A 71,193-nucleotide genomic window follows, 5' to 3' on the forward strand; every position below is an offset into this window, starting at 1 on the left:
CAATTTGGAAGCAAAAGACAACAAAGAAGCCAACCAAGCCCCACTTTCAATAAAATGCACCCCAAATCAAACAGCATTCAGTAACTGTGCATGGAGAAGCTTGCCAAATGCTCACACGTGTGATAATTTAGTCAACCAAAGAATTATTTGGTTTATTTTGATTTAAGCTCACTTCTATCATATATTTTTTGTTGCATACCTGCAGTTTCCATTAGACAGTTTAAGTTAGTCAATAAGCATACATTTTTGAAGGACAGTTCAGAAGGGAATTTTCCAGACTCTGGAAGAACATTGCACTTCGGAGTGTAGTTCTGAAAATGAACGTGGCTGTTGATGCATTTCAGGCAGCCAAAATATAATCTAAAGAACATTTGGAAGTTGCAGGTCTGAACAAAAGAAGGATGGGAATGGTGTTATCACAGACAGAGAAAGGCTCAGGGCTATTTCAGAGGAAAGAGAAGAGGATCCATTTTGACTAGATAAAAGTGCATTGAAAGGCATCCAAGAAGAGAACTGCCAGTTCTAGAGGGACGAGAGGAGGAAAAATGATGGGCTTGAAATATAAAAGCAAATTCCTGAATCTTTGGTATATCTGAAAACAGATATAGGAACGAGATTCTAAGTGAAAAGGATAAAGAGAAAGGCCCAGGAGGAGTGAATAAGGTCAATAAGGAGCGAATGGCATGAAAACCTATTGGAAAAAAGCTTACAAGAAATCATAAAAGCTAGAAATAGAAGATGCTGGTCACAAGCATCAAGGTTTCACAGCATATCAGGGCAAACAGAACCAACACTGCTAAAAAATCAGAAAGATATCGAGAGGGAGAGTGGAGAAATTTGAAATACTAAAAGTGCAAAGTAAAATAGTTTTCATTTCCGAGAAGTGCTATCATTTTTGTGGAGCTGTGTTAAGATACACTAAAAAGATTTTTTTCCAAATTCTATGAAAAATAATTACCTTGGTTCTAAGAATGTGCATGACAAGGTAAGAATCAAATTATCTGTAAGGTAGAAAAGGCCTGTCTTTACAGATATAAAATGAATGGCAGTAACAGAACACATCAAATCAATGACCATTCACCCGATTGTCAGCCTGATACACGTTTTGTTTTGAAGAAACAAAGTAGAGTTTCTTCTTACTCCCTACAACAACAACACCTGACCACATCCACTACATAATACACTTTTTTATTTAGCAATTTGGGGTGGGGTTGATTGTCAGTTTAAGCGAAATAAGTCTAATTGAATAAGAGTGAATTGCAAATACTTTCTTCTCTGCTTTCGGGCATGGTGCCTTGAACATAGGGCTGGATGGGGAGTCAAGCCCCTGACTTGGAATCCAACCCCACACCCTTTGTCGATCCGAAATTTCTATGGGGCTGCGCAGGGTGCTGGTGTGAGCCCCAGAGAGGTTTATTCACATGAGGAAATGTCGAAAGAGCAGCTCTTGGCTTAACGACCTTGGGCAGCTTGCTCTTCCTCTGGCTTCACTCTCATTTCTGGGATGATACGGCTCTCGTCCTAGCGGGGTGCAATGGGTGTTAATTAAATTACTGTTTGCACAGCGCTTCACATTCAAAGAACTACCCTAGTGAAAAAAAATGCAGTACAAGCACCAAAATGGGAATCCAACTTGTACATGCAAAGATGGTAATTTGAAAACCACAGTTCTTTGTATGTGTCATCTGTCTTTTTGGCCTGACATTTAGAAGACCTGGTAGGGGAACTTCCAGAGCAAACGCCTCAAGAAGCTGCTGGCAGAGCTACCGTGAGAGCTTCCCAGCAGCTGTCCCCCCGCTGCAGACGGCCAGGCAAACTGCCCCCAAACCTGCACGCTCCAGCATCCTTTCACTCTTTGCCTTGTGATATCCCGTGCAAGTCATGCATTGCGTGGGGTGAAACCAAGGACTGCGGTCTCAAATCGTCAGCCGCAATGCCATCTTGCTTCAGGTTTGTTCTTAAAAAGTTCTTTTCCAAGCCAAAAAGCTCATACAATGCTTTCTAGAGATTAGTACGGAAATAACAAGCTACAGCAAATCATCTGTGCATCAAATCCCGCTTTGTATCTGAAAAGCGTGTCTTGCCCCAGTTGGAAATGCTCTGACCTCTCACACAAATGGCAGCATTTTCACCATATACATTTTGCATGACGAAACAGGAAATTGGGTAACATGATGATGCCAGATCTTCCGTGGCCATTTCAGGGAAAACGCCACAAAAATCCAGCCTGCCTGCCAGGAGGGGTTCTCCTGGGGGCAAGCCGTGGCGCAAAAAGAGAGAGAAATTTTTTTGCTGTAAAAAGAGTAAAAAAAATGTTTTTTAAAAAAGAAAGGTGCTGAACGTACGCGCGGCCGGGGAGCGGGGAGCGGGGGGGGGGGGGGGGGGGAGCCCCGCGGGTCCCCTGCCCGGGGCCACGTGCGACCGGGCCGCCCCGGGGAGGCGGCGCCGCGGGGGCTCCGCGGGGCTCCGCGTCCCGCGGCACCTGGCGGCGCGGCCCCGGCCCCGGCCCCGGGCGCGGCGGCGCGCCCGGCGCGCTCCCGCCCGCCTGCCCGCCCACCTCCACATGCACACACCCGCGGCGGGAGGAGGAGCGGCATCTTCCTCGCCGTCTTCGTTTCGCCAATTTCATTTCCTCCCGTCCTCGCCCCTTTTTTCTTAATTTTTTTTTAAATTTTATTTTATTATTATCACTCTAATTATTTTTCGGGGCGCTCCGGCCAGCTCCCGCCGGAGAGGGTGGATTATTCCTCGGGGGATCTCCGCGGCTCCTCGGGAAGGTAGGCAGCAGCTGATGCAATCGGGGGGGGGGGGGACGGGGACGCGGCTCCCCGCGCAGCCTTTGTCTCCGCGCCGCGGCCGCGCAGCGCGGGCCGGAGCCCGCTGCGGGCCGCGCTTTGTCTCCGCCGTGTGCGCAGCTTCCCCCCACCCCCCCCACCCCCGCCCCGCCAAACGTGCCTCCTCGCCCCCGGGCGCGAAGGATTTCAAACCCTAAAAATGCGCGCAGGCAGTCGGGGAAGGGATGGGGGAGCCCAGCGGCATCGTTGCGGCGGGGTCGCGGGGCGGGAGGGGACGGGGGGGGGGGGGGACGACGGAGCCGGCCATGCGGCATCTCCCCGCGGCTGGGGCGCGCTGCCGGGCGGCGGGGGGGCTGGCCGCCGGGATGCTGCCGTAGCGAGCCGCTGTGGCGTGCCTCTAAAAAAAAAAACCCAAAAAACCCCCCAAAAAACCAAAAAAACGCAAAAAGAAAACCAAAAAGCGGCAGTCGGCAGCTCCGAGCTTTCGCTGGCAGCGCCAAAAAAAATTAGTAATAAACGAGTTTCACCCTGGCAAGCGTGATGGCTGGACCTGCGCGGCTGGGCCGCGTGTGCCGCAGCCCCCGCAAGATGCGCGGCCGCGTGTTTAGCCCTGCCTTGCTGGGAAGCGTTCTTGCCTTTCGCTTAAATCCAACGCTGCCATAGGGTCAGTGGAAGTTTTATGGCATTCAGAAAATGCAGGCTGGGCCCGCGGCGCGCACGCGTGTGTGCGTGTGTGTGTGTGTTTGCCCGTAAATACATAGTACCAGCTAAGCTGCTCGCTTTTAATGAGGCAAAGGCGAGAACAAAACGGGGCAGGTTTGAATGCCTGGGTATGCATTTGCTCACGTGTATATACGTCCAGCTTGCTCTTATGGCAGAGGGTTTGTTCCATTGCTTTGCAGAGTTTGTAATGCAACCTGTAGAGAGGATGTGTCTCCTTGTGAAAGAGGAGACGAGGAGGTGTGTAAACCCGTGCTTTGTTTATGTGACATTAGAAGGACTGAAATAAACCCCGTGTTTGGCAGCTGGTTTCATGGAAGGCGAAGCTGTAGTCTGCTCGTGCCACCAGCTGAACCCGCCACATATCCTTAGGCTATTCAGTGTCCCACGGACTGCTTTGGGACATTTCTACTGACCTCTATTCCAAATGATAGTAACCTGTGCTTTGTGGTGCTTCATTCACCTTTAGGTTTGTATGGGTTTTACACGTGCTTGAAAGGCAAAATAACATGGTCCAGCCATTGTTCTAAAAGCAAATTATTAGAAAAAGATCCTTGTTAATTGATAAAATACATTCTGGAACAAAAAAAAAAGACATTCTGATTCTAACCATCTTAGATCAGAAGTACAAACAGCTACAGGGGGAGAAAGAAAGAGCATCCTTCCATCTAACTTTTACTTCATTTGCCACCAAAGTACAAACTTTGTTTAAAAAGCCTCTAAAAGGAAATTCCATCTGTTGCTGAAGGATACAGAGTATCAATAACTGCCCTTTTCAGGCTAGGAGCCCGTGCCGAAATTGTGCTGCAATCGACTGGCAAAACCTGTCTGGAATCTAGGAATTGCCATATTGCTGGTGAGCAGAGGCCTTCTGCTGTGGCTCGGTGGAAATTCACTGACTAAAATGGGATCTGCTTCACTGTCGTACTGAATGACTCCTATTTGACTTTGCCTTTTTGGAAGGTTGGTTTTTTTTTTTTTCTTTTTAAGAGGCACCGTAGAGAGAGCACTTCGCTGAAGCACACTGCAGCATCCTCTGGCTTGTCACTTGAGACTATTTATGCTGTAGTTGGACCAACTGGGCTCTCCAGCCCGGCTGAGGATGGGAGACGTGTTGGCAGCGAGCGCCACGCTCCACATACCCCTGTGCAGAGGATTATCCTCCTACTTGTTCGAGGCTTTCTGCAGACTGCCGTAGAACATGGAGGATCAATTGTCCTTCGTGTCCAAATCCTGCTTTTTACAAGGGTTTGAAAGGATGGAAGGGGAGGCAGGGCTCTCTCAGCTGGTCTGCTTGCGGGCTGCTCATCCTGGGTCTCTGTCCTACATTTTGTTGGGGTTTTCTGGTTTTGAGGTTTGTTCTTTACCAGGGGAAGAACATTTCTGACTGAGCAGAAATGGGACTCTCCTTCCTCCCATGCTCTCCTGTCTTTTTCTCAGCTTGTTAATTTCTATAGAAACATGCTTAGCACATAGCATGACAATAACCACTGCTTTAAAAGTTTGTATTTTGAAGGCAAACGAGATGTTGTGGGGATATTTAAATATTCTAAGCCCAAATTCAGTTTCCTTTCTGATAGGTATTTATTACTGTGACCTTAATCCAATCCAAGAAGTTTGAGCAGCCACTCTTGGGAAAAAATGGCAGCTTTTTCACGTTGAAAGTGTTTCATGGCCCTTTTGCAGTTAACTCTCATAATGTTTGTGTAAGCTTATCAGGTAAATATCACTCTGAGTCTCTTACAGTCAAGAAAACTGAAGCCAAGAAATTACTTGTAAACTGGGGCAGAAGGAAAAGTGAGTTACATATGAATTTATGCAAAGGGTTCTTCCTTCTCTAGTACAAAATTTATTTTAAATAAAAATTTCAGAGCTGCTCTTTAGCCCTTACAAATACATCTGGATAGTCTGTTTCATTGCTGTAACCCATAAAGCCCCACTCATACTGTGCTTCCACTTTCTGTGGAAGACAAGAGTTCGTTTATTTGTGGCGGTGCGTTCTGGGATCTCTTCAGCAAAACTGAGACTGTTGAGAGGATTTCACAGAGAAATATAATTAGGAAAAAATGTGACTATATTCCTCTGCCAAATGCCTTCCCTAAATTGACTGGGAAGGGCTCAAAACAAAAATGTACTTAAAACCATTTTCCTTTATGGCTCATCTTTAAGTGTTTTGCCTAAAGTAATGAATCACTGGGTGAATCAGACTGGGATTTTATGATTTCTTATTTGCCTGCCTTTGATCAGCTGAGTAGCCTGTCGAGACTTAATTTGGGACTGTCTTCCCTTTCTTTATGGCAGCATGGAAGGGCAGTGTGGAGAGCGGTGGGGCAGAGCAGGAACATTTTCCTGTTGAGCGCAAGGTCACGCAGTACCGAGAGAAAGGTTGAGAATCCACATTTGTGCTCATCGCTTCTTTTTTACAGCATCCTTTTCTGAGCTTCCTTCTCAAGTCTTCTGTCACTTGTTTGTTTCCCCCCCCACCTTATCTTTTAACTGCTTCCATCCCTTGCGCCGTGGGGGCTGTGTGAGAGAGAAGGAGCCTGGAAACGAAAGTTGATGGCTTGCAGCCACCAAGCAAACAGCTGCAGCAGCTGGAAGGCCTTCTGGCCGCCGCACTGCCCTCAGCCTGGCAGCTTTGCCGGTGGGCAGGACGGGCACGTGCCAGCACCTCGGCAGTTCTCCGTGGTGCCCTTGAGCCAACCGGGACCGGGCCGCCGGCGGGGCCGGGGTGAACCCCCTTCCTTCCACCGCTCCCGCGGCTGCAGCCTGCTGCAGAGGGGCAGTACCGAGGAGCTGGAAGCAATGACATTTCAAGCACTGCAGATGTTTGCTCAGTGGATGTGAGTCAGTCTTTAATTTCCAAGCTCTTTGTTATCTCGGTGGCTCTTCTCTAATCTCCCCATTTTGTCCTTCCTGTAGATGAGGAGTAAATCGGGAGCTTTATGTTCCACATGTCAGGTGTCCCTAGTGCTGAACAAAAAGGTGATAGTTGCTTCCCCGCCTCCCAACGTGATACTGTTACGTATAAAGCCTATTATTGCTTTTTGTCATTTAAGTGAATAGTCCATACACAGAGGTTCAGGCTCAGTGTTTCATTATTTATACCCCTAGTGTCTTACTGGTCATATTGCTCTTCTTTGAAAGAACTTTCAAAAGTATGAGCAAAGAAAGACGTATCACATCTCAGGCTTTGCAGGAATAAAACCAGCTTGTGTGAAACTCAAGCGCTGGATTCTGATGACTCGTAACCGACCAAAAGAAGTTCTTGGCAAAACTCCCTTCGAGAAGAAAATTGAGTCATATTTCAGCTTTTACGCAAATTATCTTGAATTCCATAGTTAAAATTGCTTAGCGTGTCTTGGATATTTGCCATCGCCAAGACCGTTCAACTGCGGGAAGCGCGCAGTGAATGAAGTGCCCAGAGAGTGTGCAAGGGCACATGACAAAAACCATACCCAGAGACGGCCGAGACGGTGTCCAACCCGACCACTTACCCAGACGCCTCTCGCATACTGGGTCAGCTTTTGGGCAGCCATACATCTTAAGATGGCACTTTTTGAATGATGTCATTTACAGGATATGAAAAAAAATGGCCTGTGAATTAAGCCGTCACCATTACCACCAGGAGTGATGATGCTACTGTTAAAAACACAACTTCTAGTGAAGTGTTTTCTGAGATTGCACCTCTTCCAGGTACTGCCCAGAAAGGATTCATGCTTGAGCCAGCAGAATAAATAAAGTATTACCATATTTTTTCAAATGCAAACTTTTTGAGCCCATTACTGCTGTTGTGGAATTTTAACAGTCCAGAAAACTGGAGTTGCAGGGATATTTTTTTTTTTGATGTTTCAGATGGCAACAGAGAAAATGACCTCAGTTCTTGGAATGTGTTTTAATGGCTTGTGAAGGTCTCAGTGTCGTTGAGAAAAATAAACTGATTTTATCTTCTTGTGTCATCTCACAGTCCTCCTTCTGAAGTCTGTGACCAGTTGTAATCTTTCCCATATTCTGCAAGGAACACATGATGAATAAATTATCCATAATGGGTTTTACAAGACATGTCATGGGATGTTTAAAGAGAAAGCCAAGCTCCTAGTCCAGAGCAGTGCTTTTTCTACTAAACAGAGGGGCTGGATCAGCTACCAAACACAGACCTTTGAGGTTCCTTTAGAAGAGTCATTAGCTCTTTCCTGGTTTTCTCTCAGGGTGATTCCTGCTTCAAGAAGGAGTGTTTGCCCATCCGAGTAGAAAAGTTTGAAGTAAGAACAAAATTCTTATTTCTTCTTGTTGATTTACTATGTGTGTGTCTAGAGAGAGAGGTTTGATGGGAGGTGTCTGGAAGTTTTCTTTTTGGGAGGTTTAAGTCTGGGCAGAGTAGTAGGCACAGGGACTGGAAGTGATTTGGATTGCTACAGTCACTCTTCAGATGATTATTTACTGCCTTTCAATGTGAATTAGGAATAAAGCTCAGTCTAGGAACTTTTGCCAACATAGCATTTTTATTTGCATTTATTTCATGACATTTCTTGAATGAAAAGGCCTTAGAAGTACAAGTATTACCATGCTGCTTCCAATACAGCTCAGCATCAACATATGGTGAATTTTTATTAGTTGAAGCAATTTTTTTTTTCTTCCCACAGCATTAGTGGCACCTACACCGGGGCTGGTGACTTGCTTAGCTCGGCTATCCCAGTGTCAAAGGTCCCTTTGGGAGCAAAGCTATTGCATTTGCAGAGAGCAGCTCAGCGTGGCTGCAAACCCTTCCCGTGGGCCGGGGTGGATTGTCCTCTGGCAGCGCCAGGCTCCGCTGTAGAGGCTAAGTGACGAGCCTGGAGTGGACACTCGACTTGTAGGGAATAAAGCTGGTTGACATGAACCCTACCCTTTGGGACTGTAGATTTTATTTAGACTCCACGATTTGTCGCGTCCGTGAACTTGAAATTTAAAATAGGTGATTTGGGGGTGAAATTCATGTGACCACCTGTACTCCACTGACTGTGGAGGGTGCCTAGAGTGATTAGCAATGACAAAGGGCTTGCTCTGTATATATCTAAGGTAAAGTTATCTTTGCAAAAAATTTGCAGTTTGCACCGTGGTTTTTTCCAGGTATCACACTTCTATCACCCTTTCCCTCTGAATCTGCAAGCGCTTCTAAAACTGAGTGTTATTGTCGCTATTATCTTAATTTTACAGATGGAGGTGCTAAGGATGAGGTGGTTATCCTCTGCCAAAGATTTGCAATGAGTTCATGCTGTGACAGTGAAAGTTTTGGTCCCCAGCCCCACCGCTCTCTCTTCACCCTCCTTGTGTTTTGGCGCTAAGATCAGATTTTCTGACACTTGGAAGTGCAATGCATTATTTCACTCAACAATTTTTTGGTTTCGGGCGTTTGTTTGGTGTTTGGTTTTTTTAGTAAATCACTTAACCTAGCGAGAACCCGAGGCAGATTCAAAGATGTGCCTGGTGTCATGCTGCTTCAGCAGCAACTCGTCTGCCTGAAACCTGGGATCTGCTGAAACGATTGCTGGTGCTTCAGCTGGCACCGCTTGTGCTAAGGTTTTGCTGCATCTTCATTCAGTCAGTTTTCCATAGAATCAGAGTTTTGGTTAAAACAAAAAAAGGTTGTCGCTTTTGAACTGCAAAGATTCCTTGCGAATAAACCAGCGAGCTGTTTTCCTGCCAGTCCAGCCTTGAAGCGTTTCAGCTACAGAGGGGCAGAGCGGCGAAGCAGGAGCTGCACGTCAGTGAGCTGTGAAGTCTGCTCTCCAGCACGCTGTTTACCTCGCAGGAGTACTAATTTCAGCACCTGCTTTTGAAACACTTAACGGGGAATTTATTAAGCACAGGCAATGCCAAGCCAGTTCTGAAAATCCTCCTGGGGGACCATGATGCAAAATGGCACCCAAAGGGAAAGCTTCTCTGCTTGAATCTTAGACGGACTTTTACATGGGTTTTCAAATGCCAGGAGATACAGATCTCAGTACGGAGGTTGTCAGGTCTATTAAGGAATTGTTTATTTTAGGAACTCATGGTCACAAGAAGCTTCAGGATTGAGCGGCCTCGGTCCTTGCCACCTCAGCAGTCGCCGTCTCCTGTGGCTTTATCCTTTTATAAAAAGATCATGCTTCTCTTCCAAAATAGGTAGACTATTTATTCCTGCAGCCTCTGGGAAGACTGTTCCAGAATGTCACTGCTAAAACCACCCTCTGCTTGCCAGTCGGCATTTATCAGCAGCCTAAATCCATTTATTTTTTTTATTTTGCCAACATTTTAATACCCAAGCAGTTGCTCCCCTCATATCTGTAGTGGAAATCTCTTCTGTAGAGGAGTTGAAAAGGACCCAGCTCACATCCTCCCAACACCATCCTCGCACCAGGCTGTACCAGGCCCCATTTGCCACCATAACCGTGTGCTTAGTTGCTCCTTCAGTAGAAAAGAGCAGATCCTGCCCTACTGTAAACCTTGAGGCTAGCCTTTAAACTTTGCACCTGAAATTTGGACAGTTTGGGCTCTTGAGGCAATGTTAAGAACACATGTAAACTTTAAAACTACATTTCTGAGGAAGTGTTTACAGGGAAAAAACTGCTCATTTGCGAAGCTCTTTTCTGCATGGTGGGGATGTGGTATAAACCAGAAGTATTGGGTCCTGTAAATTTAATTTGAAACAGGCAGATGTCATAACTGAACAAGTCAACTACATCCTCCTGCCTCAACATAGTGCCCTGCAAGACCCAGGGATGCTCCTGCTTCTTTGGTTGCATGCGAGCAGTTTGATGGGTTTGAGGTAGCCTGGAGAAGTTAAAAATATCCCCAAATTAATCTGGCATCTGAGCATTCACCACGTACCCCAGGGTGAATAGTTGTTTGGCAATACTGCAGGAAATTCATTCACAAAATGGGAATTGCGAGAGTTGTGGTGCAGGAGCTTGTTTGTGAATAACATCCTGTTGCCTCAGCACCACGCTGGAGTTGTAGCTCAGCCGAAAAGTGGTCGGACTCCGGAAAATATTGGTCTTTCAGTTGATTTGCATTGCTGATAAGGAAATATGTCACTGTAGCAGACTTGTTTGATCTGCCTTTGGTGTTATTCTTGGTGCTTCTATGCAACACATCTACCAGAGGAGAGATCACCTGATCTCTAGATAATAACTGCTTGACACAAGATATACATTACTCTTTCTTCCTATGATACATGAGCTCAGGGATTTGTTTTTGTCTGTTTCTGTCGTTGTTCAGAATAAGTTTCACAATACACAAAGCATCCTCTGCACATCCTCTTTACCAAAAAACCTTAACATATTTAAATACCTGGAATACAGATATTAGCAGAACAGAGTACTGGGATAACTCTATCCCTCTGTTCCATCCACTTAGCTACAACACAGACACAATATATTTTATATTTTTAAGTAAGAATCGAGAACATACAGAAGACTAACATAGAATATTGAAATGGGACTTGGACAATCAAATAACCTTTATTCCTTGGTTAGGAATAGTAGGTGGTTAATCTTTTTTCCTGAAACAAATAGGATTGGTTTGCTCACTAGTTTATAAATACAAGTACTGTCTTCAGCAGTTGGTTGCGGGACCGGGTAAATTTGTAAGGTTAGTGAAGTTGATCTCATTAAGGTGTATAAGGTTACTACTGTTCTGCAATGCATTTAGGTTATAACCTGAGGTTTTTCTAACAATACAAAATTGGTTGGTAAGGACGGTCCCTCTCATCCAGGTTTCACTGGTTTCTTCTGGTGATGTTGTCTGCTGTTGGTGGTATACATCTTGCGTTTTTTTCTTGTGTTTTATTTAGGTTGCTGACACTCTGGCTGCAGTTTACTCACAAGATACCAACCAAACACTAATATTTGGAGAAACACTTGGATAGGTACAGTTCCTCACCCAGGATGCCTTTCAAAGCTGGATTAGAACTGACTGAATTGCAGAATATGACTGTCCCTGAAGATGATAACATCAGCAATGATTCAAATGATTTCACAGAGGTGGAAAATGGCCAGATAAATAGGTGAGTATTTTTCCACTGACGCTGCCTGTGCTAAGAAACACACTGTTTAAAAACAGCATTCTGATTTTCAGTATATGTCTTGAATTATTCATTACCAAGTCATGCTCCATTTGAAGATGTAATTTGAATTTCATATGTGACATCTGTTGGGCATAGGCTGCAACAGCAGATAAAGCAAACAGAGTGGCAATTTATTCATCGTTTTGAATCTTTCATAAATTAGTCTAATAAAATGCACAAACATATAATGTAGCAAAAAGCCAACATTTTGAAATGTCTGCTTGCACACAGCAAAGAAGTAATAATAATTAATACAATTAGACCAACAGCATAATTTGGGGCAAATCTCTTTGTTGACCTTTGATCTCTGATATGACAATTTTAACCTGCCTGGCCACCTCCACGCATCCAAGCTCCTGGGGATTTACAGCTGGTGTGGTTGGCAGCAAACGTAGTTCTGGTCCATGTTTGCAATTTGGCAAGATAAACCGGGCAGCGGCTGTCGCTCCCTGAGTCAGGGATGGCAAGAAGATGGGAAAACAGAGACTTACACCTAGTTCATGTCAAGTTTAAAAAATGCATCTATTTATCAATATCAGTGAAAATGGTTAGGTTTGTTGGCTTTTCCTATAAGCTGTACAGTCATTTCCAAAGAGCAGCCTGTTCCACCTGAGAGTGGTTCTTCAGGCCTTCCTACCAGCCTCCAACAGGTACTGAGCCGTTCTGTTTACAGCAAAGACCTGCTGACGGACCCTGTTTGGGTTTTGTGAGCTGTAAAGCAAGAAGCTGTTTTTTGATCAAACTTCCTGTTCAAATATTGCAAACCAAGGTGGAGCGCGCCAGCCGGCCGGTGCCTGCACGGGGATCCAGCCCTGCCCGGCACTGGTGCTGCTGGGAAGCCTCTGCCGACACATCATCCTGCTCCTTTACTGCTGCGCTGCTGCTGCCTGTGTTTATGGTCTTGAAAAACCTCTTCTCCTGCCCTTTCTTCCTTCTGGCAGCAGCTCCTCTGGCTACCCGGAAAAACTCACTTTCTAGTGTAAAAACAAAATTAAGAGCTGGTTTCTCCCATGTGAGGGTAGAGTCGTGCGGCTCTCGCGGCCGTGCAGGTGGACAGGGAGCTTGGTGACGGGTGCGGGAATAAGCACCCGGCGTTGGCCATACCATGCACGTAGCAAAACCAGCCAGCCATACCCTGGGACCGAGCAGGGGGCCCTGGCTGGCGGCGTGGGCAAGCCCCCCCCCCGGCAGGAGGGTGCCAGCCTGCCCCCTCGCAGCCCGCCCGGGGGAAGTCCTGGGGCGGTCGCCAGCTGCACCGTGTAGCGGTGCGACCGCAGCGCAGCTGCACTGATGAAGATTAGAGCTGGTCAGGAATTTTCTGATGCAACTGCTTTGATGGAAAGTGCCAAAACAAAACGCAAACCACTTCTGTAAAAATAAAAAAAAAAAAAAAAAAAAAAAAGAAAGAAAGGCAAGAGCAAGAAAAAACCCCCTCCAACTTTGCCAAAACAAAACAGTTCCAGTATGAACCTGCCTGCTTTCCTGCTGGCTCGCTTCATAAGGTGAGGAGCTCAGGGGCTGACAGTGGTAAATTCGCTCCCTGAAGCCTGCCAAGGATTTATATCCTTGAGAGAAGGAGTGGCTGTACCGGGCTGGCTGCGCCTCCCCAGCACTTTGGCTGGTGCCACCGGTAACTGTTATGGGGAAAAACCCTGTTAGCGCTTCATCAGTGAATGTTTATGGAGGGTGGGGAAGGAGCATGCCGTATGTGCCTGATCCTCTGCAGTCACGATGTGCTTTGTGGAGTTAAGGCGTAGTAAGCGTGGCAAGGTCTGGGTTGGATCCAGACTGCCTGCAAAGGGAAGAAGAAAAGTGGGGTGAGGAAAGAGCATCAGAAACTGAGGCAGAATTTCTGATTATTGTTCTGGCTCTTAGGGCAGATGAACATATTCCACAATTTTCCATTCCTTTCTGGATAACTTTTTTCCTCTGCAGAGCGTCATTTGGTTGTAGGATGTAGCCCATTATGGTTGTCTATTATCCCTCTGCCGGGGCGCTCACGGGACAGCTACTTACTCATGCATCCCATGCATGAGTATTTTTCCCCTATATATCCCGGTGTGTTCATGTTCCCCTCCATGCCTAAAACAAGAGCTTCAAGGCAGCTCGCGCTGACCACAGCTTCCAGCGCAGCAGCACGTTGGCACCGGTGCAACCCTGTCGGCATCACCTGGGGCTGAGGCTGGGGCTGAGCCACCCGTGGCCACTGCCCTGTGCAAGCACCTCCACGCCGACACGGGTGATGAGCAGGCACGCAGACCCTCCTCTGTACCCCTTGCCGAACGCATCCTGAAAGGATGTGGTTATTCCCTTTCTACAACTATTTTGACAAACACCCTGTCTCCATGGAACAAGAGGTTAACGGGTGTATGGAAGAACACATCTTGTGCTGCCTGGCACATGGTGCGAGGCCTTGTGAACCTCCAAAGTCCATCAAAATCAGTGGGACTTTTTCTGTTGATTTCACTTGAGCTTTAGATTATATCTGTAATTTTCCACTAACTTTTTTTTGTTGCTTCAACCTGTTTGATTTTGCACTCTGTATTTCATTTTAAACATGTTTTTCTCCCAGTGCATAATTTTTCAAGCTCAATGTAGAGCAGAGTTTTTAAAGGTCTTTTGGAGAAGGTACACCAGGAAGAAGCTGATTCCAGGTCTGGTTGTAAACTCCAAATATTTCTTGATCTTGGAAAAGAATTCTTTAGTTTTCTTTGGATTTCCAGCCTTTTCTGGCCCTAAATATGCATTTATATATGCAGTTGTATGTAGGGAGGGGATGTTGTTTGGAAGGGGCTGTATTGGGAGGGATTTTTCTTTGTATGCAGATGTTGAATTTCTTTGGGGAATGTCAATAAAGAGACTTACATCAAATCCAGACATGGATTTGGTGACACTTAATCATGTATCCTGGCTATAAAACTTTGCTATCTCTGCACATAACTGTAAACCAGTATTTAGATGACTTACTCCTTATCTGTAACTATGACGATGCTCTCAGGAAGCTGCTGGCTGAATGCCTGTCTTGGTTTACAGCTACTAGTAAGTTATCAGCACCCCTTGTTCAGTTAAGAAGGTTGTTAGTAGGTATACCCAGATCTGGTCCAAGTTTCATAGTGTAAGTCTGTCAGACCAAGGTTTCTTCGGCATTTCTTGTTCCTGCCTGCCCTGGAAATCTTTGCCGTTGCCCAAGTTAGCACTCAGTTTAAGAAGCTGCCTAAGGATAAAGTTCTGTCATCTTGGCAAAACTAGCTTTCCCTAACAAATGTTTAAGGCATTGTCAAATATCACTTCAATTTAATTATGTTTAAACGTATCTGAGATGGCTAAATGGTTTTTGGCTAACTCTGCTTAGCCAAAATGGTTAGCTCGGGGATATTACCTTAATCAAACATTTCTCATTTAAGTCCTTTAATAAATTAAATTTGGAAACCGTAGTTAAACGTGGTCCTTTTAAAACCACTTTATCAATAAGACTAAGTTTCTACTTTGCACCAAATCAAACCAGGAAAAGAATTAGGTGAAAAAATTCTTTCCAAGTCAGCCGTGAACCTTCATGCATCACAAGGATGAGCTGATTATTTTTTGGCCAGGATATTTTATTAATGTATCTGAAAAGTTTTGTATAAGCTGTTCAAACTCAGCTGTGATGTAGGAAACACAATAGGAAAGCAGAAATGTATAAGAACAGGTTATGTCTTTTAATGATGAGTAAAGCGTTTGAAATGAAGACAACAAACAGTGCAAATGGATTTCATGCTTGTCAGGGAATCGGAAGGCTTTGATGGCACAGACAGTCCTGCTGCGCATTTCCACAGCACCTGTCACAGTGGCCTCTAGTCCTTGGGAGGGCTGGATAGGCTGGAGTAAACAGTCGTTGCACTTCATTCATGTCAGATTTATAAAGGTCAAATATACAACATTCTGTGACAATGAATAGCTCGTTTTCTAAGCACATCTATTACGCAGAGCAGATGCATGTCATGGTTTAACTAGAAATTCCAGTATTCCAACATATGTTCCCTTTCATATCCTATAGGGGGAAAAAAACCACCCTGAAATGAAAAAAAGTTCATAAAAAGCAAAATCTTGGGAAAATTTGTTTCTGTTGAATCCATTGGATTACCTTCCCCCTATTTTTTTTTTTTTTTAAATTTAAGTTCAGTAATACATTCCATTTATGGAAAACTTAGGCTGTCATACGGTACATCTGTACCACCTACTGAGCGTGGTCCCGAGGCAACCTTCCCGTCTGGACTTGCAGGTTAAGTTGCCTGCAATAGCAAATGCAGCACAGCCTCCGGATCAGGCAGACCCCACATCCCCCACCACTGCATCGCTGCTGAGCTTTCTGGGCAAGCCGGCCGGGGGCTGGGAGGCAGGTGCTGGGAAGCACCCCATAAAAAAGCTGGGCGCAATGCTATGTCCCTCGTGATTTGGGAGTCTGGTAGCCACATTCCCATGTCTGACTTTGCCCTCCCGTACACATCACCCAGCATAAATGGAGAAAAAAGTGCAGTGTGATGTGGTAAACGTGGGGTGGATGAGGAGCCCAGCTTGTAATAGCAGATGAGAGGCTGGACAACAAGCCCAGTCCCTTTTAATGTAGGACTAACTCAAAAGAAAGTAGTTTGGATTGATTTATCAAATCAGATTAGTTTTCTTAAAGTCCCATCCAGAAGGAAATAATGTGTTTGCTGGCCACAGAAGATACCAGTTCTGCAGAAGCTGTTTGCTCTGTCAAAAGTATTCTGATGGAAAGTCCCACGGTCACTTTATATTCAAGCAATATTACTCAAGTGTTGTCTTTATCATGTGTTAGTTCTTTAACAATAATTATCATTGAACTTTAATACCAGGTGCCAATAATAATAGTATCTACAAATTTGTTATTTTTGTAATTATTGAGGGGGGACTGGCTGCAGAGGGATGAGAAGTGGAGGGAGCAGACCAGTTACTTCTATCATAGCTCTGACAAAATCTAAAATGACACATGATCTCCACAAATGACAGAAGAAGGCAAAGTCCACAGATGTTCCCAGCAGCACTTACAAATCCAAAAGAGACTAAACTCTTCTCTGTGCTCCTGCCTGTACAAATTGCCTGTGGGGTGTTTCAAGAGAACGCTGGAATGTCTTTTTCAAACCGTTCACACTCCGCTGCCTGTGTTCAAGAGATGGGCTTTAAACAGACATGAAAAAAAAAAGCACACGCTCTGAATCAGGTTGAAATTTTATTCCAGGAGGATGAAATACCTACACGGTGAGCTTTGGAAAGTTAATTTTGGATCACTCTATCTTAGAAGTGGTTTCTTTTCACTTCTTAAAACAGTGGGGGAGGCTCAGCCATCTACTCCAACTGCGTTAGGGCTGGTAAACCTGGCACAGTGTCTATATTTTGCAGCAAATTAGTTGCTGAAGTGAGTAGTTTAAAAAACACAGGAGAAGCCTGTAGTTGGTTTTTATTGATATCAAGGGAGTCAAAGCAGACCAATGGGTAGGAGTCAAAGTTGCAACAAAACCAGCAAAAATACTACATACATTTGGCCAGCTATGCCCTGATTTAAGGGATAAACTCAAAATGTGTATGTAGTACACAAAATGTTAAAGACACAGGACCCAGTGTGTCAGCCGTGGAAGCCAAGTCAGCAGCATTACAACTGCATGATTTTGGCATTCACTTAGAAGCTGAGCTAGCATATATCGCTAGTAATTAGGCAACAACCAAGGTAGTAGGGAAGTCTGATAGAGCTTTATGTTTATGAGTTCACGGTTATATTACCAGCCTGAATACCGCCGGATGTACTCAAATGATGCACAACCTTGAGTCACAGTTTGAACTATACATCCTCAGCCAGTAGACGTTCCCAGCTGTGGGAAAGGACCAGCGGTGCTGCTCTTTGTGTTCAGCGTATTCTTTGTCTGTTTTAATTTAAGAAGAGCCACCTTAATTTACCTACAGCAAAAAGGGTCTCTGACACTTGGTGACAGCCCTGGTTAGGTATGTAACACGTACGATGGTTGATGCATTAGCCAGTGCAGCTTAAGAACCATCTGTGGATTAACAAAGATGCCAGGGACTTAATTATGCATAAACCTTCAAAAGATGAAAAGCTGAAAGAATGCTTTATACAAACTGAAATGTTTGCTGAAGAGAGGATCTGGGAGAAAGTAACAGCTCATCCAAATCAGAAGTGTCATAAATCCCAAGGATACCAACACAGCCGCAGGAGGCAAATCTTGTTCTGGTGACGGTAAGTTCCTAAATGTGGATATATCAAGGACACAGAACAAGTAAAGAGTGCAGAGACAGAAAAGCTGTTTATTCTGTGTTTCCCTGCACAGAAGTGTTTAATTTTGCAGTATGGTGAATTCAGTATTGGATTTTGAAAGACACCTAAATGAAAATCCGGTAGCCCAGAACGGTGCACCAACAGAGCACGTCGCCCGGTTCAGGATGGTCCGGGCAGTGCTGGCTGCGTACTGCACCTCTTCTCCTCTTAACTCCAGCCATACCGACCCTATGGTGGCAATTTAGGGTTTTATAGGGTGCCGCGCCATCACCTGACACTGAGAGGACAGACAGGTTCTTTTAGGGATCCTTGGCAGAATGATGACAGCACTAAATCATAGTTACAATTAAAGCTCTATTTTCTTACGAGGATATTATGATTAGTGTAGCACAGAATTTATTATTAGAATGGCACAGGATTTCTACAAGCAGAATCAATGTAGTACAATCTATAAGTAGCATAATACAGAATTTATAATACAACTTAACTTACGATTTCTAATCACCTGGACCTCTGCAGGTCAGGTCAAATCTTAATACGTGGTTTGCTGTATCAGTATAACAATCATAACCTAGACTGGAAAATCATATAAAAGAATATGAGTCACTCCCTCAGTCCTCAGAGGAAGCAGAGGATGGTGGGGGTGTCCCTGGCCACCGGGGATCTCCAGTCTCACTGTCCAGCAGCAGCTCTGATCCAAGTTCCCCACTTAGGACTTGTAACTGCTTGGTTTTACGGACAGTGCTCTGGGTGCTGTTATGCTTCCTTCTTCTGTGAGGGGGTCATCACCATCACGTGGTGGGCCGGGTGCCTGGGACCTTCAAGGCTGGCAAGGAAGGGAGTAATCGGGCTGGCGCCCGGGAGTCTTGAGGCCGATAGGGAGGGGAAAAAGAAATCTGTTTGGTTTGTCTACTTGGTTCACAGGACCTTCAGGGCCTGATAATGAGGGAAAGGGAATGAATACATGACCCGCTCAGTCACACAGAATGGCTGGTTGCCTTATGAAATGGCGTTAGTTATGGTAACCACATGAGCAGGAGTTGGGAGCAGGGGGGTACCGGTCAGATGCACCTCTGCAGGATACCTGGAAAAGCATCTCCTCTTAGTGTCTGTGCAAACAAGTTACTTCCCCATCCACAAAATCAGTGCTGCTGCTTTACTAAATCTCTTAAAAGACCATTCTGTATATATACATTTATTCTGATCTTGTGCTAGTGTTACCTTTATTGATGCCCAATGTATGCTGCTATCAGTGAAGCACAATCTGGGTCATTAAATAGTTATGAGTTTGACCTCTTTTCACATGCAGTTTTTATACGTTGCGCATTTTGTAATCACATGCTGCTCATGGAATTAATGTGTTCACATTTTCTAAACACTTGCTGGAAATAAATCCTCTGACTTCTTTCAGCAAGTTTATTTCGGATCGAGAAAGCAGAAGAAGTCTCACGAACAGCCACCTGGAGAAGAAGAAATGCGATGAATATGTAAGTCTCTCTTGCTGTTCATTTCCCTGTCAAAATGATCTATTATGTTGTGTATATGAAGGGCCTTTAGACACGGTCTTCAAAAGTGTTGGGCACACACAATTGTAACTGAAATTCAGGTTGCAGTAGGAACTGCCTGTGCTTAGCAATTAAAAAAAAAAAAAGAAACCAAAAACCAAAGACCCCAAGCATTTTGGTCAAGTTGAGGCAAGGGAATCCCTCTGGCCTGTGTTAGGCAGGAATTCCTGGTGGTTCCTTATGGCCTTACGATATACAAATCATGCGCCTAAGATGTTTCACAGGTGTAGTGAAAGATGGGATTTAAAACTGAAAGTGTAGTATGAGTTGTGTATTGCCTATACCATTTACGTCAGTTTACAAAACCTATAGGACAGCGATCAGAGTATAGCTGTGAAAGGGTTCAGCAACACTTCTTACTCTTTTAAACCAACTTTTATTAAGTTGTTTCCATAGCAGTAGTTACTTATATGTGATATATCACAAAATGTGGAGTCTGAAGCATAGATGCATTTCCTTGCTCCACTCCAAGCTGTTGCTGACACGTCCGTCTTTACTTCTCCAGATCCCAGGAACTACTTCGCTGGGGATGTCCGTCTTCAACCTCAGCAATGCAATTATGGGCAGTGGGATTTTGGGTCTCGCTTTTGCCTTGGCCAACACGGGAATTCTCCTTTTTCTGTAAGTATTCGCGTGGTGAGTAGCTGATCTGCGTGCAGTTTCACTGCGTTTAAAGAATGTGTGCACTGCCAGCAAGCAGAGGGATTTATAGTTCATCTGTAATCAAGTACAGCATTCAAGCCTGAAAACGCTAGCTGCAAGTTTCAGACATATTTTTTCAGTCAAATTTTTTTGGGGGAAAAGTCACTACTTGTAATGCTAGAGCAAATTAAGTCCATGTTATTTACTACAGACCTGAGCCTAGCCAGGGATTTTTCCTATGGCTACACATACATCGGAAATATTCAGTAGTAATAGTTGCAGTGGGATAGTACCTAGTTCTTACTTGTGTCACAGGATCTCCAGAGCTTTTATCAAAGCATGGTGCAATAACTACTTTTTTTTTAACCAAGAAAAAGAATATTTATATTCCTTTATATGTTACATATAATATTTTCATCGCACTCCCACAGTTTCTTCAGTTTCTTATGTGAGAGTCCTTGAGAGCCAACATAAATATAGCCAAGATTTTAGTATAAAAAAAGAGTTGAGGTAGAGTACTTAACTCCAGCAAAAAAGAGGCGTTTTGTAAAGGAGAATTTTATAGTTTAAAAATGAAACGGTGCCAGTGAATGAGTAAGACAGTGTTATTCTGTGTTATTCTGGATCGCAGTATGAGACTTTTCATTGTGAAAAGTGACTTAAAATTTCAGTGATAAATGTTCATTGAGGGAAGAAATACAATAATTTACAATCTCTGAGAACTGTTCAACATGGTTATTGAGTTTACAGATTACTCTAAAGAGGTGTCATTTCTTGAATGTCAAATCTAAAAGTCTAGAACTTTTGTTATTTCTTAGGTTTTTGGGAAATATATAAGTCCTGTATATAGCAGAGTGGATGGCCAAAGTGGAACGTGTATCCATCTGCTCTGGGATTTTGTGCCAGGATAGCTACATCCATGCTGCTAGCTTACAATTTGCTGTGGTTGGGTAAAATCTAGGAATAATCCAAGGAGTTAATCCATTTACATTAAGAATGTACAAAGTCTCATAAATGTGTTGTCACTAAGCTAGGCTATAAAGTAGCTGGACTCTAAGTCTTTCTTATGCAGAGCAACTGAGTTTATTTTATTTTTGCTGCTTTTTTTACCCAGTACTCTAACCTGTATGTGATATTCCACCCGTGCTATGACAAGCACACCTCTGAGGGCACAGACTGGTGGCTGCAAAAACTGCTGTAACCAGGAAAAAAAAGTTACCTCTCTTCAGCTTTGTTACCTCTTCTGTGATAATAGTGTCTCAGCCAAGGAGCACTCTCAATTTCTCCTTAGCTGCTTTAGTTTTCTATAATCTCATCCTCTTCTCATTCTTTCAGCAGTTTTTCACAAGAGTTAAGTGAAATGTGAAATGTGTTTGCTCTAAAGGATGTAAAAAGGCAGTTTCTTTTAAGTGAAGTAGATCAGACCAGTGATGTGAACACCAGAGAAACTTCTAACGATGTGTGATGGTGACTGGGCTCGTCTTGGACTGAGTAGTGAGCATGTAGATCTGTACCACCACATTGTACGAAAAACTGCCAAACCCGAATGTAGAGATTTTGTACAGTAAATAACAGCATTATTCTCTACAGAATTAATTGTGTGTATTTAAAAGTGGATAATTGTTTTTGTTAGTTTTATAATGCCTTTCGATCTGTTGGCCTGGAGTTAGACCAGCCTGCTGAGATCAAAGGTAAGGAAGCTAGCAGGACCTAACTGACCAGGCTAGCAGAGTTTTCCCCTTTGAAGCCTGGAGATACAGGATCCTAATGCAGTGTCTGTAGTTATGCCTGAAAGTTGAACTGCTTTAAATGTTCTTTTACCATGCAATAATCTCAGAGTTAAACCTAGTCCATTAGTGTTAAGATTTTTTCTCACACTCTCATTCAGTGCATTTTTCCCATAAATGTACAGTTCTGCTGTTGCTGTCACAGGTAGAACAATTTCTGCTTTACAAGTGATTAAAGATAGAGTCCTAGCAATACTTACATTGCTTTTTGCACGTGAGAAGGCATTTAAATTCATTGCTCTTGAGTAGCACAGTTCTGGAAAGTTTCTAGGATGCTTTATCCAGTATTGGCATGCACCATCCCTGAAAAGTAGAAAGCAGAGGCGGAAAAATTAAAGGAGCATTTTCAGTACTAACAAAACAGACCCAGCCTGATATCTGCTCTCACAACTTTTAGGCTCCTGCAGTGTGAAGTCTGCACTGTGATCCATGCACACCTGGATCAGTTCAGATCCTATATTCTTGGCATAAGACATGCAAAATAAACATGGCAATGAGTATATACTCTCACATCCTATTTGCATAACTTAGTGCCGTAGCAAAATGTCATGCTTCCTAGGCAAAACAACTGAGGTAGGAACTCAGAGGAACTCAGTCCCAGTATTGTTGATAACTACAGCCTAGACCAAAGAAGAGCATCCTTTCCTGTATGCAAAATGAGAGAAAAACTTGCTGCAGAAAGATGGCACAAAAGGCTTGGGAAGTTAGAGATGGGCCAGGGCACCTAGGGATAGCAGGAGCACTCGTCGCTGCCTGTGGTTTCATCCTGGAGAGCCAGGACCAGCACGATGGATCGCGCTGCAGAGACATACGGGCCGGCCAAGTGCAAGGTGCCTTCGCCTGCATTTAGCCTGGCACTGCATGTGATCTGAAAAACCCTGCTGAGGCACAGGGGCTTGCTAGATGAGGTATAGTATGAGACTACAACTGAAGTTTCACACTGCTTTCTGCAGTCGCTTCTGCTAGGGTTGGCTGGAAGCAGTCACGAAGCCTCAGCCTAACTACTCCAGAGGTTTAGGGCAGGCTGGCAGACCAACCATCTGGGAGGCCGTAGGGTGGCAAACCCCATGCTCTGCCATGCTCTTCTGCACCCGATACCTTATGAGGGTTCAGAGCTGTTTTGTGCATTAAGGCAGGTGACTGCACGAGCCTCACAGGTCTTCTAGCCCCAAAGCCTGGGACTCTACAGAGGGCTGGGGACAGCACGTGTTTCAAGCGACCTGGTAACGTGGCAGCTGGGAGCAAACAGCAGTGACTTCGCAGGAACAGTTTGTTCTTCCCAGCACTGTATCTGTCCCCTGTCTTAAACTGTTTATTCTGGATTTGTTGGGAGGAGGTGACTTTCGCATGCGCTGGTTGCTTGCATAGCTGCTAGCACATCTTTAAAAGCAGGCAAAATAAAAAGTAGGGGAGTGCTTTTGGGACTGCAGCGCAAGCTCCCCTGCTTCTGTTTTGAATTTGTGCAGAGTGAGTGGCATGGACATTTTCATTCCTTTCCAAGGGGTGGCTCTGGTGCAAATATCCCTGTCCATACCACAGTCCTAACACAAACAAGTTTTTCATACAGCGCTAATGAAAATGCCAAGTGTCTCTGTAAGAACCCTATGGGGAGCTAAGGACAACAGATCAGATAAATACCTGGCTGCTTGGAAGTGTTATTTTTACCGCTGCAAAGGCTCCATGAGCTCAGTGCCTGAAAAATGGGAGCTTTTAATATTAAAATAGACTCGATGCTGGCATGCGGCGCTGGAGCCATTCGGGGCTGGGAGTGAGTCAGCCCAGCAGCTGAGCACCGGGGGCTGTGAGCACCGTGCCTGCAGGCAGACAGGGGCGTAACAGCTCTGCAGGGAACACGGGCAGGAGCAGGGCTTAGCAAATCTGTAAAAAATGGAGCAGAGTGACCTCAGCCAGTACAATCTCCTTTCCCTTCTCCACCTTCTCGAGGAGAAACACCCTTTGGGCTGTACAAAGAGTGTGTTGTTATTGTCAACCATCATTCTTTGTTGGCAAAAGAACAGTTCCTCCTATCACCTCTTTATGTTTCTCCCTGCTCCTCTGGCCCCAAGAAACTTGTGGGTCGTTACTTGGCGCTAAAGTATTTCTAGTCTAAAATAATAAAAAAGTGGGGAGAGGAGGCTTCTCATCCTATTCTTTCTATGTATTGCTATGAAAAAGATGTGTTGCTGCCTATCTATGGCAGCAGCTTGTTTTCCGTTAAATTTTAGGCTTGTTTTTCTCAGTGTCCTGAGGGTAGTTGTCATAATAAAGAGAGGAATTGCCAACAGATTGTCTGAATGCTCTTTACACACATCATGAAAACATCATCAGGTCTTTGTGTGTCAGAGTGTTGGAGGGGAAGGCACACATGGTACTTGGCTTAAAGACATAGAGCAATGAGCAAATATGTTTTTATGCACTTAGCCCCCGGCACTGACTAATTTTCATTTGTGCCAACAAGTTCCCTACACAAACAGTTTGGTCATTACTTCCTGCAATTCTTCTACATGAAGTCAAATTATGGATCACGACAGACCAGGAGTGACATCAGTGAGGGAATACCAGTCCCCACCTGGACAAATTATAAGGCTTTGGTTTCTACCTTTATTCCCAAGGGAAGCCAGTCAAGCCTTAACTTCCCTCCTCGGGCACTGGGAGGCACATAAAAGGCCATTTGGGCACCCGTCTGGTAGCGTATGAAACATGTCCTGGGAAAAGATGCTTCTATTTGGTATGGAAGTCCTTAAATAGAGGACTTCCCTTTGAAATTTTTACTCTGCTTCCAGAAAAAAAGCTTTAGAGGGGTTGGTGAGGGACATAGCTAGCTCATCCCTGCTCTGATTAAATCTTAATTCCTATCTGATAAGCCATCTTTATTCTTGTTTCTTTCAATATGGGGAGGTGTAACTCACTAACAGGCTGCACTCTGCAGCTCTGCTAAGTTTTACTTAGTTGAATCCCTCTGCATGCAGGGCTTTCTACTTCCACGGTAGTGTGGTGGAACTGCAAACAGCATGTGAATCACATGTAGTTTTAGGGCTTTTTGCATTGTCAGAAGAGTATAAAAATTATCTCAGAGTCAATGGGAATATGACCTGACGTGAAATATTGCAATGTTAGAGCTCAGCTCTTACAGTAAGCTTTATTTTCCATTCTTTTGTAGGCTGCTTTTGGTTTCAGTGACGCTGCTGTCTATTTATTCAATATATCTCCTGTTGGTGTGTTCAAAGGAAACAGGTAATTTAAGATGTGACTATACCATTTCAGTAGAACTGTAAAGAACAAGAGGTGAAAAGTGCTCAAATAAGGCCAGGTGCTTTGTGCAAGACGGAGTTTCTGTCACTTTGCTGACACAGTAGAAAGGCCTAACACATTTTGACCATAGAAGCCCAGAATTAACAAGAATTTATGACATGGCAACGGAGGACAGCATCTGACCATCGCTATAAAGAGGAAAACTTACGACAAAGAGTGAATTCTGCTACTGTATAATGTTGTCTTCGGTGAGCCAGAAGGAACGACTCATGTAGTTTCTTTGCATTACAAAACCAATTGCAAATGAAATATAATGAATCTTTGCCTATGGTGAAGCTTACCTGGAAATAGTTTGTACTTAATGGTTAGTGTGAAATTCCTGATAGCCTTTGTGGTGTAGTAGTAGGTTTCCTAGAAGAAAATAAAAGGGAACAGTTCCTCCACAGAGAGAAGTGTATCTATAAGCAAAATATATTCTAAATACAGAAATTACAAGTTACCTACAGTGTTAAATGTCACTGTGCTCTGAAGTCCAAGAGCCTCTTTCCTTGGGTAACAACCTCTGAAGCCAGACTTTTAAAATTATCTGTGCACAAAACCACTGTAATATTTTAATATGTAATTTGGACACACATGATTTACTGTTATAGCATGTATAATGGCAGCAACTGCCTATTTAAATTAGGTACGTGTGCCTAATTGTGGACACATTTGTACCCTGTTAGTTCCCAAAATCTAAGTCCTGGTTTCTATGCTGCTGGTACACTTAAGCTCAAACTTACTGTTTATACAAGCTTCAGAGCAGAAATGTCAGCTATAAGGAAATATAGAGAAAACTAAACAATGGGATGCATTTTAAAAATCATCTGTACAGCGTAATCTGCAATATTTCTCTTTCTGTTCTCATGTATCTCACCATCTTCACAATGTTCAGTCTTTTTCTCAGCCTAAATCACAGCCAAGGAAAAAAACATTTAACAGAAACACAAACCAATTAGTAGAGGAGTTTCTCAAGCTTGACAGATATTTAAAAAGAAGTTTTAGTTACAATTTGCACCTTTCCCTGCTTTTACCAAAAACATACCACACTGAGAATTCACAGGTTAAGGCTTCGTCATTAGAAATTGTAAATCATCCTGTGAACCAGTGGCTGCCTTCATTTGGATCATTTAGTCAAAGCAAGTGAAATTGCAGAATCACGGTACTGTGTCTGCTGTGGCCAGGCTGCCAGTGCTGACTTGTGGATCCTGCTGTACCGAGTTTTGTCTGGCGAGGAGGCTTTCTACATCACTCTCATTGCGGGCGCAAACCTAATATGCCAGGATGGGGATACCAGAACTTAACATGTCACTAGGGGTATAGACAGACTCATTAAAGGGGTGTAATAGCCTCATTAAGAGCTTCAATTTCAAAAGTGACTGGTAGCCAACGATAACATTTATAGACGTCAAGAAAACATTCCTACATAAGTTGCAGCCCTAGTAATTACAAGAGAGCTCTCTATTTACTTGCAAAGGGCAGATATTGCTGCACAGATGGGTGGTTAGCTGAAAAGGAATCATAAGCGTTTAGACTCGACAGCTTTTGCTGGTGTATTTGTTACCTTTCTCCTCGTTTCTTTTCATGCAGGCTGCATGGTGTATGAAAAGCTGGGTGAGCAGGTCTTCGGTACCCCAGGGAAAATGATTGTCTTTGGATCTACATCTCTCCAGAACGTTGGAGGTAAAGCAGATGAGGGGTATTGAAAAACAAAACCCAGGAAGATCTTAATAATGTTACAGCTACCAACCAGTCAGGTTCCTCCTTCTCTCAGTGATATCTTGGGATCTTCATGCTCCTCAATATAGCTGTGGCTAACACTTTGCGTGCAGCCCTTTAAAAATGCGGTGTTACTGAATGATCAGTAGTTTACAGTCAATTATAGTTCAGGGTCTTCTATCATCAGACACTGATGTGGGAAAAGGTTCAGGATGCTTCTCTGTACTTGTTCTGCAAAATATCTTACCCATTTTCTAAACTGACTTTCTTCTTCCTCCAGCAATGTTGAGCTATCTCTTCATAGTCAAAAATGAGCTACCTTCTGCGATAAAGTTTCTAATGGGAAAAGAAGAATCTTTTTCGTAAGTTGAATTAATTTTGGTGATTAGATTATAGAATTTAACGTTGTGTAGATAAGTTTAAGCATATCTTTATAAAAGCTCTTAAGTATTGGATACTGTTTAGGTTTGTCAAAGTAGGTTTTCACAGGAATATCTCAGGGGTTTAATAAAAACCAAGACAACTTTGGGAAGGAAAAGAGGACGGATAGGAAATGAAAGGTTAAGTCATCAGTAGTTACTCTCTTCGCACACCAGATTTTCATGAAGAATTGTGATTTATACAAACCTCTTATCATAGGATCCAATCTTTTACAGTGTTAGGCAACACTTGAAGATATTGGGAACAATGCAAATTTAAGATATTATGTATTTCCCTGCATTCTTAGCATCTTACAGGATTTTGCCCCTGAAGCACTGTCGGTAGTATGAAATTCTTCGATACTAGCATATGAAAACAGCAGAATATTATACTTAGATTTCTGCCACTTATCAATCCTTGACATTTACCAGCTTCTTTAATAGAGGGGTGGTATTTCTTTATAGTGGTAGATAGCCTTTGCACTAGATTGTGTGGTGTGCTGTAGTGCTCGAGAGGAAGGTAGAGGTCCCATTCCTCAGACTTTCAAACTAAATTGGACTGACCAGTGGAAATAGGTCATACAGAACGTCACTAATGCTGTCCCTTCTCCCCTTTCTTGCTTTCCAGCAGGATTCAAAGCACTTTGCTAGAAGGAGATACAGCCTTGGGCTGGCTAGTGCGTGCCAGCCCGCAGGAGCCTGGTTTGCCGTTCCAGGCACGTGCCCGGGTGGTTTAGCAAACGAATCGTGGTGGCCCCCCCTGCCCCACTGTGCTGTATGTGTGGCCCTTTGCATGATCTTTCCTCGTCGTGGCAGGGTGGCTTCTATCAGGTTACGGAGGGTGTTGTTCTGCCTCTCAGTCCCACTCACCGATCTCAGCAGTAGGGTGATATTTTGTCTAGTGACTATGAAAATCTGCCGTATCTGAGTCAGAGCAGTGCCGTGCTTTAAGGGCTGGATACTTAATGAGTCTACACAGTTTAGATGTGGCCCCCATCTCTCCTTTTGTAGGAGCTTGTAGGGTAAGGAGACCAAAAATAGTTCTGCAACTGCAGCAATCAAAGAGGATGACTGAATGTGAGGAAAACCAGAGAGGGTTTAAGGTGTGCTCATGGTGTTTGTTCTTTTTTTAATGTTTTATACAGGGCATGGTACGTGGATGGGCGGTTTCTTGTTGTCGCAGTGACGTTTAGTATAATCCTCCCTTTATGTCTTCTTAAGAACTTAGGTAAGATGCACATGTCATTGTGGGAATAAAATAAAGGAGCCCAGACATCGTGCCACTGACAGCCACACTGGCAACTCAACTATAACAAAAAAAATAAAGTGCTTTCATTGTAATCCAAGCAGCCTCCCTACTCCACGAATAAGCTGTGTTTTGAGCATCTTGGAACAAATAGGCCCAAATTGTCACAGCGGCTGAACTCAGTATAAACCAGCTTCATCCATACAATTGTGGAAATTGATTTTAAAAATTCTGGTTAAGAGGATCTTCATTTCATAAGGCAATTCTGTTTTATGTGTAGCCTGTAAATATAAGTTCACAAATTGTGAGATTACAAAAAATATCTTATTTTTCTATCGGCATCGAAAGTTTTAGTAGTGAGGTTAATTGGAGGTATTGGACTTTGAAAAAAGATGTGTGTAGAGGATTGCATTTTCAAATGTGTTTGAGTCCACAGAGATGCCAGTAGGTACACAATGTATTTTTTAAAACCATGTAACAAGTTTTGGCACTGAAGTCCTGTTGGGATCTTCCTTTTGAGAAAACAACCCATACTCAGCTGACGTGGCTCGTATCAGGGAATCTGGGTCACGTTCTGATTGCAACTGCACATTTTCAGGTTTGTTTCAATTATCACAGCCTCTTTCAAAAGCAAAATTAGTTAAACTGCCATAAAGGTGACCCTCGGGAAGTCAAACCGGTCAGAGCAAAGCTCATGTCTGTCTGAAAGCCGGGAGGCTTGCGAATTGGAAGACTCCTACACCAACAGGACATGCTTTTGTCCTGCCCAGAAGCTCACAATACATATTAAATGTATAATACATTTCAACTTTTCATGAAGCAGCAAAAAGAAGTAAAAGCCAAAATATGGCTAATAAAATAATTTTGTATGAGATTTCCTTTTAATTTCTTTCAGGGTATCTTGGCTATACCAGTGGATTTTCATTAAGCTGCATGGTATTTTTCCTGGTAGTGGTAAGTTCAGCTTGCTTCCTTTGTTGGATGAGAGTCACTTGATAGGATATTCAGAATTTCTCTGATGTTTTAATTTTAATTTGCTTTTTATTATTATTTTTAGCAATTAGCTGTCTTCCGCTCTTATTCTAGGTTATTTACAAGAAGTTTCAAATTTCCTGTGGCGGATCGGAGCTAAATGCAACATCATCTTTCCTATCAAATAGCTCAGCACATGAACATATGTGTAAGCCAAAGTATGTTATCTTTAATTCCAAGGTATGTTTCTTTTTATAATACTTATTTTTAATTCACATAATATATGCACCTACACCGCGTGTTCTTAATCCGATCAGCACCACGTAGGGCCTGATTCTCCATGCTTCCACTTGTGCTCCAATGGTGAACGCGCAATGGGTCTCCTTGCCCAGTCTTATGGAGATGTCGTGTTGAACGTACCTCCTTGCGGTCTTGCTCTGCCCCGGTAGTAGATGTGCTAAGACTGTCAGCCCGAGCTACTACCGGACAACTAATGCTTTCTTTGGGAGAGTTTTCCTTTCCACTGCTTCTTACTCTCTGTGCTGCAACTGCGCCTTTAGGCTGTAGTTTAGCAGAGGCTGAGTAAGCCATTCCTGCATCCAAAGCCCAGAAGTAATCCCTCTGTCCTTCTGCACACAAACCACTTCTTTGTGACAGGGTACGTGTTTCCGTAGCCATATGGTGAACTGGATTGCAAAAAGGATACAGTTGAAAGCTAATCCAGCAAAAATTTGATTGCCTTTCAGCTGGATGCTTTCCTCCATCGCCACACAGCTGCAGGAAAAGTTGTGCCAAGAGAACGCGAAAGAGCAACTGGCTGTAGCTGTGGGAGCAGGAGGATTGCTCCTGTCAGCTGTGCTGGGGCCCAGTGCTTGTTAAACAGCACCTTATCCAGCGGAGCAGGGTCCTCAGGGTGTCACAGCTGCATTCATAGGGAATGTGCATGTATAGCATAGAGGTGCAAAAATTAATTTTTTTTAAATTCATCCTACCAGCTTCAGTTGAAGAAGCCAATCTGAGCACTTTTCTTTAGTTGGAGGTAGCCATCAGCCCAGATCCAGTGTGACGCACCAAGAATTAGTTAACTTGGTGTGCAGTAGCAGATTAGGTGTAGGTATATTTTAGATAGCGTTGAAGGGCAGTCTTCTCCTACAGTAAGTGTCAGCATTTGCCTCAGAGTCGACGGAGGCACATCAGAAGGAGCGGTCCATCTGAATTAGGCACGCTGGAGCTGAACTCTAGAGATTTGCCCTTGGGGCCAACAGTTTGCCAATCATTTTAGCAACTTTGGTGTGTGAGAGGAGAGACAGTTTGACAGAATCAGAGGATGGCTGAGGTTGGCAGGGACCTCTGGAGGTCATCTGGTCCAACCCCTGCTCAGGCAGGGCCACCTAGAGCCGGTTGCCCAGCACCACGTCCAGGCAACTTCTGAATATCTCCACAGATGGACACTCCACAATAGTAGCATGCTGTGAGTGAGGGAGAGGAGGCGGCACAGGCCTGGGTGAGGAAGGACCGCTGGAGAGCAACCAGTGTCTTTAATGAATCTGTTGGGCCTGGGGCGTACCCACAGGACGGCTTCTGTGGGAAGGGGATGCCTGTGGCCAGCACGAGCAGATCTCAGAGGGCCGGGAAGAGCTGCATGTAGGGATGGACTCATTTTGTCCTCGCAGGAGGACCTGTTTTTCATGTGACCTCTGCTCGTACCCCTTCCCTGGGGAGAATGGAAGTGCTTGGGCGCTGAGATCATTTGTGAAATTTGGCTGTACACTGAGGACTGAAACCCACTCGGGTTTTTGGTGGAGAAGGGGGTGAGGTCCCCCCGGAGGCCTTCCTGGTGACGTAATGGTCTCTCTCTTTCCCCAAGGAAAAGCATGCTCCCTCCACAGCCCTCCTAGCCCTTTTGTTGGCCTGGGAAATGAAGGGACTCAGTCTGGTACCTTGAAATATCCATTTATTTGTAAGTTCTGCATTCCTCTTCTCTTTTCTTACAGTCTGGATATGGGCTTCCTCTTCAGGACTTCAGCCTTAGCACCACGGGTGCGCACCCCTCTCCATGCCAAGGCAGGGTAGCGTAGCGGTGACCCACCATATGCCCCTTTTACGCGTGACGGTGTGCTAGTAACGGTGGCAGTAGCTGGGCAGGGAAACCCATCCCAGGGAGCAAAACCAGCAGCCGTGTGGCGTCCAGCGCTGCGCTCTGCGAGCAGAGTCAGGACTGTGCTCGCATGACCAACGTGAAGACTTTGTCCTCCCGTTGAAAGAGTGCTGCTCTCCATATTTCATTAAATACATGCTAATTGACAGGTCTTCTGCCTTCTCTGAAGGCTCTCAACGTTCAGTTGAAGAGTCCAGAGAGTTGGGAGCTGAGGTAGTTGAACACGGATCAGTTCTTCATGCCGCTGGGGAAAATACTTCTTCTTAACTTCTTTTCTGAAATTCTCTCCGAACAGACCGTGTACGCTTTGCCCACCATTGCTTTTGCGTTTGTGTGCCACCCGTCAGTCCTCCCGATTTACAGTGAACTTAAAGAGTAAGCCTTTCTCTTTTTTTTTTCCGGTTAATTGTTTTGAACTGCTTTACATGGAAAATGTTAGCGCAGACATGCTCTGAGTCATTCGTGCCATTCGGAGGAGATGTGCTTTAATAACACCCAACAAGCCAACGAGCGTGGCTGTCAGCTAGGAAATCTGGCCTCCCAGGCGTGCTGCTGGGGTGGGGGTGAGGGGAGGTTGAGGATAATGCAATAGTCTGGGAGTTTTCTCTGGAAGTACACGGCAGCCTGGGGAGAGCCAAGTTGTGCCGGTCGTTATTTGGCATAGGAGAGAGGCGTGTGTTCAGCTAACGGCGTTTGTTCCAGCGCAACTAAAAATCTGTTGCGGTACCAGGAAAATAAAGTACTTCCAGCCTCGCCTGTACTAAAAGACCTTTGCTGCTACGGCTGTCTTGCTGACACCTCCGGCTGGGCAGGGCTGTGGGGAGCTGGGGACCAGCCCTGCTGCGACGTCGCTGGCAGCCCCGAGGGGCTGCAGTGGGGTCCTGGGCCATGGGGGGAGCCCCAGGGGAGAGGTCAGGATCAATCAGACCCATGGGTGCCCTCAGGTCCCGGCCACTTGCTGGGTGCTTTGAGTTTCAAGTGACTTCAGCAGGTTCCCAGGTGCCTATTTAGGGCATCCCTGTGTGGATTTAAAAGTCTAAGTTTAGGTACTGGAGTGTGAATATTTCAGAACAAATATCTAAAAATGAAATGTTTACACTTAACCTATTTTACAGGTCTACAGTGGTCTGCACACGTTTATTATTTTCTACCTATGGGGACACAAATGTTTCTCTGCAAACATTCAGAATGTTTTTTTTCCCTCTGTATAATTTTACTCTTCCTTTATTTTGACCTTTTAGTTTAATTACTGAAGTGTTTAAGAGCCGTCCCTCTCCACTCGGCTTCACCCTTCACTCTGTTTAAGCAGGCATGGCCGGGGAGCAGAGCCACAGGGCGGACCCACCATTTCTTGACTTAAGCCCCAAGTAGGGTCCATTTCCCCAGTCCTTCTCCTCCTTGTGCAGCTGTCAATGAATTCCTGTTTGAATGAAAATGAAAATGCATTCATGAGCCTCCCCAGAATTACAATGTTTATGCAAAGACTTAATACATTTTTGAACAGCTATTGAAAAATCCAGCCCAACCATTTTTATGTGTTCTTTTTTTCTTCTTTCTCCAGCCGTTCACAGAAAAAAATGCAGTTGGTTTCAAATATCTCATTTTTTGCCATGTTTGTGATGTACTTTATGACTGCCATATTTGGCTATTTGACTTTCTACGGTAAGTATGCAGTTCTTTACTGATCAAAGTAGAAAAGGAATACATGTGAAATCAATAGCGTATCCCAGCTGGAAAGGAAAGTCCCATCCACTTACATTAAAATACTTTTTCAAATAATTTTCCTTAAAGTTTTCATATTGAAGGTACAAATCCTTTCCTCCTTTTCCCCTGTGGATGAAAAGCACGAGTGAAAGTATTATACGCAAAAGGCATATTCAAAATATGAGGGAGAGATTTGTTTAACAGAATTGGGGATTAGCTGGGCCCCACTAAGATTTTCATTCCAAGGTCCTCACCTGAATGTTGTGTACATTGGTAATGACTGAAGCATGCATATCTGCGTAAAACGAGACAGATTTGAGAGCAGGTCCTAGGAAATGAGTATCAAACCAGCCATCACAGCTTTGTCATTTTCTTATTGACGTTTTCATCATAGAGGCGAAGGACCAAATGTTTTCTCTGTGTCCCTAAAGCTGACCCCTTCAGGTCTTGGTTAAATAAACTGGCAGTGAAGGTGGGGAAGCTTCTAGTGTTGTCGCAGCTCAGCCGCCAAAGGATGGTTATTTCAGTGTTTGAGACTTGCACCCTGCCTCTTTTCATGCATATCAATTCACTTAAAGAAACAAACAAATAAATTATGTTGTATTGCTAAAGGATACAACATGTATGCCCTAAAGGCACAATTATTAAGTAAAGTAGGATAAAATATGAATGTTGCCCAGGAAGCTACTCCCATGTTCCAGTGTAATGGGAATGTTGAAAAGCAGTGTCTTTTTCCATGGACCATTAAGGGGTTACAAGACAGATGACAAAACTCATGTTTGCCTTTTACCTCAGAGTCACCAAAAGGTCATCAGTCTTCTCCACCCTATTCCAAGTGACCTTTTTGTTACAATCTCCTCATTCATGATACCGTTCCTTGTGAGCCACGTATTGCAAGAGAAAGAAAATAAGTAAATATGAAATGTGGCATTTTTTTCTCAAAGGTGTACCTATCTCATATTTGTTTTCTCAGGCTCTCATTCTGATTATGAGGCCTTGAGTCTGCATGCGTTGAAGTAACTTGAGGTCATCTCTTCTAATTTTCCCAATAAAACCGCAAACACGCTGCAAGTGACAACAGCAACAGCCGTTCTCATCCAACTGCTCCCGTCTAACACATTTTCGTAGAAATGCATCAAATTAGCAGCCCCAGGGAGCAAGTGGGTGTAAATCAGCATGGACCCCTTCACTTTGGCAGGGAGGAGATTCTGATGTGATTGCCCCAGGGATCTGAGGAGGCAGATCCGTGGCGCTCCTCTCTGGGAATCTCCCACACCCCTCAAGGACGAGGGTCTGGAGTCCATGGAGGAGGTAGGGGCTGCGTCCTTCTGGCCCTCCCGAGGGGGAATGGCGGAGGAATCCCTGGGGTGTCTCGTGTGCCTCTCCCCACGTCAGGCGTCCCTGCTCCCCAGTGCCGAGAGCCCGCGGGTGGAAGCTGTGCAGCTCTGCTGGGGCTTCTGCAAGGGTCGGTGCCATGACAGGCAGCAAAAAAGACACTGAGAGAATACAAAATTCATCCACTTTGATCCTTCTTCCCCTTGAGACTGACAAGACCTTACCTTTCATATGTTTGCTTAGAGATTTATAACCCTCTTCTCTACCTTACCTGGGTAAGAACAGCATTTTTATTGTGGCCATTTCTTCTTTACACCAATAGTACTTGTCTGTTTGCTGTGTTCTCGAAAGTGTTGCAGTGATGACTATATTTACATTGCAGAATTACAGAAAAGAGGTGTTTTTCTTCCCCTAAAAGGTCACACTGTGGTTGGGCTCTGTGGTGTATCTAGCTGAAAGGAAAACAGACCTTCAACTGTAAGCCTTGCCCTTCACTTCCTACCTGGCTGCAGTCCGTGAGCGGTACAGAAGTTGCAGTCTGTGCTTGCAGGAGCAGAGTAAGCTCTGTGTCGCAGAAGCTGTGCATGTGCCCGGCTTGAAAACCCCACTCCTAATCTGCAGGGAGGTGGGAGAGTGTTTTCTTTCTCCTGGTGGGGATTCAAGCACTGCGTAGGTGGTGTTGACCCGTGGTCTCTCCCCAGAAGGGCGTCCTGGGGGGAGCGCAGGCATTTCGCCGCAGGACAGATCCCTCTGCCTCCAGGAATACATGAGGTTTTACCAAGTGCCAAAGATTTAAAATTAGACGTGGCCGCCGAGTTCCCTTTAAGGACTTTGGTTTAAGAGCTGTTATGTTTTACCACCAGCTTGCTAAGATTAGCAGGCTGAAACAAAACATGAGCCTAAAAAGGCGCAGCGAGTATGTTTTGTGGTGCGCTTAACAGCCGCCTCCTTAGGTTATTGCTCCTAGATATTTAAAAGTTACAAAGAAAACATGTAGGTCCCTCAGCAACTTGGTTTTCCCCGCTCTGTACTATTTATCACAGCTTCAAGGAAACATTTTTGCAGGAGGTCATGTTAAAATATCGCCAGTGCCTCCCCTTTAGGCACCCCGCCGTGATTTGTCTTGGCTGCTGGGGCCGCCGGCCGGTGCGAGGCCGAGCTGCAGGCACTGCTGGGGAGGGTGGCAGGTTCAAGAGAAAAAACCATCAAGGCAGCCCTCGGAGGAGCTGCTGAGGGATTTGAGTGCAAGTGTCAGAGCGTCCCACTGAGAGCTGACCCAAGATAGGCTTTGTTCTTGGTTGAGAACAGGGGCACTGCTTTTCGCTGGAAGTTTATTTGCTGTTTAGACTAACTTAGCTCAAAACCTTGTAGTTTATATTAAGTTCAGCCATTGCAGTGCATGTGGTTATTTTTATATCATTTGAAACTTTAAAAAAAAAAGCCCACGGAACCAATTAGAAATAGCTTATTTCACTTTACTTATTTTTTTATATATGTATATATGTAAGCAAGCTTTCGTGTATGTCTCACTGTTGTCTTTCCTACAGTGAAAATTACCTTAGACTTAGGCATGTGCTGTCTTGAATTAGGATGCATTCCTAAATCAGGCCTCCAAAGGATTAATCTGGAATAATGGGATCATTAGGATTTGGTTCAAAGAGCTGTTTTAACTCAAGAATGTTTCATTCCATACTCTTTTGTTTGCAGACAAATCACTTGTTGTTCAAGAAGGCTGTTGTTAAGCAATGATTTTTGTGAACGAATTGCCTGTTTGCCAGAACACTTATCTTACTGTCTTTTCCATAGACGATGTGCAGTCAGATCTGCTTCACAAGTACCATAGCAAAGATGACATCCTCATCCTGACCGTGCGCTTGGCTGTGATCGTTGCAGTGATACTCACAGTGCCGGTGCTGTTTTTCACTGTAAGTAAAAAGCTCCACACAGTTTGGAAGTCGGTAATGGCTGTACACGGCGCGTTTCTTCAAACCACAGTCCAGCAGTTGCCGAGACAGTGATGTTGCAGCTACAAAAAGAGCCTCAGCTTGGATCAGTCTTTTCCCACACCAGACTCCCACTAACTTCTGGAGAAGTTCTCCCTGCAGGAAATAAATTAATCGCTTTTGGTCTTAAATCTGTTTTAAATTGAACCCACAAGGGCCCTCTCTTACTTCACATTACTTCACTGGAGCAGGCTCAGAGGTGAAGTTCATTTTCAAGTGCAGAAGAATCCCAAAAGGCATGTTAGAAAGAGAGGAATATCCTACTGCGGATGCATGTATACCTACAGTTTTGAAATATCAAATTAATTTTAAGGATTATTTCAAAGGACATTACATCAGAGACCCCAAAATTTCTGACAGATCTATGCAGCACTTGTTGTCAGATGAAGAACCAGTTAAAATAAACATGGGAAGCTTTGAATTGGCTTGTAGACTATTCCTGACAGAGAACTCTGTCTCTCTTCCTACAGGTGCGTTCATCATTATTTGAGCTGGCTAGAAAAACAAAATTTGACTTATGCCGTCATGTTGTGGTTACTTTTGTTCTTTTGGTTATCATCAACCTGTTAGTGATTTTTATCCCAACCATGAAGGACATTTTTGGAGTTGTAGGTACAGTATCCTGGTTTTGTACTACTAAGAAAAGACTGTTGCTAATCAGCAACACAATAAATAGCTGTTGCTGACAGCTAACAAAACTCATTTATTTGAATTTTGCAGGGGTCACTTCTGCCAATATGCTGATTTTCATTCTTCCTTCATCGTTGTATTTAAAAATTACACAGCAGGATGGATCAAAGTTGACTCAGAGGATTTGGGTATGCATTCCTTTCCCATCAACGCAACGCTTTCATCTTGTCATTCCTTATAATGTGCTAGATGCAAAGCGTACCTAATCTGAACATACGTGTGAGCTTCTTTACATTACTTTCCCTCCTTGCTTCAGTCAGTTGGCAGCCGTGCTTGCCCTTCTCCTTTCCTTACCCTGGGGGTCTCCCGGTGGAGGGGCCGTACCACGCAGGGCCCCTTGTGTTCTGGGGGGCCCTTCTCTGCGGGGTGAGGGGCTCTTCCCCTGGCTGGCAAGCGGCAGCTCTGCAAGCAGCCGTAGCTGTCAGCAGGGTGCGGGTACCCCTCCAGCCCGCTTCAGCAAACCTTTCAGCCCAGCAAGCTTTCAGTGTGTTGATCCAGAAAGCGTGCAAAAAGTGCTCCGTGTGCAGTATTCCTCATGGTTTTAATGGACCCGAGTCAGACTTAGGGTGCTTCCACCAGAAGCAGCCAGCTGAAATGTTAGCCCTTTGGCATGCATGAGCAGATGGCAATGGGCCTTGGAAAGATTTCCCATGAGCCCCAGAAAGAGCTGCAGCCGAAAAGACGCAACACTCCTGTGTATTCCCAGTCTAACGAGGCGTGCACTGGAAGCATCGTAAGGTCAGACCTTCCTGCTCTGAGCAGATAGGCAGGAAACCCGTGTTTCACTTGTGGCTCCATCCACAGACCCTAAGATGAAAGGGCTGAACTTCAGTGGACACGTATCCGATGGGAAGAGTACACTGATTTCCGTGAGGCTTTGAAAAGAGCAGAGCCGATCAGTCCTAAAAACAGACTCATTTAATCCTCTTTAGGGATGATCGGTGTTTAAGAAGTGAATTGAAAGGAGAAAAAAATTGGTTTTGGTGTTCAGCGAGTAATTATTAATGACACTAATCTGTTTAATTATCTATGGGTCTTGTCTTTACCAAAAGTGCTATGCCATTTTAGCTGATAACTTTGATACATCACCTTGTAAATCTCCTTAAGAGGAGAAGTTAACATACTTGGATTAATTGTCTTTTCTTTTTATTCATTAATTTTCTCTCCTTTTTGTTCCAGGCTTCTCTTTTCTTGGCGCTGGGGATAATGTTTTCCCTAGTGAGCATTCCCTTGGTCATCTATGACTGGGTACAATCAGGAGACGGGGCCGAAGGCCGCTGAAGTTCACCTCCTTCTGAAAAGAAGATACCCCTGTTTGCTACACACCAAAATCGCAACCATCCGTTCTGTTATCTATTCCATCTTTTGTGAGTTTACTCAAATCAAATCCAAATAATGATTATCCAGTACTGAAAATACTGTTATGGGTGTATTTTCTTGCAGAAAACAGACCCATTTTTCCAACAGGCATATCACTCTGTCCCCCGATACTGAGTTATCAGATCAGCACTAAGTCTGTGTTATTTGTCTGTGAGACCATATAGAGCACTGCTCATAGGAATTCATCACAATTTATTTGTTTCCCGTCTTTCACCCATGAATTGCATTGTTCTATTATTATCCTTAGCCTTTCAACCATAAGCTCTGCTCCTTTAGGGCAGCAGCGCCTGTTGTTATCAATCCCAACCGGAGTGATGTCAGTTCACACCCTTCCCCCTCGTCCTTTAGCCAAAACTCTGCTTTCCAATTGTACACATCTGGTTTGTTGCTTTGTTTGTTTGTTCTGTTGCTGTTTCGTGCACCATTTGCATCACTGGGTTAAGTAAGTGTAGCATTCTGCATACGGGCACAAAAAGCACCACGAGAGCGTAAATGAGCATTGTATAAGCGTAGGTCCTAAATCTGGTGCTTCTCTCTGATATTCTGGTGGGGGAGCCAGCCCCAGGGCTTGGCCCTTTCGTGGCTTTGGGGAACAGACCTATGTGCGTGTGTGTATCTTTGTGACGGGGTGCAGGGAGCAGGAGAAGGACAGCCACCATCACCAGCAGCTGTTCCCCCGGCACAGTTCAGTTGGAGACTGACCAGAACTAGACTTGACCCCAAACCATGAGTACTTGAGCCTGAAGAGAAGCAGACACTCAGAGATTTCCATAGGAAGTCTGCATTTTCTTCAGCATTAAACTGTTTACTAATGTCCCACTTCTCTCAGAAAAAAAAAAATAGCAAGCTCCAGTTTTATCAAAACCTACGCATTTAATCATACCTCATGCCTTTTCCATTCTGGGATTCATTTGTACCTACCTTGTAGAGACTGGCTCCTCTCTGGTGTCTTATCCTCCTTCCACTGAAGTCAGTGGGGTTTTTGACAGCAGCGGGAGCAGGATTTGACTCACCCTGCCAAACTACTGGATTTCTAATGGAAATTGAAATCTGTAACATTTCTTTAAACAAACAGAAACACTTTTTATATTTAAAATGTTTCATTTACATTTCTCATCGATTCTCCGTAACAATTAAAGAATTCAGTTACTACTAGCAGAAACACTGTAACTTGCATCTGTTGTCCACAAAATAAGCATTTGCCTAATGCCTTATAGCTGGTGTAGAGAACTACTTGTAGAGACTCAAACGCAAAGCAGGTGATTGTTAACCATCCTGAGCAGACATCTTCTATTAGTGCACTGCCAGCAGCATAAACGTGTTCACTTTGTGTCATTCACCGTGTGCGAGCTAAAACGTGTCTCAAAATATGAACCTGGCTCCCACTGAAAGAACCGATGGCTAAAGGGAGCCCCGCTTCACGCCCAAGGGCTGAGTGATGCCCTCAGTATGCTCGAGCCATACCTGTCGACCCTCTTGTTCCCACTAGCTGGTTCATTGCCGACTCCCATTGTAACTGTGGAAGGAGACTGTCATCAGCTGTGGGGAACCTGTCATTGCAGCTTGCTCTTTTTAAGGTTAGGGATGGAGAATTCAGGATCTTGGAATTTCTGTGAGCTATTGAATTGCCTCAGTTGCCATTGCCTTGTCCTACACGGCTTGAAGTCACTGAGAGTTGAGACCAGAGAGCACTTCTCAGGACTTTGAGAGTTGGTTTCTAAGGGTAACATCCAGAGAGGTTAGTTTGGGGCCTTCCTTGGAATTTGGGCATCGAGATGCAGAGCATTCATGCTGCAGAAACGAAGCCTACAAACCCAGACTTCTAGATCTGTACCTCAGCCTAAGCAGTGAGGTACCCGGCTCTGCCGATACTCCACTGTAATCCAGAAATAAGGCAGAGTGGAATCCGCAGGCTGCCCAAGTCCTCCGAGTAGTCCAGCAGCAAGAACAAAACTGGAAGCCTCCTCCCTCTGAGCGAAGTGACCTGCTAGACTGCAGAGTGGGGTTCCCTTATTCTGTCTTCCTCCTGGCCCCTCAGACCTTCGCTCACAGGCTCCGAGCACGGTCTCCGGTGCTGCGTCCTTCCTCTCAAGCACCCTCCAGCCCAGCATTTAACACACGAACCGCTGAGCTACCTGGGACCCCTGGGCTGAGGTCACTCGTGCTTTCCTGTGGCTGGTCTCAAACCCTTGCCTGCGATGCTGCAGGTCACCAGTTCTCTCTGCACTGCCTCTTTATGAGACTGATCCCTGCCCTTATTCACAGAGAAGTCCATACCATAGCATACAAGCCCAGGTGTTAGTCAAGCTCTGGAGAGAAGAACCTATGCTTGGTTCCTGTCCCCTCGCAGCTCATTCCAGGCATCTTCCCTGTAAGTTGTAAGTGGGATGTAAGGATGGAAGTTTGTGGCTCCCCTTTTGCAGGCATCCAGCCCTCCCTGGTCACTGCAGCAGGAGCCCAGCATCTCGCCCCATTCTCTGACTCAGCTTGCTGGGGTCGTATTTCAGGTTTTGAGGTGCCTTATAATCTCTCTGGATCTTATCCTAAAAAACCTAACTAACTCAGACCTGAGAATGCTGTACAATGTTATCCTTGAGATGCTCCAGGGCTCTCCTGCTTTCCTCCCCCCTTTATCCTTGTTCTACTACTGATTCATGAGCAGTGCAGCTCTGTGCATCGGGGGGGTTGAGAGAGAGGAGATCCTGGGAGTGACTCTCAAGTACCCAGGTATGAGCTAGAGGTCTGATCTGCTGCACAGGGTCCCAGCAAGGTCACAACTGTGACATCTCCCTCCCACCCCCCCCAGATAGTCTGTAGTCTCGTGTTTAAAATACCAACCACTGAGTTTTGGCACCCAGCTTCCTTTGACTTGAAGGGCTGTTGGGTGACTGATTGCTCCTTGCATCTTCCCAAATCTCCTCCATCACTATCCCTCTCTCTCCTCTTTGCTATTCTGCCTTCTTCTTTTTCCCAGTTTATTTGTATACTGGAGTTTTACTGGATAAATAGGGAGAAGAATGAGCTGGGTGTGTGCATAGAGTGAAATTACCCGAGGTACTGGACCATCAAAGCATATCTCAGATAGATACTGAAAATAGATACCCAAAATATAGAGTCTTTAAACAGACTTTGTTTCTGGGTCTCTGAAAAAAAAAAAAAAAAAGAGGGAATTTTGCTTAGACTGATTTACTGGCATCATATTTATAGATATTTATGGAAAGGAATCATGTGTTTATTGATGTCTGTGGTAATGAACGTGAAATAACGTGCTTTTTGTTTTCTCATCAGGTTTATACATTCTTAACAGAATGCAATAGACCCTGCTGTAACTGTCAACATCAGTGATGGATGACAATATTTGTATGAGGTTATCTGTAAAATGTACTGCTGTTATTCAGTTCATTTGGAATAGTGAACTTGTAGCCAACGATGTACGAGTCCCACATTTTAGCTAGGATTTTAAGAGCACAGTGAAATGCTGTAGGAGTTTCTCTGTTGTTAAATTAATAGGATCCAGAGTACCGTATCTACTTAGTAGGTGGTAGCATGCTTTCTTTTCATAGAGAGTTTATCACTATTGTGAGCACTGCAAATATCATAGACTGGATGCAAAATTGCTCCTAATAACTACAACAAAATATTTTAAAATTCTTGTTTGCGTAATACCAACAATTGAGTGGTGAGGGACAAGGAAAGACTAGTTAGAAGCAGGGGCTCCTAATAAGATTGTAGGAGTTAATCCTACGCTTAAAAGACAGCCTTGCTGCCTCTCCTAGTCCACAGCACATTGCAAAGAAAATAGTCATGAGCTTAAAGCACCCTTATGGTTGCAGAATACAGCTGCCCTCCGCTGTCCGATGGCAAACACACCGAGCAAGTAAAACACAGTAAATTGTTATTTGGGAACAGTATCTCGGGAGCAGTGACCTCTCTGGGTGATGCTTGCTTCTGGTCAGAGGGCCAATGCCAAATCCATGCACCGGCACAGACCTTTTGTAGGGCTGACACGGACTGAGTGGTGCCCGGCCCGTGTGCAGGCCCAGGGCAGAACGGCCGGTCTCATCCCACGAGGTCAGGGATGGGGATGCCCATCCACTCCCGAGGGCTGCCTTCCTGAGCCACATACCAACCCATAGCTTGTGCTCCACTTGCAATAGGTCACACGTGCAAATGCAGGTTGGATCATATATGGGTTGTGTCTGTACATCTGCCTTTCAACACATAAGCACCACAGCGCCCTCCGATATTGAGTATTAACAGTAACAATTAATGGTATCTCTAGCTTATCTTTAAATTAATACGTTTCTTTGCTTGAACCTTACATTAAGGCTAAAGAGCATCTTGGTCAAAACAAAACTCTTTCCATGTGGTGGTGTCCCACCTCCAGTCCTACCGTCCCACCCCAGTGCCTGTAGGAGAAAGGCACAGCAGAATGTACTCAGCTCCATCAGCAGCTCCACGAGATGGCTTTATTGCCTGGCGCCAGGGTGCTTTCTTAAACGATTCCCCAGAGCCCTTGGCGTCAGGAAAATCCTTATTTCCTATAACTTACACAAAGAATGTTTTATTTGTATCTAATGTAAGGATTTCTGTAACAAACTGTGAAAAAAAAAGATAATGAATTAATAAAAAGTACAGGGCTGGAAAGGTCTAGAATTCACAAATTGTACACATGCCTATGTTTCTGAAGACAAATCTATGCAGTTGTGTTGTATTGTAGGAAATTTCATTTCTATGTACATATATATAATGTAAATAAATAGGATGCTGTATATTTTTGCAGTTGTTTATCCCCTATGATATAGAAGTGTTGAGATAGGTTCTGCATATTAAGAATAATTTTAATAGAAATACAAATACTTTAGCTTCTGACTTAGCAAAATGTATATCCTTTCCTTTCTCCCAAGAGTTCACAAGTTAAATCCTAAACTTGAAATTATAATTACATTGCTAATGTAACAAGAAAAAGAGAAATAAAAGGTCCAATGAAATTGCTAGGATTAATTCCAGTGCATGGCTCCCTGTTTTCTCAACAGCAAGTTAGCCAGTCTTCCTGCTGGGTAAAATATCTCCCTTGTAAAGGGCCCCTTTGGTACCCAGGTACCTCTTACCTCCTCAGCTGAGGTCAGGTGGTAGTAAAGTGCTGAAAAGGCTTTATGCAGAAACCAGAGCAAACTGCAGCCAGCAATCTGACCCAGCATTATGCCTTGTTGTATCCAGGCGTGTATTTACCCAACTAGTAAAAACGGAAATCAGGGCAGGACTTCTGCATTTCCATTTTCAGCCACCAGAAATGCCTGTAGTTCAGAAAAAAAGGTACTACAAGCCAGGGGTGGGCAGCAACCAGAGCAATTCATGCCATTTCTAGCCCGCTCCCTTCCTGCAGCGTCCTGCAGCTGCTCCTCTGCCGCAGACCCAGGCACGCTGCTATCATACGACCAAAGCACCTGAGGCCAACGAGAGCATCCCTGGCCAGGGACTGCTTGCACATCCCACCCTATGAACGGGCAGAGGCCAGTATTTTTGTTGTGGGATAGCTGCGTGTCCAGGGGTGAGGATGATGGGAGGGGAGGGTTGTGTATGTCCTGAGAGTGCCTCTGTCAAGAGCCTTGCGTAGACTTTCTCGCTGGTAAAGCACGGAAACGTGTTTTTTCAGGATTGCTGAAAAACGGAGGTTGAGAAATGCATCTAAAAATAATTGTATTTTTTTTCTATGTTTATTTTATGGTCTTGGATGAAAATGAAACTTGAAATAACGTTTGCTTTCACCGTGAGCACGAATTTGAGGGAAAAAACCTATATGCAGTCATTTCTACAGAGCTTTTCAAATGAATACAAGTGTACGTTTTGTTTTCAGTGTTATAACCAACAAAATATAAACTGTAAAGGTATTTTTCCACAAGACTTGAACTTTAACTTGTTTATAGAAACATGTTTTTAGTGTCCCAAGGTATGTTAAGGCTCACCCAGATCCAGTATAAACAATATTATTTGAATGATGTATGCTTGAGACGAGCTCGTCTCTAATAGATTGTTGAAGTGAGTCATTGGTAATATTTTGCTCCTGCTAACATCATCATACTTTGTGCTGCTCATATCCAAATAAACGATGCAGTTTTTCAGTTTCTGTGTGTAAATAAAAAAAATGTATTAAGTTCTATAATCTCTCTGTTACCTCTATAGTTTTTAAACATTAAAATTGTGATCTAAACTAATGTTGGGGCCATACTCATTCTTTCAAAGGGATGACTAAATATCATTATAATGCCTTAAACAGCATGTGCTCCCTGCTTTTATGCAAGTATTTTCACTGAACTCAGGGCATGCAGCTCTTGCAAAGCTAACTATATTGGACTTGGTGCAGTATATAGAGCAAAACATCAATAGATGGCTATGGAGCATTAATGTAAAGTTTCCGATGCAGTTTTAGAAGGACCTGAAGCCGGGGCGTATGGTCACCACAGACTGGGGTTGATGAAGATGACAGCGTTTCTCAAGCCCAGTGCTTGTTTCTGCCTGCTCCTTGAAGACTGTCCGAGTGCTTGCCAGTCTGTTTCAGGGTCAAGTCAGGCAGTTTAGCTTTAAGGGCTGCTGTCAGAGTCGGGTTTGAGTTCAGACACCAAACTGGTGCCTGGAGGGGCTACACCCCTGCCGGACCTTCTCTGCTACGGAAGCAGAAGCCATTAGCAGATGGATGAGGAGGATACCCAAAGACAGTAATGTCTTAAGCATTCCCAGCTAGATCTGCCAAAGTGCCTCTGTCAAAGCCTTAGAGGGTCTGGAAAATGCTAACTTTTTGCCTTTGACTAATTTTACTAGTGCTCAGGTTGTAGTGACCACTTAAAAAAAGACCTCTTGGCTAGAGTCCTAGCCATATGACTGAAGATCGTACTTGACTGAACAGGATGAGTACAGCCAACGCCTCTGTGGCACAGCTCCCTGGGCCCCTCTGCAGGAGAAGTGATGGAAGGATTTATGTATCAGAGGATCCCTGGCAAGCCTTTGCCTGGTCTCCAAGCCCAGGGAAATGTCTCGAAGCCATAATCCTGGGAGCACAGAAGTACAAGCTTCTGCACTGACCTGGTCTAATAGCCTCTCCTGTTTGGCATACCATTTGCATCCACTTCTCTACCCAGCCAACCTTAATCACCTCATAGCCATACCTTAAGACATAGGAACATGGGTTGTGGAGCGGAGGGAAAAAGAGAAGAAGCTATAGTTCTTTTTTTCCTGGCTTGCAGAGATGACAACAAACATCTGTTGCCTTCTGCAGTGCAGTCTGACAGCTTTACCTGAAGCTCAGCTAAAACCATGTAGCCAAAGGAAAAAACACCAACCTCCTTTCCAGCCACACACTTCTACCTTTGGCTTGGCATTGTCTTCTTGTATCCCCAAAGTCAGCCAGATCTCTGAGTTCATCTGACCAGTCCCTACTTGGGGGTGGGGAAAAAAAGGAAAATGACTATTTCCTAGGGCAAGGGATGCAGCTCTGTCTGAAGGAAGAGATTCCCCCACGTGGTTCAAGTGGAGTCTTAGTTTGACTTAAGTTCATGTGAAATTGCAGTTAGTCTTCAGGCTGAAGCCCAAATTCAGGCCACTGTTAAGGTGTCTCATTCCCCACTACACCAAGAGCTGGAAGTAAGCACTCACGCCAACTTCAAGAAGTGTGGAGTAAGTGGAGATGGTAGGAGCAGGGACAAGTGATAAGTCCATTTCCCAGCCTTTCTAACCACAAACCCACGATAAACTGAATGTGGGCTTCGCTTCTTACACCCTGTTCTTTTCAGACCCATGCAGGACAGCAGCACCATTTGCTTTGCAGTCAGTTGTGTTAGCAATCTCTGGCTGAAATACTGACTTCTTAACACAGATCCCAGTGCAGTTAGACAGAAGTTTTCAGGCAGCCTGGCATCTGTGTTTTGCAACTATTAAGTGCCATGGATTTCTCTTTCAACTTACAGAAAATGGAGACTCTTAAAGCTGTTGGTGTTACACTGCTAAATGCCATGGTGTTGGCAAGGGACGGTGCTGCTGGCTTAGTATGCCTCAGCTTTGCCATGGCTCACTGCTTGAAAAACACGAAGTTATTGGGATTCTTGGAAAAAGGTGTAGTTCGGCCAAGACTTAGACAATAGGACTAGGAAAGTAAACTGTGACGGCCTGGGGTGGCACAGGCCAGCCCTGTCTGAGAGCCAATCTGCAGAGCAAAGCTACCTTGTGAAGCTGATGGTGGTGCCTGGCCGACTGACGCCCTCTTTTGAGATCCCCATGCTATGGGCCCATGGAGGCTGCTGCCCTGGAAAAATGGAGGAAAGGGTATCATCAACAGGTGTCAGAATGTAGCGCGGAGACACGAACCACATTCCCTCCTTGGAAAATGCCACCTGGCTTAAAGTCTCAGGTCCTTTTCCCAGAGGTAACCAGATCCCCCTCCTCCTGCCTGCGACATCCCCTTGGGAGAGTGTTGCCCAGTGGTCAGCAAACCTTAAGCACTATCCTCTTGCCAGTTACAAAAAGCTGGTGAAATTCACCTAGTTTTTGGTGGCGATCATTACTTCAGACTACACCCTTTGAATGTACCAGGCACTGACCATGCCCATGACATGCTCCCATGAGCTCTTTCTTCCTGGGACACCTTTTGGGACCTGTGTTCAGGTAAGTTCCCAAAAGTGATTCTTTCCAAACCCCATTGTTTTCTCAGCGGTGCTCACTTCACATAAGCTTTGCAACAGCTGGACCATCCCCGTTACTGCCTGTTACAGACCTGCCCCACAGCCCAGGCAAAGCTGCTGGCTCCCCTCACCTCGCTTAGGAGGGGTTTGCTCAACCATTCCCCTTGCACAGCACTGGATGGCAACAACTCTTGCGCAGAGGTGTTTGACAGTGATTAGAGGTGAAAACCAAGTGTCAGATGCAAGAGCATCCGTGGCTGCCATTTCCCCTCTCCAGGCTCGTGCCATGAGCTCTTGCTGGCAAGCAGCCGATGAGGATGAGAGGAGAGGATCTGTCGGCCAGATGTCTCCCCAGCCACCAGGACCAGCCATCCGGAGCTCCTGGATGTGTAGTCTGCCACAGAGATGCGGCGAGCGCGGGGCTCGGCAGCACTGCCGCAGGAGCCAAGCGTGTTGAGGATAAAAAAGCAGTTGTTCTACCCCGGGTAATTATAAGGGAGTGCAGTGGAGTTAGGCGCCAAGGTATTGGAAAGTGTTATGATAACAAAGAAACTCATGAAGAGGGTGGAGAAATTTTTACGACGTGAGATCAGATTAATGACCTGTACAACGGCTGCAGTAAAAACAGCAGCATACAGATGCTACAACATTTGTAGAACACATTTCTTCAAACCATAACCAAAGCCTGTAATTTACTAGGATGTTAAAAAAAAAAAGAAAAAAAAGAAAATTATATGTTCACTGACAAAGCCAGTTCTTGCAGACTCTGAAGTCTCCTCGGGCTTGGTGCAGGCAACGGTTCCTACTAGTATTTCTTACATGAAAGCCTCATCGCCTATTAATTTTCAGATACCATTTGTAGATAATCAGAGAAGTACCAGATGCTGGAGAAACAACTTCCCTGACATAACGAGGAATTATATATCTCTTGCAATTAGATCATCGTAAAATGAAAGGAAAACAGGCATCAGTCTGCCATTCTCGCATCCAGTGGCATTTAAACAATGAGCGCAGTCTCTGTTACTACTGCTGGCAGGCCTCCAGCAGCACTTTGAAAAGGCAGCGTGGCTTCCCTGTAAATTGATAAACAATCTTGTTGAGCAACAGGCACAGGAACATTCAAGCCTTTGTCAAATTTTGACTCGAGTGGAGCACTAACTGGCATCTTTCCGGGCAGAACAAACAGGGTCAACTTCTCCGCCTTCCAGAGGCAGATTATTTTAACCAGAATCTGCAGTCCCTGCAGTTAATGGAATAAAACCCAGGAATGCAGGTACTAAGAGATGCAGAAATTGTTTGTTTTCTTAAAGAGTTCTGGTAGGGAAAACAATAAAACTCGTTTGACAAAAAAAACCTGAATAACTGAGTCCTAGCTGTGCTGATGGCTTCAACACACGGTACCACTACAAAAGCAGATGTGTTATCTTCACATGGGATGCTGATTTCCTAGTGTAAAATGTGATCACATTTTTTTTAGTTTAGGACCAGTCTAATCCAGAGAAGGGATGATATTCTCACCTCTGCTCTGGGCTGAGGAATAAAGAATGGCCTGAAATCTTTCGTACAGGGCTGCCAGTGCCTGCCAAGATGCAGAGTACTCTCTAGGGAGCAGAAAGTGTGTTCAGACACACGTGTGCCACCTAATTATCTTCCTTCATCCAGTGCTCCAGTATGTCCCTGCCTGCTCTAGATTACACCGGGGCAAACTCAGCTCTTGGTGGGACTCATGCTCTGAGGAACTTCCTCCTTGCAGCTGACCAGAGCATGAGTCCCACCAAGCAGAAGATGCACCCCATGCAGTTTGCAAACCTCATGCAGGCAGCTAAAGCACTGAGCAAGTGAGGTGGCACTACAAGTGAGGTGGCCAGGCAAACACATCACCAACACCTTGACTTCTCTGGGGACAATCTCGCTATCCTAAAAGAGAGGATGATTATAAATCAGTTCATTCAAGTAAGAACATGTCTATATTTACATTACAACCCTCTATCAAGCACAAGAGACCACTAGTCCTGTTTACTGCAGAAATAACCCATACTTCCTCTGGGGGCATCTGAACACCACTCTAAGGGCTCAGGACAGTTGTCTAAAATTGGAAAGCTTTTTTTTATTTTGGTATTTACAAACAGTCCAGATGCCAGTAAACAAAATAGGTCAAAACCAATAGCTAGAAAACAGCTCTTGCAACATGCTCTTTACCTACCCACCTACCTCTGAGGAAACACTGTGGTTAGCACAGCTGAGCAGTGAAAACAACACCCACAAGAGCAGGATTCATCGAAGCTGGCTCTGAGAGGTGCACTTTTCACAAGGGAACAGACAGGATGAGGGCATTTACTCACAAGAAGAACATGCAGTGTTTCCAACCCCACTACTTTATAGGTGCTGTCTCAGTGGACCTCCATAAGTGCTCCACCAAAGGCAGTGCTGTCCCAGCACACAGCTGGTAACACCTCTGCTACCTTGCCGGGGAAGTACTAACTTTGGGATGTCCTATGGCTCAAAGCTGCACAAGAGATTTCATGTGTCCCTGCCATGGATCTCCCCAGCAAATTTTCAATCCCAGGGACCTTCCAGGAAGATCTGGATGAGCCAAAGGCAGAAAACCCACAGTCTAGTTACAATAGACCGGATTAGCTATATAGCAACCACATATAAATGCTGTACATTTTCGAAGAATTAAGAGTTGATTAACAGCTCACAAGGATGCCATTTAGAGTGCCAAGTTTTATAAGCGAAGACATTTAGCCACAAAGATCTTGAGTTGGTACACAGCTTATTTCACAAAGGTCACTAGCAGCCACCACTAAGTGGCAGGAAAACTACTGAAAAGCACCAGACTAATTTACTAATTAGATACACAGAGCTATTTCCAGGCATTACTTCCACAGACTTTCCAAGGTTCACAGCCTGCTGTGAAATGGTTGAGGTCCACTGTGGTCAATGGTATTAGCCTTAGATTTATATAATCTGATAAAATGTCTTAGACTTTCACAATCTGAAGAAGTGCCTTAATGGGTCTCTACCAAGATACTAAGTTGTACATGAATTGCTTTGGGGGGATGGAGGGGACAAGAGAAATGTGAGGTAGGCTTCAAGCCTTTGTATCTTTTATTGCTGATACAGAATTTATATTTTAATGGTTCCAACCTTGGTAAGAAATGAAAAATTATCTAAACCAACTCTGTAAAAGATGTGGAAAATCAACAAAAACCCAGGAAAATAAGCAGCAAAGGATGCCAGTGTTGCACTGCCGAGGAAAACATTTTAAGGAATGAAAACTACCACAATGGAGTTGTAGGAGCTGCAGGTCTTTTAGGGCAACTTTATTGCAAATCTCAACTGAGAATAAAAAAAATTAAAGGCAAGTGCGAGTGTAAAGCTCAGTGAAACCCCATCTAATACATGAGGCCCAAGCTGTGAGGAGGTAGCCAACGTGGCTAGTGATGGCTATTGGGAATTACACAACTGGGCACCAGAGTCTTCTCTGTTCTTGTGGCAACATTACTTTGCATATGCACTCATATTTCTAAGTGTGTCTTTAGCTATTGCTGCTCTTTTTCCTCATCTCCACAGTCAGTTGAGCAAAAACATCATTAGCTATATGATTTCTCCTTGTGGGCTACACATGCAGACTAATCCCTGACATAAATTTATCATTCTTATCCAAGTCAAGAGGTAAATCAACATGGACACCAGCAGTTTAGCACTAAATCAATAGGCTTTGCAGCAGTACTGCATGCTGTAGGAAATACATCTGCTCTCAACTCCAGTGAAACTGGGTCACAAAAAGTATTTCCTCCTGCACTGTTGTTTTATATCTGAACACACAGAAACTGAAGTGTTACTCCAGTGTACAAGCTCCTGATGACCCATGGAACAAATCCACCTCACCCAGCAATGAAACAAAGGGCAACCACAAGCCTCACTGGGACTCATAGCATTTTTCACAGGGTTAGGTCTGGGATAAGACAGATACCTCATGTTTTGCTTCAACATCTGAAAAAAAATAGTCATACCACAACGCTAATGTGTGCGTGTCATTCAGCAGCCCAGCTCAAGTTGCATGTGACAGCCTTAACCTATCTGCAAGACACTGGGTGTCCGCTGCTTTTTCTGTTTCAAGTCAGCAGATGGTGCTTTTAGAAGGACTGTCTTCCATCTTAGCTGCTTTACAGCCAAAGGAGTTTGGTAGACCCCGTAAAGAGATGCTCCAGCAAGCTGCACGTCACCTGGGAAGCCTAGAAGGGGAATAAGAGGAAAAGGTTGCACACGTAACCTTAATACTGGTTGAAGTAAGAAAAGACTGACAGAGGGTCAGAAAGCTTTGTGTGAAAATATAGGTCCCTTGATGAGCCGTACTTTCATTTTTAGTAATGTGCTACTCTCTCATCTCAGCATTTTATACCGCTGTTTCTCAGGAGAGAGTCTCAAACTGCCCCCAGTGCACAGCCAGTCAAGACGGTGAAGTTTCTGTTCAATGTATTCTGCAGAGACGGACAAAACAAGCTGCAAAGAAAGAAAGTGCCCACAAGAGACCCAACACCTCCTCAGAGCTGGCCAGGCGAGGAAGTGTTGGCCAGAAGGCCCGTTCGCCTGCCGTCCTGCATTTGAGGGCCTTGAGGAGGACAGGGAAGGAGAATAAGGCAGCTCAGTTTATTTATAACTCTCTTTTTAACGCTTCTGTCCTTTTCTGTCTGACTCAGCCTCTGCCCTGTGGTTGGAATTTCAGTGTCAAAACATGAGCAATTTGAATGCATTTTAATATTAGTAATAATATTCATAATATTGTCACATTATTATAATAATTATAATCATTCAGAAAATGCACCGTTTGTATTCTTAAAATGTGCATTCCCTCTGCCTTTTTATTGAAAATTATCTTCTTCTTGAGGTTTTATAAAGATCCTGAGCATTTTCAGGTGCCTCCCCTCTCCCCCTTGCCCAGGTGGTGTAGCCACAGCTGGATTTTCGAGGGGGCAGCTCAGACCTGAGGCTCCCCTTCCCCACTCACCGGGGTGACCCAGGGACCCTCGCTCTCTGCCTCCCTGCTCTTAGGGGCCGGGCAGGAAGGGCAGAGCTGGCTTCTTGGCCCCCAGTCGAGTTCCCAAACCACGTGAGAGCAAAAGTAACACACCGCATGTGCCAGACAGGCTCGCTGAATCATTCCCAACCTCATGGGGTCGTGCTAGGACTGGCCTGTCATCCCCCCAATTCTTTTCTTGCCATAATAAACCCATAATTTTTCAGTCATTGCCTTTGTGCTTTCGAGGGACCGCCAGCAGCCTGGCTCCTGTAATGCTGAACGGAGCAAAGCGCAGGGACAATGTGCTCGCACCCATAACCACCTACACTGTCCTTTTGCTGGTACTGAGCTACCCTCTCCCTGCAGAGCCAGCGACTCATTTAAGGGTTCGTGCTGCTGCGCCGTAACCTGAGTGGCATCAACGATGCTTCCATTTGGCACCTGTACTTACGGCACCCTGATATTACAATAACAATAATAAAAAACAGATCTCTGCAGCTTGTAATAACTGAGAATTAACACAAACATTATTCTAACATTATCCAAGCAAATCCATAATAAGTTTTGGTCCTGTATGGAAAATATTTCAATAAATGAGAAGTTCTACATCAGTTTTCTTGCTGTTTTACAGAATAAACCTTGTCAGAAGCATTTTAACTTTAGCCCGGTTGATGGGTGATACTCAATGTGTTTCATAAACCTAGCAAAACTCAAAGCAATTGAAATCAAATTAAGGGGTGTTCACTGGATAGTCATATGCAGGAGAAACCACAGAGGGTTGTTAGTCCCAAGCATGTAGAAGTTAGCCGATATGGCTTTCCTGGTATATTGCCGCAGCAAATGACAACACAAAATTGATACTAGGCAGAAGACCAGCAGAAGATCTGCAAACACCATGAAGGAGTTGGCTCTCTATAGTTGTCTTAGCTGTGCCTCCTGCAGTTTGTTATAACATCACTCGCACATGGAAGCAGATGGTACGCTACGTATCAATTTACTATGCCTCTCTTTCACAGATTTTTTTTCAGCTCCGTCTGTGCATTTTTATTCAAAAGGGGACCATATGGTCCCTGTGAGGTAGTTTATAAATAATTGTATATTTACAGCAGCAATCGAAACCAGTCACATGCTTACCTTCAGGAAGGCAGCTGAAAGTAGCGGGGTACTACAGGGTTTGGAATTATTTCCTCAGTATAGCACAGAGATATGCAATGAATAATTAAACAGAAATTGATTTCACGTGGCCTTCCTGACTGCATTTGTTCTGCTACTGCTGCAAAACACAAGGTTCCTAATCAGAGCTGGTCGAAGAGAGACGGGGCCATGCACACTCTGATGGCATTGCCTCCATCCATCATTTGCAGGCTGGAGCAATGATCCTGTGTCCCCGCTCTGCCGCGGGCTTGATTGAGCTCTCGGTGAAGGATGACCTAGGAAAGAAGGTGCTATCTCACCAGGAGACCCTCCCTTACTTCATCCTTGAAGTCTGCAGGGACTGGTTTGAACACCTAGCTCAGCCCTTCCCCCAGGAGAGCAGTTTTGCAGGTGCAGATGGTTGGAGGACAGCAGATATCTAGCTAGCACCACTTCCTCAAACACTCCGAGGAATAAAGGCTCCTGCGAATGACTGCCACGCTAGTGCCTCCTTCTGCTCGCCCTTCCCCTTCCTCCCCGTGCGCCCGTTGACCATGCCTTATTTCAGTCTCAGCAAAGAGCAAATTTACCTTAAGAAAAAAACAACTGTCTGAAGAAACAAGACCAAAGTTACTCATGTAAAACCCCAATCTTTTTCAAGGTGGTAGTGACTGAATTAGGGGCCCCCCCTGCCCCCCCTGAATATTTTCAGCACTGCCCTCGTTTTTGCACGTAAAGAATGAAAGACAAAACTGCACCTCCCTGGTACCAAGGGAGGGTGTGCAAGGTCAGATGTCCCAGATGCTCGGTCTCTCCACTGGGGATAAATTGCCAGAAGTGCTCAGCTCCTGCTTAGGTCAATAAATAAGAGCATATTTTTAAGAAGTGCCTCACATTGTTATTACTGGCCAGGACACATCAGTGGGAGTGCTCTTCCGGAGAGTTCAATATCTCTTTGTAAATCCTGGCTACTCATTTGAGTGCTTAACTGGGGACGCTGGAATAAACATGGCCCCTGACTCCCTAATCCCACACCTTCAGCATGAGATCTGGGTTCCTCTGGTGATGGGCAATCCTGTAGTCCAATTCCCAGCTCATTCCCCATCCCCCTGGCACAACAGTTTTTGTGTGTCTAAGAATTAATACTGGATAAAAATGAAGATAAAACTGATTCAATCTAGGCGGCAACATTATAATTCTCTTTACTTTCCATTCTCTATCGCTTGCACTGCTGATGGGTAACAAGATTTGCTTTTCATCACGATCCTCCGGGTAGGGCTGCGGGCTGCAATTTGCCAAGCTGGGAGGCAGGATTAGGTGGGTTATGTAAGCAACACAGCAAAATCAATCATGAATGAAATTTAGACTCATTCCAGTGTTGTATTGAACCCTGCCCTCTCCCTTTCAGCTTGAGGAGAAAAATTGCAGAGATCTGTACAATGATTCGAGAAGTAGTTTTCAGGCACTGTCCCTCCTACTCCTTTCCAGCTTGGCTGTTCACACTGCCAGATGCTGCCGGCATCTTTTGGTTCGGTTATCCAGCACATCATCAGTGCCACATGCAGCAATGTGTGCCGATGTGTTTGTCTCACACAAGTATGAAAGAAAAGTAGTATAACATATACTTGCAGCCTCAGCTGATTAAGTCTGCTCCTGGTTCAGTGATCAGTAAATCTGGACTTGGGCAAAGTGATGGTGTGCCCGCCAAGCACATGGTGACCACGGGGACAAGCACAGCCAGCCCTAAGCTCTCCAGGGGTGACCATGGGGATGGCACGTGCTGGGAAGTGGAGCAGGCTGGGTTTGCAGCATTGCAGAGACATCTCCTTCAGAGATGTCAGGCTTCTGTGGTGCTCCAGTTGTTTGCCTTAAGAAAGCCAGAAGAGGCATTGCCTGGAATTGCCGCCGCCATGTCACCACTTCGTGAGGTGGTTACAGCATGGTCCTCTCTCTGAGAGGGCAAGGAGGGCTGCCCATCTGCATCCCCACCCCAGCTGCCGGCCGTCCTGCCCTTCCCCGTGCCTCGGGTAGGTCGCCCTGTGAAAGCATCTGTAGCACCGTGAGCTGCCGTGCGGAAAGCCACCCACCAGGGACTCATCTAGTATCTTCCCCACTGCTGGATGTAAGCTTTCTGCCCTCTTTCCTTATTTAAAGAGTGAGAAAGAAGTTTTGTTTTTCATTGTTTTTCTTTCCGAGCTTGACAACCAGGCTGTTCACAGTAACAGAGTTAGGTACAGATTAATGTGTTTCCATTATCAGGACTAATGTCTGACTCCACACAGTTATTTAAGCTCCCAATAATAAACACGGGCACCAGGCTTGCCTCTGAAGATCTGGGTCTAAGTGGCCATATCAGTAAAACCATGAAACTAATTATACACAGAGGGCTATCAAATGCATAGACTAATCAGCTAAAAAAATAGAGATTGCTTTTTGCTAATTGCTTTCATTAACAATTATTTTGCTGTTATTTGTGATAATATTTCAAACTCTTTTTTCTCCTGATGGGATCCCCTTAAATGTTCCAATGCAATGCTCGATACAAATACAGTGCAGCAGTTCTGTGCTTCTGCAAAAGTTCCAGATGGTAAAACTGACATAAAAATGAGAAATATCATTTTTTTGTCTAAACCAGTTCACTGTGATAAAACGAGCAAGCAGAATAGCTAAAAATACTGAATTTTTAAAAGTGTTATTGCTTCATATAATCTACAATATTATTGGTTTCGCAATCCTACTTTTAAAGGTATAGACCCATTTTTAAATGTATGGGACCAGATAGTACACTGATGCAAATAATAATTTCACTGCTTTCATCAAAGCGGCTTTAATTTTTGTTGTGACAAACAGATCCAATAGTATCTGTCCTCTACTTTTAGCTTTACTCCAGAACTCCACATTGTCCCTGGCATAGTAAAATGACACCTTCCACAAAGACAAGAAATTCATTGACTTCATATTCTAAACAAGACATTGTTAAAATAAATGGAAGTCTCTTAACTCTTAACAATAGTGAGTCAGATGGATCTGACCTCTGCGGGTGGGACTTTAATTATGCCTGCTATGTTTAAGAAAGTACAGTATTGTAATAATATTATTCATTGCATACCAAGAGTTCCATCAAAGGCTTGACAATCCCAGGAAACGATGCACATCCTCACTTACAGTACTGTTAAAATGCTAAATATGTCCGGCCATATAAAGCCTGATCCTGTGAAGTTTTGGCATCAACGCTTAATAGGAACTAACGTCGTCTCTTTCCCTAAGGGACAGTCATTGTGCTCAATCACAGCTTGCCGCCTTTAGCCCTCTCTAAAAAAGGATAACTGGGATAAAAGTACAGCAAAAACAAGTGGTATTGCTGCTGTACAATGAAGTGTTTGTGAGGAGTGGGAAGGAAGGGGCTGAATAAGTGGTTATCTGGCGGGGAAAGCCAGGGACAGGTAATTTATAGCCTGTAGAGGACAGAAGGACTGCTGGAGGGAGGGGGATTGCAATGCGACATAAAAGGGGTGTCTCTGCAGAGCCTGTGGTCTCTCCTAACCAGCTCGGTTATGAATTGGAGTTCCCAGCCACCAAACCATCCTTTTGAAGGGTGACATGCTGCCACCTACCGCTTTGGGGTCCGGTGGGGGGCGGCTCGCTGGGCTCTCCTGCCCGGCTGGTGGAAAGACCCATCGGGAGCGATAAATCCCAGCATTTCCTTCACATGATGTGGCTAATTGATACTTGCTTGATAATTAATTTTGAACTGATTTCATCGCAGTGAACAGAAAAGTTGTCTGAAAGGAGATACTGCAGCGATCCTTTTTTTTTTGCTGGAAATACAGGGTGCTGCTGCTCAGTTATACTTCTCATTCACAGCTAGTAGTGTCCACAGAAATAATCACAGCCTTATTCTGAGTCACAGGCTGTGTTTTAGATCCTGTTGAAATACTTTTCAGGTAGAAATTAGCCACGATGTTCAAGCATCTAGAAAATTAAACTTTTCCCCTAATCTTACGTTTTCATTGCAGCAGTGGGTCTGTAGCTGGGGTCCTGTGCCCACTAGCATTCAATCCTGTTATTTAGCTTTGCTGAACAGCTTGCTAAATCTCTTCCCTGTTGAGAACTGCTTCTTTTTCTGTTTGCTCTCTATTTGAAAGCCTACTGATGACTTACGTCTGGAAGATACCAAGAAGGAAAGCTGCCAGCAGCTTGGGAGGCAGCATCTCTTCTCCCAAAGGCAGGAGGAGCATCTCTCGGGATGCTTTGACCTTCCTTCCTCAAACCTAGCTCCACCATGTGGCTAGTTGAGTTGCTTTGCACCTTCTGCAACTCCAGTCGCATAATAGCTGCTTGGTGGCTGCTTTGCAGGAGCTGCCTCAGGAAGGTTGTCTGAAGGGGCTTTTCAACTGCTCATCCTGACTCTCATTTGGAGAAGAGGCCCTATTCAAAGAGATTTTGCATCATTTCCCACAATCATCTAAGTAATTAAAGCTCGAGAAAATATGGGCACTTGTAGCTAGCATATACACAGTTTTTGTTTCCATTTAAAATTTTCAAGAATTATTAGCCAGTCCAGAGTCGACTGACAATCCACTTTTTCCCTCTAAAAATTAGAAATCTGCCTTACTAAAACTAGTGTAGAAATCCCCACAAACTACTGCCCCAGGAAGTGTTCCCAGGAGCTGCGGGGGCCCATGTACAAGCTGGCTGACAGGAGTTGTCCCCCTGCCACATGCAAGCCCAAGGGCCCAGCTCACTCCAGGGCCACCTCAGGGACAGCCTCTCCAGGGAGCAATCTGCACGGCTTCGAGGAGCAGCAAGGGAGGGCTGTCCACCTCTCCCATCACAAAAAAGGGAGCATCCAGAAGCCGGCAGCTGCCATCTGATAAATTCATCTCACCCTCAAAATGGTTCCCTACCCATTCTTGAAGTCCTTTTGGAAAGGTGGTCAGCAAGCAGGGGGAGCAGAATAATTGCTCTCATGGGCAGCTGTGCCCTCCAGGCCACACACCACCAGTCTCCCCATGAGCTGGTATGTTGATGCTGTGATAGGGAAGATGGCATCAAGGAAACACTGCCTTTGCAGGGCTAGAAAATGTTCAACCTATCCAACTTATTCCAGAGGGGTTGGCTGAACACGGAGCATCCATCACATCTGTGCTGGAGAGGCGCAGTCTCAGTGCTGGATCTCATTTCTGTTAAAAAGGTACAAAATTTTATCTGGAGTCTCTTTAGCACTTCTATTACAGACTTTAAAGCAGCTGGAAGAGGTTGTAGGCAAAAATAAACACCCTTATACTATGTGCTTAAAGTGTTCCTTTTCAGCAGTGTACCCCAATACTTGAAACATAAGGTTTGTCATACCTCAGGTATGGACTCAGCCACACTTTTAATGTCAAATTGAGCAGGTCACTACTGACTCCCCATAACAGCTTAGTGTTATTAATAGCTACAAAATATATAATGTGCTCCCTCAGCAGAGATGTGCCTTTCTGTTTTATTAAAACTTTATAACATTTCCTTCTCGCTAACCTGGGAGAATGGCATTTATATGATCTACTCAGCTCTCTAGCCTACCAATTTGGAAATTTATAAAGCAGCTCATCTAATTTGATAGCATTTTCTTTTCTTTTTTCCCATACTTGCTCAAAAGCAGCTTGGCAGAAAAGGCCCTGGAAGTCCTGGTGGACACCCAGTTGAACATGAGCCAGCGAAGTGCTCTTACTGCAAAGAAGGCGAATGGTATCCCGGGCTGCATTAGGCAAAGTATTGCCAGCAGGCTGAGGGAGGTGATCCTTCCCCTCTACTCAGCACTGGGGAGGCTACACCTGGAGTACTGTATCCAGTTCTGGGCCCCCCAGTACAAGAGAGACATGGACACACTGAAGAAAGTCCAGCAAAGGGCCACATGGATGATGAAGGGACTGGAGCACCTGACGTATGAGGAGAGGCTGAGAGAGCTGGGACTGTTCAGCCTGGAGAAGAGGAGGCTCAGGGGGATCTCATCAGTGTGTACAAATATTTGAAGGAGGGGATGCAAAGAGGACGGAGCCAGGCTCTTTTCAGTGGTGCCCAGAGACAGGACCCGAGGCAGTGGGCACAACCTGAAACACAGGAGGTTCCCTCTGAATATTAGGAAACACTTTTTCACTGTGAGAGGTGACCGAGCACTGGCACAAGTTGCCCAGGGAGGCTGTGGTCTCCATCCTTGGAAATATTCAAAAGCCATCTAGATGTGGTCCTGGGCAACCAGCTTTAAGTGGCCCTGCCTGAGCAAGGCAGGGTTGGACCAGATGACCTCCAGAGGTCCCTCCCAACCTCAACCATTCTGTGATTCGGTGAATTCTCTCTGATAAACAAATGGATACACAACCATCCTGTACGGGTCACAAGGATATATCCAGTGTGAAAAGCACACACAGACCGTGAAGGGCAATGGCTCACTAAGGAGTTGCTGTGGGCAATGAGGGCAGTTACCTGCAAGCACTCCACCTAAACAGGTCTGCAGTAACAGCAAGGCGTTGGGGGAAGAAGATAACTAAGACAGTGCCGGTTCCTTTGATAGCTGGCTAATTGGGTTTGATAGCTCAGATCCCTTCTGATTTCTGACATTACATGATAGTTGCAACCCAGTCACTCTTTTTATTTCCTGGGTCCATTGAGGAGATGATGGCTTTTCCTTTCAGACACTACTCCAAAATTTGTCTTTCATCTCTGTGTCCCGTGAGCCTTGCTTGGGTGACAGGTTCATATCGTGGCAGTCCTGCGGTTCCCCCACCCAGAGCTGAGAGCAGCAGGGATGGAGACCCCACAGCACGCGGTGTGCCCCATGGCTCAGGGACCCTGAGACTGCAGCAGAGGGGGCATCAGAAGGTGCCCAACTCACTGAATTCCTATTGGGAAGGTTACTTCACTATTTTTAGTTATTATTTACAGGTGTGAAGGTGCTTACAGCTTTAGTCAGATTTTCTTTTAGCATTTTAAATTCAAAGGACTAAGCAACTTCAACTAGAAAAAGCCCCACTGGAAAAAATCCTAGCTTAACTGCTGAAAATCATTTTTTAATGTAACCATAGGAGAAGAAAATAAACCGAAACAGCGTAGAAAAACCCTGAGGCATGTGATGATGGACCTAGGAAATAATTACATTTGTGCTTCATTTTATATCCTGTGAGTAATCTCGGCGATTCGACAAAACTCTTCACAGTGCATAAAGCTAAGCACCTCCTCCAGTCCAGCCCGGACGATGGCTGCATTAGCCTGAGCACCGTAACATTAACAACTCCTCCACCTAGCTGCCTTTTTCCATAATGTCAACCCGAGCAGCTGCAGACAAGCAGAGGCTTGCTGAAGTCTTATTTTGGGGGAAGCGCCAGAAATTATTTATTTCAACAGACTTTTGAACATGCTGTACTATTATTCTTAGAGTGTACTAAGTGGGGTGTACTTTTAGTAGAGTGGATGCTTAATTCTTGTTTTGGGTAAAAAGATTGTTTATTATGCACTAAAAATACACCAGCGGTATTACATATGATTAAGGGATGTTCTTTTTAGTGGTGCCCTTATTAGCGAGTCTGCTATGAAAAATGTGTTTATTAGATAGCTAACAGCACTTCAGTTTGTATTGGACCATTAGCTAGCAACCTCATGGGTGACTCTACTGCTGTTTCTGTGTGATCAGCTGGGGATTACTGCCTAGGGACTGTAATAACATAGCCCAGTTTGGGTGCAGTAAATCACTAATGTCCGAATTATGTTATCAACATAAAGTATTTGATAATAATACAAAGCTAAGTGACTGTTTGGAAAAGCTGATGATGGTGGTGTTGGCATTGAGGTAATTCATGTGAGCTATACAGCAAATAATCTGAAGTCTGAAATTATTTTTTTTAAAGTTATGGCCAAGTTTTGTTCCTATTTTAGTCACTTGGATTATTGCCTGTTGTGCTTAGGACTTGACATTTGCTGAATGCATTTAAAGAATGCATTTGAAGAAACATACACAGCTCTAAAACTAGTTAATAGAAGTTAATAGAAGGAACGGTCTGAAAGTCCCATGAGAAGGTGCCCGGCCCCTGAGAGCCGCTGCCTCAGAGCAACTCCTCTTTCCACTTGTGTGACACTGAACTACATTTCTCTTTTCTGCCTTCTCTGAAGAAGACCCATGCAACGAACACAGGGGATCAGCAAACTGACTTGGCAGACTCAGACTTACCGAAAAGATGAAATGAGCTATCTCAAAAGAGAAACAATCGAGTAGAATCATGTTTCCTTGTCACCACCTCACCAACTCTACCAGCACTACCAAAAGTGAACATGGATCGTCTCCTGCCCTCTCTGGGTATTTCCAGACAAGCTTGGTTGACTCATGTGGAGCAATCAAAGAGGGTATTACCATCTCTAGTTATTTGCTTTTCCTGTTTGTGATGGTTACCACCTCATAACAAGCAGCAGAATCAATGTTTCAAACTACACAGCATATTAATATAAAGAACCATCAGTTTGGGATTTTTTTGTTGATTTGTTGTGGGGGGTTTTTTTCCTGAAATGGAAACCTTCAGGAGAGGGACAGCTTAGACAGGAGGGGAAGGTAATGTCTCTTGGTATGGACAGACATTTTCTGGAGACACTGTTCTGCATCATGTTCTTTAACTTCTCTTGGATCACAACTAGATGGAATGGTAGGTTGGATTTCAGAGACTCCTGTTCATCCTCTAGTTACTGCCATTGCTAAACCACAGAGTTAGGGATACAGAATTCCTCAATAGGGGGAAGGGCAACTGCAGGAAATTTTGAGAAGTCTGGTATATTCAAAACCTCAAGGAAGGGCAAATGACACTGCAAGACTCAAAACGCTGGACAACTGAGGAAGAAAAAGATTTCAAGCCAGACTTTTTTATTATTATTATTTTTTTTCTGAGCCCCTTTGAACTGTAGTAGTTAATCAATACTTTGGAGAAGTAAGTCTGTGCTAAAGATTCAGCATTTTAAATGAAATATATGGGGCTCTTCTATAGTAGAACCAGCAAAGGCCAAAGAGTGTTCCTAACCTCTCGAGGTTAAATAACAAAGATCAGACAAATCAATTCACCCTTATTTGTCATGTAAAAAATGAACTAATGGACCTTTTGCATCTGTTTAAAAAATAAAATCTTTTAGATATTCATATGAGTACAAAAATATTGATTCACATGAAACAAAGCTATTAAATTGCAGTGTTATAGTATTCTCCAGTATGGTTCAGACTGCATAAGCTCTTGATAGATGAGATGTTTTCATCCCTTAGGGTAAACAAAAAGAAGAAAAAAAGATAGGGAAGGAACACTGTTTTAGAAGTTATTGATGTAAGAGAGTGCTGGTATGCAACAGGAGCAGTACCTCCATCTATGGAGTCCAGCTGTACGGTACAAATTAGAAGTCAATGTGCAAATAACAAAATGCCAATCAATGCTCCTATGTGACAGGCCTCAGAAAGGTTTAATTTCATAGGGTTCCTTCAGTTCCTCAATAACACCTAGTATGTCTGATTTATTACCTGTTTGTAATAAAGACATGAGCTAAAGAAGTCAAACTGATGAATTTGCAGTTAACAATTGCTTTAGCTGAAATATTGTAAAATAACCAGAAAGGTGCAGTTACCCATCCCTTCATTCATCAAGAACATCATTAATGGGTTTACTCCGATGTCAAAAGGAAAGAAAAGATGAGACCTTAAACGAAGTACACTAAGAATCAGCAATTTAAAAATTCAGCATATAATTTTAAATGTTCTTCTTCCTACTGCCACATGGAAAAAGTATACATTATTTTCATTTATATGCTTTGTATATCAAGAGGATTACAGTAAAGAGTTTCCCAAATAGATGGCTGAATCTACAGCAGGCACAGGCTGAGACTGAGAACTAGAAACACTTTCAGTGTTGGCTGAGAAGGAGGTATCAAAAACTGAGTCTTGCCGAGCTGCTTATTTAGTTAATTTTAAATTATAAAGATAAGGGCATTGATCTATCTTAAAAACACTAATCAGCCATTATTAAGTAAACAATATGCAGAGATTAATGCAAAAAATCAAGAAACGAGAAATATAAAACATAAACTAGTACTTTTAGAAAGGAGAGTATGAAAAACCAGAAATGGATACTGGGGTTTTTGCCATTCCTCGTCTTTTGAGACTGCAAGGTTTTTGAAGGAGTGACCTATACAGCTGCACACTGTTGGGCAATATCTGAAAGTAATCATAACCACAGTTACAGCCTGAAACACGCAATCCCCGGCTGTAGCTCATAGTGCAACCAGCTCCTAGTACACACTGTACCTTCACAACGTACAGCTTGCGTGTGTGTTTCATGGCAGGTTTGTCCCAGGCATTCATGAGGCACGTGTGTGTGGTTGACTCACATATGTTATGCACCATTACGCCACTTGATGGAAGTGGGGGGCTAGCAGTGTGAGATCCTACAGCTCGGTGTGAGAAGAGGCTGATTGATAGAGGAGTAAGGAATCTTTCATTGTATTTTTGCTTATTCTGGTTATTTGCACAAATGTAAAAGACTTGGCTTACCTAAATATTTCAGCTGTACTCTCAGTTTTTTCTTGGCGTTACTGGTTATCTCCGCTCCCTCTCATCCTCCTCTCACTGTCACACACACAGTCCCACAGTAAAACCTCTCCGCCCAAAGAGTTCAAGCCCGCGTGTGCCTTTGATTTGAGCTTAACTTGGCTTTTACTTAGCTATCTCCTATAGTTCTTCTAAGATGAAGCATGGTAGTTACACCCAACACTTTCAATAATATTTACCACAACCTGTTACAGCAAGTTTGAATGAAACCAGTAAGCCCGTTCAGGGTGGCGAAGAAGACCATTGCATTATGTGGTTCAGCTTAAGTCCAATGTGCTAAATTGGTTAGACAGGTCACTGTCCCACAAATTAGAATACACAATTTGGAACAAGAAAAGAACGCGGGCTATTTTTGCTAAGGAGTGCATGGTTAGGTTTTTGTTAGAAATTGCAAGTTATGCACATACTATATGCTGGTGTTAAAAGCTCCAAGCATTTTTTGCCTTAAGACTGTGAATAAATGTGGTTGGTCACAGCTCACTGCTAGAATATTTGCAAAATGCTCATGGGAACTCTTGGAATAATTAAAGAATGGTGTCTCCATGACAGGATAACACCCATCCCACTTCTTGCCAAGGAAACAATATGGTTATATATTATAAATTATGGCTAATTATCTCACATCCTGTTTCCTCATAGCCCTAAACACAGGAAGCCTTTTCTTCTTCATGATATTCAATCTTGCTGTTAATAACATCTTTCATTTCTACAGTGGGACTTATTCCAGAGGATTCCGGTCTATATCCACAGAGCACAAAGTGTGACCACGACCTGGCATGGCGAGAGGAAAATTCCGGCCAAGACCATTACAAAATTCCTCTGATCCTATATAAAAGGGGTGCTGCTATCCACAAAGAACTGACAAAGTCTGATTTTCTAGGGTTTTGTCCAAGATCTTCAGCTTCAGAGCCAGAACATACTTTAATTGAACAGGAAACTCTCAGGAACTGACGCATGGTTCCTGGATATGGAAATACCGTGAATCTGTAATGTGTGCTGCCAAATTTTATCTGATCTGATCCCACCCATCGGATTCTTTTGAAGCTCAGTTTTGCCAAAGATTAAGCCAACAGGGGGTTTTGTATTTAGTTTACTCAATGGTAAACATGGCTGGTTCAAACACCAATAGTAGAACCAACAGTAGCTGATTAATCTCTTCTAATGAGTTAGAAGACCAAAAAAACCAACCAAACAAACAAACAAACAAAAATCCAAAGCAGAGGTTTGATAACTTTGTTTCCAACATGGCCCCTAGCATTTATTAAAACAAATACAAGAAAAAAAAAAAGAAGGAAAAAAAAAACCAGAACGGCTGTCTATACTCTGACTGACTATACTCTCGAAAAATACTTTTTTTAGGTGTTAGACCAGCCTTTTGCATTCCCTTTGGCTAAAAAGCAGAAGTCTTGAATTCCTCATTAGTGTGTGTTAACTCATCCCACTTACTTTTATTTATAGAATATCATGCTATATTTCCAAACAATGAAGCTTGCAAGCAAAGACACACTGCATGTAAATAAAAAACATAATATCTCAATCAAACAATTTTTTAAAACAAGGAAAGAATGAAAAGCTCTAACACTGAAATAATGTTCTCAGTGCAGCCAAGTATCCGAGATATCTTGACATGCAAAACACACAACCTGCTTACTTGGATAGATATACATATGGCAGAACTTCAAAATTAAAAATTCCCTAAAAAGCAATGAGAATGCAAGTACCAAAGACAGAGACTTCAGAATGCTACATTATTAGAACAATGAGCTAATCCACCTAGTTTATTTCCAGTTAATTTATTTTTTGCATAATACATAAACACAAGCCAAAGTTTAATTTGAAATGAAAGCAATAATCAAAATTCATTGCTGGAAAGAGGGAGAGAGAGATCCCCAGAAAATTATCAATTTATAGATTAAAAAATTATCCCTGGAAAAAATAATCAAGCAACCAATTTGTAAGTACTTCAAAGATAAAAGAAGATAAGGACCAACACTAATTTTTCAAGAACAACTCATGCCAAACCCATCTCATTTCCTTTTATAGCAGCGTAACAGGCCCCTTGGATAGGACAGACAGCGCACTTATCGTATATTTTATTTTAGTAGGCCTTTCAATGCTGTTTAACCTAAGAAGGAGATTGAGAAGGAATTCAAAAAGTTAAAAGCAGATAAAAATCTGTTGTAAAGCAAAAGAGGACAATCTGATCCTGGTCCTCACAGTGGACAGGACCAAACGTACAGGCTTCTGATGCAGCAGGAAGGATCCCGGTCACAGATCAGAACAGCTTTCCAAAAGTATAAATTTTAAACCAGAGAAATAGCCTGCTTGAGGAGGCTTTCGAAGACAGAGTCCACCACCAGAGATCTGGAAGAACAGACTGAATGAAGGAGCAACATATGCATGACTGACCCTGCATAGGAGCAGAGAGCGTGAATGAGCTCTGAATAAACTCTCAGAGTCCACTTCAGGCTTTAATATGCCATTTGAATATATCTACATTCTTCAAAAGCTCAGAATCCAAAAGCCAAATAGATGAATCGTTCATTGCTCAAGTGAACATCTGAAACTAGATGGCAAAAATATTATATCATCAATGGTTCTTTTGTTCCCTGGGCATAGGGTATTTTGGTGGCTTTAATCAATCACTCCCAACAGTGTCACAATAGGAAGAACAACCCACTATGCTAAAATTTTTTCACCTTATCTCTCCCAGAGACAGAATGTAGTACTGGCAGCTTCAAGACTCCAAAAATACCACTTCAGCCTCATTCAGGCTTATTACAGTGAGAAACCAATAATACTAAAGTCACTTACCTGTGCCTTTGTTGCAATGTTGTGTAGATGGTAAACGGCGTAGGATGGCACAGGATACTTCCAAGTTAAGAATTCAAATTCATAGCACAAATACGCAAGTATCTCCATCTCCCCCTCTGTGCTCTATGCCAATCCTAATTTCTGTACTCATGGATAACTACCATTCTGTCCTCCAGGAGTCCCACTCTTTACCATGTCCTGACTCATCCCTGCTTTCTTCACCCACCACCTCCCCTCCTACGCTTTACCATATTATGATCAAAATCTCTCAGTCTGTTCTGCCGTCATTTCCCTCTCTCCCTCCCCCTAATACCACTCTTATTTCTAGTGTCACACGCCCTGTTGCTCCCCTCTCCAAATGACCATGCCCTCATTCATACCGTTCTCCCTGCATGTCTTCCAGTTTTCCTCTGGCTTCGACCTGTCCTCACAGCTGCGCCACGAATATGGCTCTGCTTCTGCTTTCACACAACGCTGCCCTCCCGAGAGACACAGGAGTCAGCAAGAGGCTCAGCTTCAGGGAATTTTCCAGCTCTCATGGCTGAAGGGAAACTCTGAAAATGTGGGCAGAGTACATCCCTCAAACAAAACACAGGGCACGCACAAAGGGCCTCCAAAGTACTGCTGAAAATCATGTGCCTCATACAGCTTGGGGTTTACTCATGATCTTTGAGTAGAACATTCTGGAGCTAGCTGGAAAATGAAGAAACAGTCCTACTTACACCTAGCTACAAAAGACAACACGCAATAGTAACTCTCTTCACTAGTCCTATCCTTCACCTACAAAGGATTTATGAGTTCTGGTGTCCACCTTGACTAAGGACAACCTCTGCCATCAGTCACTTGAAGAACAGTTGAAGAAGCTAAAGACTTTAGAACACGTAAAAACAGACCAAAGAAATTACGTTTTTACCATCCTAAACCATGAAAAAAAAATCAAATGTCAAAAATCACAAGCTTGGCTCCCAAATCATGAGATTTTGAAAGTCAGATTCTCCTTTCAGTGAAACTGGCTGGTGCTCCCAACTCATCCACTAATCCAGAAATTGTAACAAATTATTTCTGTAACCATTCCTATCAATTTTGTCCCAGTCTAATACCTCTTTTCCTGCCATCTTCACCCTCATTCCCAATGATATTTCATTGATCCCTTCAGGCCAAACTGCCCTCCCTTTTTGATTTTTGAGAAAAACACTAACAGGTACATGAATGAGTGGAGCCTGATAAATTTATGAATGTGCCTATATCATAGGGTTTGCAGAGGTTAGTAGAAAATTGGAGTTCATGACTCCCTACTTCCATAGCCCTGCACAAAACCTGAACTCCTCGCTCCTCCTTTCACCAGGCACAGAGCAGACAGAAGGAGCTACATCTCATGCTGCCCTCCTCCTTTGACAGAACTGACCAACCGCTCATCCTTGATGGGCTGGTTCTGGGAGCAGACATCCAACTGGACAGCACTGTCCTTCAGCCCCGGTCGGACTGGAAACCTCTGCAGGCTGGAACTTCATGTACACATAGGAAAACTGAAGACATATTTGACAGAGCTGACAGCAGTGAAGTCCTAGATTTTTCTCTCCATCATAAACAGTGTACGGTACATGCCCATCTCAAAAGGTGGGTGAGAAAGGGCCAAAGCTGTTCTGCTGTTACTACATATCTTGAAGTTGTGTGAGTAGCTATAAAGGCCAGTGCTGGAATGGATGTAAGACATACAATCAGAGGATCAAACGAAAGTACACACAGCACCTCAGAAGTGATGAGTGTTTCTCTTTGCATTCTTCTCTCTCTCAGACACCTCTCTTCAGCTCGCCTGGCTCTTCTGTGCAACATGATCTGTGCAGCATGAGTAGATGACAGCAATGTCTTCATGACTTGTGATAGAAACAGTGAATAACGAGGCTTTCTCTGCATCTCTGAGTCCCAAGTGACTTAGTAGTCATTTTAGTTAAAAGACTCAACAGTAACAAATAATAACATACAGCAGTTCTGTATAGTATGCCCTTCTTGCAACCAAACCTTACCTCTGTGGTCGGCTAGTCAAACACACAGCTATTTTTCTGCTATCGTTCTCCCTTCTTAATTGCTTCAGTGTCTTGTTCTAGGGTCATTCAAGATTTCAGTCTATTCAAAACACAGCACTGAAAGTCATCTTTCTTACTTTATAACAGGGCTTTCTTTAATCCCAACCTTCAAAACAGCTTATTCCTTTCTTTAGATGATCCCATTGAAGATTTGGGGAGTTCATTAACTTTAATAACTTTAAAGTCAGACTTACCGTAAACATTTCATCTCCATTCGTAAGTCTGTGCTTTCCAACCCATGGCTATAGTCTTGCTTCTTATTACATTTCCCTGCAGCCTGCTAATGAATCCAGTCTTTTCCTTTCTTCCTGTGACTCTTCTTACACGCTGTCCCCACAGGCTGCCCTTACTTAATTCAAGTTCTTCTGAGTTAATCCTAAATTAATACTCTGACAGGAATCATGGCAACTAATAAGGTATCATCATTCTTGACGGGCTGACACTGACACATATTTTACTCCACTCAGGCTGCAACAACTTCATTCTAGACACGAGGAGACACTCAACTAAGCCTGCGTATCTGGGGTAGCTGGTTCCCCTTCCTTGTTGTTTGTTGCTATGGCAGGTGCATTGCCCTGGGGGTTCAGCTGAGGGTTTGATGCTCTGCGGCTCCCCCCAGCTCCCCACTGCCTCTGAGCCTGTGTGGAGGAGCTACGGGCAGACTCACACAGTCTGGCGGTGCCATGATGCAGATGTATAAATAGGACCGGCATGCACCAGAAGCTGCTGCATTGAACAACTTTTCTGTTTGCTATAATCAGGATGTATGACAATATGGCAAACTGCTTTGAAAAAAAAGGTTATACAAATATATAACGATTAAATTTCGCTACTTCTGTGAGGCCCACAAGCACTAGCCAGCACCAATCACCACTGACACCACCGGCGCCTGGAGGGACTCTTCAGGCGCTTGCAGCAGCACTGCTGCCTCTTCCCGCACAGCCGCAGGGGCCACGGCGCAGGACCCACGCTGCCCCTGTGCCCCGCACAGTGCAGCAGCCATGCTGGTGGCTCACGGCAAACACGCAGGGACAGTACCAGGCACCCCTTTGGGGGCACACAGCTGAAAGCCCCGCGCCTCTCTGCGAGCGCTCAGGGCAGCGGCATAGGCGGCTCCCAGGGCCTCGGCCTGCCCCGGCCTCTCACCCCACCGCTACCACTGCCGCCATCGCCCCAGGCACAGGACAGTAGGCCCAGGCTGGGCCTAGGCCGCCTCGTCAGCCCCCACCGCCTTCTCAAGCGGGTCGCGCTCCTGTGGTCACAGGGCTCCGTCCAAAGCTCCTTTTGTCAAATTTCATTTAAATAATAATTTAAAAAAAAAAAAAAAAATTGGCACGCGGGGTGACCCACGTCGCGGCCAGATGACGTCACCGCCCGCGCGTCCCTCGGCCGCGCCCTTGCCGCCGCGCCGCCACCAGGGGGCGCCCCCGCCCGCGACGCGCGGCCCCGCCCCGCCCCGGCCCCGCGCGCCCGCCCTCCCTCATCCCATTGGCTCCTCGCCGACGGGCAGCGTGTCACGTGCCCTCCCCTTCCCGCCTCCCTTCGCCCTCTCGCGACTCCCCCGCCCCTCCCCCCTTGCAAGACGGTGCTGGAGGACCTATCCCACAATGCTCTCGCCGGCGGCGCGGGACAGTTTGGAGGCGTCTCGCTGGCGGGCTGCGCCGCCCGCCCGCCGCCACGCCACCGCCCCCCCTCCAGCCCCCTCCCCCCCGCGGCGGAAGGCGGCAGAGCAGCGCCCCCCCGCGGCCCCCGCCGGCGCTGCGCACTCCCGGCGGCGCGCGGACATGTGGCCCGGCGGCCGCTGAGCGGGGCGCCTCCGAGCCGAGCCCGCCCTCCCGCCGCGCCTCCCGCCCGGGCGGACGCTCCTGGGCCGCAGCGGGGCGGCGGGCGCCGCTCCCGGAAGCGCCGAGGCGGCAGAGGGGGCGCGGGGAAGCGGCGCCTCCGCTTCGCGCGGGTGGCCGCGGGGCAGTGACCGCGCGAGGGGACGCCGCGGCGGCAGGTGAGCACCGGCGGTGGGGGCCGGGGGCGGCGGGGGGCGGGCGCGCGCCTCCCTCGG

General features: G+C 44.6%; 2 protein-coding genes across 4 annotated transcripts in view; both read left to right on the plus strand.

The window, feature by feature from the left end:
- The first annotated feature begins 2,695 nt into the window (after window positions 1-2,695).
- Window positions 2,696-43,575, plus strand: SLC38A1 (solute carrier family 38 member 1). Of its 3 annotated transcripts, XR_007766117.1 has the most exons (17): window positions 2,696-2,777; window positions 11,329-11,541; window positions 19,302-19,377; window positions 19,961-20,076; window positions 25,045-25,118; window positions 26,766-26,858; window positions 27,175-27,256; window positions 28,459-28,541; window positions 29,455-29,513; window positions 29,646-29,771; window positions 31,985-32,064; window positions 33,251-33,351; window positions 36,535-36,653; window positions 37,202-37,343; window positions 37,452-37,549; window positions 38,601-38,788; window positions 42,090-43,575. XR_007766117.1 is itself a non-coding variant. In XM_050892785.1 (16 exons), the coding sequence occupies exons 2-16, from the start codon at window positions 11,423-11,425 to the stop codon at window positions 38,700-38,702; spliced, it is 1,470 nt and encodes a 489-aa protein (XP_050748742.1). In that variant the 5' UTR covers window positions 2,696-2,777; window positions 11,329-11,422; the 3' UTR covers window positions 38,703-43,575. The 3 variants fall into 3 exon arrangements, 2 of the variants coding, with proteins under 2 accessions (XP_050748742.1, XP_050748755.1); XM_050892785.1 differs by having other exon boundaries at window positions 38,601-43,575; XM_050892798.1 differs by lacking the exons at window positions 38,601-38,788; window positions 42,090-43,575 and having other exon boundaries at window positions 37,202-37,339; window positions 37,452-37,543.
- Window positions 43,576-71,043: 27,468 nt separating this feature from the next.
- The window catches only part of SCAF11 (SR-related CTD associated factor 11), a 50,211-nt gene continuing 50,061 nt past the window's right edge, over window positions 71,044-71,193 (plus strand). Inside the window, exon 1 of the mRNA XM_050915498.1 lies at window positions 71,044-71,136. The gene's annotated coding sequence lies outside the window, so the exon portion shown is untranslated. The remainder of the gene's footprint in view (window positions 71,137-71,193) is intronic.

This window comes from Gymnogyps californianus, chromosome 1 (assembly GCF_018139145.2).
Source record: "Gymnogyps californianus isolate 813 chromosome 1, ASM1813914v2, whole genome shotgun sequence".
NCBI lineage: Eukaryota > Metazoa > Chordata > Aves > Accipitriformes > Cathartidae > Gymnogyps > Gymnogyps californianus.

Bases quoted from the DNA above. Each gene is read 5' to 3' on its own strand.
- SLC38A1 (XM_050892785.1), top strand. From the start codon at position 11,423: ATGCCTTTCAAAGCTGGATTAGAACTGACTGAATTGCAGAATATGACT. The intron at 28,542-29,454 runs GTAAGATGCACA...AATTTCTTTCAG, and splicing joins ATGTCTTCTTAAGAACTTAG to GGTATCTTGGCTATACCAGT. The intron at 37,344-37,451 runs GTACAGTATCCT...TGAATTTTGCAG, and splicing joins GGACATTTTTGGAGTTGTAG to GGGTCACTTCTGCCAATATG.